The sequence below is a fragment of the Diadema antillarum genome, unplaced genomic scaffold (assembly GCF_040938485.1).
Source record: "Diadema antillarum isolate AM-2024a unplaced genomic scaffold, OU_Dant_1.0 seq00001947_RagTag, whole genome shotgun sequence".
Lineage (NCBI taxonomy): Eukaryota > Metazoa > Echinodermata > Echinoidea > Diadematoida > Diadematidae > Diadema > Diadema antillarum.
In genome coordinates this window covers 432,476-484,736 of record NW_027272607.1, presented here as the reverse complement: position 1 = coordinate 484,736, position 52,261 = coordinate 432,476, and the positions used below count along the sequence as shown (strand labels likewise).

At 37.9% G+C, this 52,261-nt stretch overlaps 1 protein-coding gene across 1 annotated transcript; it reads left to right on the top strand.

The window, feature by feature from the left end:
- The first annotated feature begins 16,763 nt into the window (after nt 1-16,763).
- On the top strand, nt 16,764-51,834 carry LOC139713318 (arrestin domain-containing protein 2-like). The gene is made up of 8 exons (XM_071625064.1): nt 16,764-17,264; nt 26,333-26,432; nt 33,293-33,359; nt 42,822-42,969; nt 43,706-43,802; nt 44,706-44,962; nt 49,785-50,484; nt 51,674-51,834. The coding sequence occupies exons 1-8, from the start codon at nt 17,115-17,117 to the stop codon at nt 51,832-51,834; spliced, it is 1,680 nt and encodes a 559-aa protein (XP_071481165.1). The 5' UTR covers nt 16,764-17,114.
- Nucleotides 51,835-52,261: the final 427 nt, after the last annotated feature.

Genomic DNA, 52,261 nt, shown 5'->3' with positions numbered 1-52,261 from the left:
TAACCTTACCGTGATCACACTTCAAGATCTTTGTCTATTCCTTTTTAGTGCCACTTATGTTACATACTTCCGGGTGAAAAAAAGTGGAGGCCCAAAGTGATGACACCTTATGTATTCCTTTGTATGGTGCACAAAAAGTGTGGGGGCCCAAGCCCCCACAGCCCCCCCCCCTCCCCCCCCCCCCCGGTTCTGCCGACCATGTATTTTGAAGCACAAATGCTGGGGTTCTGTTTACTCTGCAAATGGTAAATTATGCTTAGAATCATTCTTCGGCAAGTCTTTATTGTCATCATCATTCAATCTAATTGGAGTAGAAAACAATACAAAACACAAAACAAATTTCCGAGGTGGAGTAGGTAGAAGATTTATGATAACCAACTCAGAAGGCCAAGCTTTGATTTGTTTCTTGTTTGATACCATTTTCACTCTCAACACCGTTGACGGTCGCTGATTGCGCAACACGAATGGTCGACATACGGCACTGACATGGTATTTTCAATGGCGCCATCTATGTTCAATTGCCGCACAATACTTCGACGTACAAGCGTTGGGAACGCCGTCATCTCTCGGCGATTCACCTGTTGTTGACATAAACCAAGAAAACACTTGCCACCCTTCCATACAGTCATCAGCAAGAGCAGAGTTACAGCTACTACGAGGTGATAGTCTGTCGTGTCATCTTTGGCTTAAATTCTGTGGGACGTTACGTAGTTGGATAAGGTATGATTAGATCTTCATGAATTTACTTGTCTGATTTAAAGTTTGGTCGGTTTGACGCACTGCCATTTGCAAGTGTATCTATCTCAGTCACGAACCCTGAATTCATGCCTGCTGAACCCGAACGAACGGGCTGCTGCGGCGACAGTGCTGGCTGGGGCCGGGATGCTCGCATCTCCGAATATCGGTAGCAATTTTGTAGTTGGTGTGCGAAGAACAGAGAAAAGAGAGAGCGAGAGCGGCATGCGCGGAGTTCAAGTTGCGATCGTATATCACTGCTCCCCGACAGGTTGTGTGGCGCTGTGTTTTTACTTTTTTTCTTTTCTCCTTGGCAATCTAGTGGAATTTCGGCACCGGAATTTCTGTTATGATCAAGTTAAATCACTTTTGTGACAAAGGCTTTTTATAGAGGTTTTTTGTTGTTTTTTGTTTTTTTCAGAATCACTTATGAAAGTTATATTGAAACATAAAACTTTTTTTTTTCATGCAACTATAATAGATTTAATTTAGTTTGCTGTGAGTCTTACTCTTTTAGTTTGTACTCTTGCTCTCTGGCCCTTATTCTGCAAAAAACTTGGCCTAAAGTGGGTTTTAAATGGGGTTAAACCTTGGTCTATAGAAGATTACGGGCCTTGGTGTTTTGATTGAATGAAGACTTGGACATGCAGTAAATGGAGCAAAAGTGGTATAACTCCTCCATACTCTTAGCAAGTAGGTCATATCTCATGAGGTAGGGTTTACTTTACCAACTGGTGATTGTCATCATACGTTACAGCAGTTACTTTTAACAGGATCCAGTCATGTGTAGTGCAGCTGACAGCACTAATGCCAAGTAATGTGTGTCATTCTTTGATAATTTGTGCTGAATGCACTAAAAAAAAAATTGTCATTTTGTAGCAATCCATGTGATACCTCATTAATTTAACAAAAAAAAATGTGTGTACACACAGTGCTGAGGTTTATTGGAGGCTTTGTAATATTTTAATCAAAACAGTAACAAGCTCAAAGTGATGCTTTTCTTTCACAATTTATTTTGTCTTGCCACAGCAAAATTTCTTGGCAAGACTCCCTTACAAAATTGCATGTCCCCCCCCCCCCCCCCCCCCGCCACTAATGCCCACCCACTTGCCAAATGTGTGTGCATGCATGCATCCATGAGTAAGCTACCTAGGGTAGGGTACAATAGAGTGGTCATGGCAAAAATGGGGGGGGGGGTACATTAGGAAGTCTGTCCAAATTTTCTCATGAAAATAAAACTTTACAAATATTTATCCTGGCAATCATCTTGAACTTTTAATCATTTAGGTGGAAAAGGTACCTGTAGGAGAAGTGTAGGATTATATTTTTTCGATCTTGATTTGAAATAGTGATTTATAAGTGAAAAAAGGATTAACATGTAAACATAGGTAGAGAAAAAGAACAACAACCACAACATAACAATAGTGAAAATAAAGCACCACCACAGCAGAATGTAGCATTCAATGTACATGAGGTTGATAGTTGATGAAACCATCTCACCAGAACTTTATTGTAATTCTCTTGTCTTGTTCTTTTCTGTCTTCTTTTTAAAGATCATTCTGTGTATTTATCTTCTCTTCTGTTCTATTGAATATTTCATGCTCCCCTTAACAAGTGGACAGCAGTATCAATAAAGATGGATATGAGCCCCCTTCGTGCCAGTTTTTTTTTGTTTTTTTTTTTGACAGGTTGCCCCTCTAAAGTTCAAGGGCTGGTTTTGCTTCCTGTCGGAAGTGCCGAATGGCTGATATTTCCGATTGGCATGGCCGGGTTATAGAAAGTTTAGATTGATGAGAGACGGAAGATTGGTGCCCGATCATACAATTAAGAGGATTGCTTCTGTATTTTGTGAGAGTAAGAAGAGTAAAGATAATCACATCAGTCAAAAGTGCACTACATGCACCATTTTTGCCTTTTGGGTGATTAGTGTTTAGTCATGTGGTTGATAGAGAGGCTTGGCTTAACTGTTGTGAAACTGTTGTGAAACTCCTGAAGTTTATAAACTTTTGATTTGGCAAATCATATGCACACCTGACAGGCAGCCATCTACGCAAAGCTTAGCAGCCATCTTTGGAACTTTGTCTCCCCAAATCACTCAATTTTATGATGTGTCTATTATTGAAATGTTCTTTGCAATTTTACAATCCTTTTATCAGCATTGTACATGTATCATCTTTTAATGTAAAATCATGCAATTCAGTCACTGACTGCAATATGACAGAAATAAGACCACTATTGAATTGAATCGAAAGTCACAATTGGATTCTTGAATTGATAAAGACTCTTTAGTCATCTATTGTTCATTGTTTGTATACATTAGGGTAGTGGTGTCATATCTGAAAGCTTGCTAGACAAAAGCAATGATTTAATCAAAATCAGGAAGATAAAGCAGTGCCTATTTTGGGAAATGTGAGACAATAAAAATCATGAAATTTTAGATTTCTATCTACTGTACATCACAATGAGAAATTGCAAAGTTAGAGATTACTGTGCAGTACTTGCACATTGGTTTAGTAGTCTGCTGCCTGCATCTAATGGCATAACAATATTGTAGTATGGCATGGCTGAAGCTGTTGTGTATGTCGGGCACAGGTCAAAATATCGAGGCACAGTCTTTTAAAAATAGCACAATTTTTCTGGGGCAAGTATTCTCATTGCAAATTGTCTGAGCTAACTTTACTTAAGTTTGACAAAACTGCACTCTGCTTTTACAACTGTCACCACGATGTGAGCATTCACTCACTTTGTAGTGTGAATGGATCCATATTGATGATAGTAAACATATTTCTTGCAGACGAGCATATAATAAAAAAACAGAAGGTATTGTAATCAAAGCTAGGTTGCATAATTATGTTGTGAAACAAAAACAAATTAGTGATGAAATGAGAATAAATGGACAACTGTGACCAATTCAGTTACATACAGTGATTTCTCTCTCTGTGTTATGAAAACTGTAAAAAAGTATGTTGATTATCTTAAGTGGGGAAAATGTCACACTGCCTGCAAAATTACTCTTTGCTTATTTTGTGCTAACATCACTTCCACTTGTTCTCTTGGAAGGTACATTCTGGTCATAATACTGCGGGTATGACATCTTGTTCGTGTGGTTACGTGTCTTCTCTCTTTATGCATATGTGTGTGTATGCTGGGTGTTTAAAGAGAGGAGAAAAAAATTGAGAGAATTGAGTTCTGTAACACAAATTGAAGGAAATGTCTTCATGGGTCTTTTTTATCTATCTTTTTAGAGATAGAGACAATGAAATCTTAGGCAGGAAACATAACAGTTGAGTTCGTCAATATAGCTGTCAGTGTTCCATTTCCTTAAAAATGGGATGTCATGTGAGTACTGGCAATCAGTTTGAGGTATACAATTTCTCTGAGTACCATACTTCTAGAGTTCCTCTTACTAGTGCATTGATGTCATACTTTGCACACACACACACACACACACACACACACACACACAAGAGACGTGTAACTACAAATTGTATGAATTTTGTTTGAAAGTCATGTACTTGATCAAAATCACGGAATTTGGGTGGTTTGTTCTAAAAAAGATAAATAAAAAAAAAACTGTCTCTACCATCCTTCTCCATGCAAAAGAAATGGTGTCAGTGACCCCAAAACCACTGAATGGAAGTGATTTTGACAGAGTGACTAATTTGTGTAGCATGGTATCAAAGATGATGGAACTCCCCACCTTAGAACTAGGCCATTGAGAATGACGCACTGTTTGCAGGCCTTTCCTTCACACAACTAAGAGCATATCATGAAATGTCAATTCTCTGCATCATATTTCCAGGTTTAAAACCTTGTACAGGCTGGTGATCCAGAATACACACTGGAAATGTTAATTCTTACCTTGAAGCGATCGTTTTATCTATATATTTTTATTAGTTTATTTGATGAAAATTGATTTTGAAATGGCTGAGATACATGTATCTCCCTCCCCCCCCCAAAAAAAAAGTGGCCCTAATGAAAGGTGGGACCACTTTGTTATACTTTGTTTTTGGTTGGATCTCTCATCCATTTCAAAACCCATTTTCTTCAAATAAGCTTCAAATTCCTCTTAGAGTTGTATGCTCTTTCATATTTAATGAGTGGTTTACTATCTTGCAAACAGTTTAATTCTGAGTCTTTTATCTCAACCAAAACTATACCATCCGTAGAGTAACTTTACTGGGGAAATGTCTGCTTGATTGTCTGTTGTTATACAATTCATGATATCATTTTCCAATCAAGGGAAGTATACTGTATACGCAGAATATTTCGCGAGGTTTTTATTTTCGCGAATTTCGCGAGTCAGGTGCTATTCGCTAAATTAAAGGCATGCGAAAACATTGACTCTGATCCCAATGTGGATGTGACGTACGCATGTACATTTCTCTATTCAGTACAAGACTTCATGGTCGCGAATTTAACCTCTCGCGAAATCGTCGGGAATTCCCGTTTCGCGAAAATTTAGACTCGCGAAATATATGGCATATACGGTAATTGGCTAGTTCTAGGAGGAAGGCCATGACAGCATTCCTCCTCAGAGCTGGAATAAACACTAAACATATTGTGTATGATATCATTATATCAGGCCAATACTGTTACAATAAAGTACATTGGTTTGTTTTCTGTAGACCAATATGAATAATATATAGATTTTGCTTTTAAATATCCTAGCTTTTCTCCTCCAAGTCATGCCACTGTTTTCTTGGCAAGTCAGTTGATGATTCTGCCCTAAAACATTCAGGACAGACTTCCCTCCTGTTGTACCTCCCCTTCCCCTGTCTCATCTTCTCCCGATGTGACTATGACCTGAAGATGATAGCATGTGCTCTTCCTCCAAACTGCAGTGACAACCCTCTTCTTTTCAACACCATAGAGAGCCTCTGTTTCACAGTGTACATGTACATTTCAGGCAGTCTTAATCATTTATTCATCCTGAATGAAGTTTAACTGATTATTATTCTTTTGTATTCATTTCCTTTTATTTTTTTATTTGAAAGGAATTTAGAAGCCTTAAAGGTGATGGCTAGTAACTGATCAGTGGGAATCAGTGGGAATGCTGAGGGATGATTGTTCCAATCCTTGTGGGATTCATTTAAGAGTACATTATTATGTCTACTGTTGTGTGAAAATTATTTGCTTCAGAATGGTCTCATATTCAAGTAATGTGCAGATTAATGTCCCGTCACTGACCAGGCACGCTAACCTGGAAACATTACACTGCACATTACTTGAATATGAGACCATTCTGAAGCAAATAATTTTCACACAAGAGTAGACATATAATGTACTCTTAAATGAATCCCACAAGGATTGGAACAATCATCCTCCAGCATTCCCACTGATTCCCACTGATCAGTTACTAGCCATCCCCTTTAAATAAAGAAATATGAAATGTTTTGAATGCCAAGCTGAGCAGGAGAAATAAACATTCTTAAACATGGAAAACCATTAAAAACTTGTGCTTATTGAAATTTCATCATCTGTTCCAAATATATTTTCATTTTATCAGCACATGTTATTCTAGAGATGTGGAGAACACACAACACACCCCTGTTCTAAATTTAGAGTGTTCAGTCTGCATCTGTGCTGTGAATGGATGTCAAACAGAAGTCTGGAAGATCAAGACTACATCAAATGCAGGACTGGCCAATGAACGAGACCGTCTGCTTTCCTGAAACAGGAAGCAGAAGAAGGCTGTCAAATTGGTCTCTAGACAAAACCTCGCCATAGTGACACATAGCTTGAAAAATCATAAAAAGACAACAACAACACAATTGGATAAAGATTAGTCTTGGATCAAGTGCTGATTTTCATCAATGTAAATACAACATTGTTCCTTGCATTTTCCTGTCAATAGCATTGTGAAAATAAAAAGGGTTGGTGTGACCTGCTCTGAAATGAAAATGAACAGTCTAGAGCTCATAGACCACAACTGGCCCCACATTGTCTCAGCATGATTTTGAGAGTATAGGAATTCAGAGATGAGTGCATCAACCCAGACACAGTGTCAAGGGCAGTCACGCAAACTGTGAATGTCACTGCTGCTGTCCTATTAAAAGATTTGTCATTCTATCATTATCATTGATAGTCTTGTTATCATTGTTATTTTTCTTCTGGTATTAACATTATTATTGTTGTTATTTTGTTCAATCATCAATTTGTTATCATCATCATCATCATTAACTACTACTGCTGCCATTTGTAGTAAAAAAACATTAACTTTGCTGTCTTATTACAATTATTACTCCACTCCTTTTTTAAACCAGAGAGTTTTCTACTCCCTATCATTGGGGGGTGGGGGGGGGGGGGGAGTTAAACAGTCATCCAGTACAGTTGTTTGTATTTAAATTGTACCTCAGTTCCTTAATTATCATGACATTCCAAGTCTCAAAACGCAAGATAATGCATTTTGAAGTGAAATAAGCACACTTTCCCATTTGTTGTATGATCCAAATTGTAGAATAATGTACAAGAAGAAGAATTGCTCTTTCAGAAGATATGAAAAAGACAATTAGATTGACCATGTTGATCCATTTCACCTATTTTGAGTCCTCACATGAAATCAGGGCATTCAACTTTTTGTTGGTTTTGTGACACATGGCCACATGCTCTCTGGTAAATTGTATGTGAAAGAAAATATGTCTTATGTGGGAGAAAACATGTCTTAGGCAGGAGATGTATAGCTAGAGTGGGAGAAAATCAAACTCAACCAGGAGAGCAGGAAATTTTGCAAAAATTGCTCAAAAGTGGGAGAGTCAAAGTCTCTGGAAATGGAGCGTTCAGACAGTGAAATGAGTCTCTTCCTGGACTGCTTGAAATATAAATCATAAATGGCATTCCATACAAACATCATGGCCTGTCAAACAAACATACAAATCTTGATACATTTACACACAAGACTGAGTATGTACTGTGTTAGTGGAAATTTTTGCGACGTAGAAATTTTCTCGCGTTTCGCGCAACCGGAAACTAGCGTAAAAATAAAACCACGCCAATATTTTTGCTTGCCATATGTTCCAGTAGTTGATGTCTTGATTCTGTGGAATTAAAAAGATGCGATATTCTTACCTGGCAGACTGCGAAAAATTAGTCTTGCGAAAATCTCCAATTTTACAGTTTATATGTCCATAAATACAAGGTCAAATAACTGTACCTCTTTGATTGACAGTGTTTGAAATATCAAACTGTTCACACTGCAAATGGGCATCCAGATTTGGAGTACAAGACCTGATTTCAAAATACCTTGTGACTCTGCGAGACATGATCTTAAAAAAAAAAAATGTTTGGAAGAAGCACCAATTAAATTTGGTTTCAGAATGACCCCCTCCCCCCTCCACACACACACACACACAAATGGTTTGATTTAATAGCATGAAACATAATTAACGCTTGTTTGCAAACAAGTTCTCCCGTAGATGTGAAACCTCCCATAGACCTTGTGATGGTATCGAGCGATGAAGAGAACTGTCACATGCCTTGACCTTTCTAGTGGTATCTTGACTCAGCAGGAGATGTCACAGTGTGGTGTGTGTCATCACATCTCACCCTGCCCATCTCGTGTCTTCCCCCCACAGGGTTTGAAGCTGGTAACCCTTTTCAAGACCTCAATACTGTATACACCATACTTACATTGTAGCAAGTCTATGTTTGTGTGTGTGTGTGTGGATTGGGACTTCTCGACAATTTCACAAGTGGTCAAATTCGCGATTGTGGAGCACAACATTGAATGGAGACATGTACACATGTATGTCGGAATCAGAGTTAATATTTTCCTGTGTTTTTAAATTTGCCAATAACACCCAACTCATGCGTAAGCTTATAGAATACAGCCTTTTTCTGCAATTGCTCCCCTTAGATTGAACCTTTAGATTATTTTTCTTTATTATGAATGTACCATGTAATTTGCATTAAACAATTGTCAGTATTTTGTATTCATCAAGTTTATCAATTCTTCTTAAAAAATCCTATGATTTGTACAAAAGAAAGATGTATTTCTATATTATGTTTGTCATGAAATTGCAGAAATAAATAAATAACTTGTGAAATTTGCGAAAATAAAAACCCCACAAGATATTTGATGTGTACAGTACCCCACAATGAAGCTAAAAATGTGCCCAGACAGATCACCAGTGGTTGTGACAGAATGAACAGAGAATGCATTGCCCTGTGGAAAATTAGATTCGCACATCCATGAATGCACAGGGATGTAGGTGACACAGTTATGACAATTTGGGCAAAATATGACTAAATTCTGACCACTGTAATGTCAAGAAACCATGCATGTGACATGGCATTTTAAACGAGTGCCTTTAGGAAGTCAGCATTATCATATCCTCCCTTGTGTTAGGACCATCATGTTGGCACATTATCCAGTAACCTCCATGATGTATACGGCGTATATTTAGTGAGTCTAATTTTTCGTGAATTGGGACTTTCCGACAATTTCACGAGTGCTTGAATTCGCGATTGTGGAGCACAACACTGAAAAGAAAAATGTATGCATGCACATCACATTCATGTTGGGGTCAGAGTTGATATTCTTGTGGGTTTTTTTTTTATTTTCATGAATATTACCTGATGCACGAAATTTGCAAAAATAAAACCTCACAAAATATTCGGCATATACAATGCCCCACACTGAAGCTGAAAATGTGCACAGACAGATCACCATTGGTTGTAAACAGAAAGAAGAAGATAATGCATCTAGGGAAAACTAGTATGCAGATTGTGTGAATGCAGAGTAATGGAGGTGAAAGATTTATGAGAATTTGGGCAAAATGTGACTAAATTCTGACCACTTTAATGTCAAGAAACCATGTGACGTGGCAATTTGAACGAGCGCCTTTAGGAAGTCAGCATTATCATATCCTTCCTTGTGTCAGGAGGGTAGATGTTTGCACATTGTCCAGTACATTTTATCGTATCTACCTCTAACAAGGAGGTAATGTTTTTTACCAACATTTGTTGTTTGAAGTTTGTGTTTTGCCATTATTATTCAGAAACTAATGGACATGATTTTTCAGTGACATTTTCAGGATAGGTCTGTTGTGGTAAAAGAAACAGGCAAGTAGGTTTTAATGGTGATCCAAATTGTGATTTGAATCCTGAATTTTTTAAAGGATGTGTACACAGTTCTGTGGCATGAGTGACCCAGTGACTTGGGGGTGGTTAGGCCTACATGTGTTCAGTGCCTCTAGTTGTTATGTTAAAGGCATAATTTACCATTTGCAGATGAAACAAAAACCCAGCATTAGTGCTTTAAAATAGTTCTAAAATGTGAGTTAGGGATAGAAATAACCACTGTAAAAATTTGAATCGGAAAAATTGATGTTAAGTATTGTTAAATGTACAAAATGTGAACAATAGTTAAAATGTTTCCTGACTAAACCGTCTACAGTTACGGTTTATTGAGAAAAATACAGATATCTCCTTATATTTTAGGCTTTATCGCGAAAATTTTATAGGATGTTTTGTGGTACAACAAACCCACACATATACATGGAATGTCATATCTTGAAAATCTTTTGAATCACTCTTCCCAAAGGTAAACAGGACCTTTAACTATTTTGTGTGCAGGCTATAGCACTCAAGTGTGTGAAAAATGGACAAGATCCTAGAGCATTACTGGTATTGACTAATTTGAATTTGTTAATCTTGTGTCAGTGTTGTTTACCTAATTGGGTCAAATTCCATGTATTTGTATTTGATTATGTAGTGATAATGTGATCAGAATATTAACCTGTTCAAAGAATTTATTCATTGCCTAACAATGGTTATTACATTTTGATATTGACTGAACATGGAATCAAAAAACAAACTAGAAAACCACTCTGAGAGTGCAAACCTCTGCCAAGTTCAGTTTCCACCCATACACACATGTCGAAAATTGTCCGTTTTCCCAATATAGAAACCTCTTGTTTACGTCATCAGTTTTTATATAACGCCTTTATAGATCCTTGTCATTTGAATTGAAGTGAATTGAATTTATTTTCCATTTCCATGACAACATGAACAAAAGACATGATACATAACATTGACACACAAGTAAAAATACAAATTACATATTATAAAATGGTTGCAAAAAAAAATGACAATATGAATGGCAAAAGGATGGATCTCCAGAAAGTAATGAAATAACTTATAACTTGAAGATCCAACAGCAATCATAAAGTATACGTTTTTTAAAAGGGGGCAACAAACATAGACATGCACATCAAGAACATTGAGACATATGCATCACGCATTACCCCAGGGTACCACGTTGTGTAGCGCCACCTCATGTCCACTCGTGGACAGCCGCAGAGAAATGCATGCACTGTGTGTGCGTGTACATAGTATACGAATAATTTATGAGTTGTGAGTGCATAGGGCACGAATATCGCACGAGGCGCGAGATGAGCCACTGGTCTATTCAACAAGGCGCGTAGCGCCGCGTTGAATAGACCAGTGGCGAATCTCGCGCCGAGTGCGGTATTACGTGCCCCAATGCACGAACAAAATCATAAATTATTCGTTTTATACAACATCTTGTCCACAATCACAATACAAAATTAGTGACCGCCAACTCAGGAAGGCCCAAAAATAAATGTAACAATTAGGCAGAGAATTGTAAACCACCCTGTGTACTGCTTTCAAACACTCGTCATGATTCGACCACACAGTCACAGGAATCACGAACTCCGCAGGGTCTATACCCATTCTACGCTAACGTTAGATCGAGTTAGGCCTGGCTGTTAGGTCGATCTGAGATGTCGGTAGATCTAGTAGTAGGTCTAGACTTTGTCTATTTCCGAAAATGATTTTGTATAAAAACACAGAAAAATAATCAAATTACGGTTTCTCAACTTGAAATGAAGTCTTGATGTTGGGATCACTGTGGTCCACGTAGCAGATCAGAGTCAAAAGTAAAAACACAGCAGTACCGCTAGGTGTATACAGGCCGCGATACATGCAACTAGCTAGGTAAAGTAACTGCGCGTACACGTTAACGTTGCAGTACTCCGCCGCGCCTGGTCTGTGAGACTTACCGGCAGCGCAGCGCAGCCGGCCAGCACGTACACTGTACAATGTAGTTTGCTGGCGCTTTGCTACGGGTGTGAGCCACAGAACTCTGTGAGCGGCCATGCATTAGTATCCCCCCGCGAAGCCGTGCTATAGTACCTTCGAGCCGTGCTATAGGCCCATGCCAGGGGCCTATTGTATGGCTGTCACTCTCAATGAGTTTGATAGGTATTTTCTATTGAATGTCATGTGACATGTTCTTGGCCAATCACAATTCGACATCATTCTGAGGTGTTGTATAATCATTCCTATGCCACTGCACGTTATACTATGCATGCATGGCACACTGTGCTAGCAATAGCGTGTGCTTCAGTGCAGTGCAGTGGCTTGCGTGCGCTACTATGTAGCTTCGGCACCAAAATAATTTCCACTTTTTGGCAACCCAGGGTACAGCCTTTTTAGAAAAACAAATAATTCAACAAAATGGTTGATTTTTATTTGGTACCCCGGGATACCATTTATGTCATCATTTGTACATACACACACACACACACACACACACACACACACACACACACACAATAACTCGCATTGTCCAGTACATACTGTATGCCATATATTTATCGAGTCTAATTTTTTGCGAATTGGGACTTCTTGACAATTTCACGAGTGCTTGAATTCGCGATTGTGGAGCACAACACTGAAAAGAAAAATGTATGCATGTACATCACATTTATGTTGGGATCAGAGTTGATAGTTGTGTTTTTTTATATTCGCGAATATTACCTGATGCACGAAATTTGCGAAAATAAAAACCTCACAAAATATTTGCCATATACAGTGCCCCACACTGAAGCTGAAAATGTGCACAGACAGATCGCCGTTGGTTGTTACAGAATGAAAAAGAGAATGCATCTGGGAAAAACTACCGTATGCAGATCTACGAATGCAGTCGAGTAATGAAGGTGAAAGATTTATGAGAATTTGGGCAAAATATGACTAAATTCTGACCACTTTACTGTCAAGAAACCATGTGACGTGGCAATTTGAACGAGCGCCTTTAGGAAGTCAGCATTATCATATCCTTCCTTGTGTCAGGAGCATAGATGTTTGCACATTGTCCAGTACATTTTATTGTATCTACCTCAAACAAGGTGGTAATGCTTTTTACCGACTTTTGTTTGTTTACTTTATTTTTTACAAGTTTGTGTGTTGCCATTATTATTCAGAAACTTATGGACAGGATTTTTCAGTGACAGGATAGGTCTGTTGTGGTAAAAGAAACAAGAAAGTAGGTTCTGTGGCACTAGTGACCCAATGACTTGGGGGTGGTTAGGCCTACAATATGTACATGTGTAACTCTAAGTGCCTCTAGTTGTTAGGTAAACTATTTTGTATGCAGGCTATAACACTCAAGTGTGTGAAAAATGGACGAGATCCTGGAGCATTTAGTATTGACTATGTATTTTGAATGTGTTGATTTTGTGTCAATGTTGTAAACCTAATTGGGTCAAATACCATGTATCATTTGTATGTGTTGACCCTGTTCAAAGAATTTATTCATTGCCTAACAATGATTACTGTATCCCCTGAACAGAGTTCGGAGGATACTATGGATTTGGCCTCGTTACATTCTGAAATTGACTGAACATGGAATAAAAAAACAAACAAACAAACTAGGAATTAAAGCACTCTGAGAGCATAGACCTCCACCAAGCAGTAGTTTCTACCCATACATGCATGCTGAAAATCATCCAATTTCCCAATATAGTAACTATATACAGCCCAGTCGCTGTAAAAACTGTTTTTACAGCGACTGGGCTGTGTATAGTTACGAATAAAGAAGCGTCTTTTTTTACGTCATCAGCGTCCAGCTGCACGGCACCTCGCCCAAGCAGAGCACATACTTTATAGTGCGTGTACAAACCTCAAATATGCTCAGCTTGAATTCCCAAGTTCTTTGACTCTATCTATGAAAAGATTTTTAAATCCCTCAAAATTTGAAAAAAATTCCCCAAATTTAATCATGATCTGTTCCTTGTGCCATTATCAATGTTTTGTGCAAATTTCATCCAAATCCATTCTCAACTTTTTGAGTTATTTTGCACACAGACAAACAAAAAACAAATCAACGCCGATGAAAACAATACCCCTTCCCTTGGCTGAGGTAAAAACGTCAATCACTAATTAATGCTTGATAATGAACTATTTAATCTCAACTGATTCAAGAAACAAATAAGCCGACAGGTTTACTGCAAAGAGTGAGTTAAATTGACCTACAGTATAAGGCCTACTCGGCGCTGAAATAAAAGGACAGTAGAAGCAAGCGAAGAGTGAGTTTATTGAAGCTACACAGCAGAGAGAGAAATAAAGTACATTGGCATGGGAAGTGGAATGAGAGATAGAGAGATGGCAGGCTTGGTTTTGAAACATCCCACTATCTTTGATAACCAACATGCCTCATGGGTGTTTCGTCATCACATTGGTGCATAAACCATTCACCTGTTGTTGTATATCATCAGTCATCAATGAACTCGATATAAAACTGGCTGGCATCCTAGAGAACATGACATTGCATTTAACTCCCAAAGAGAACTTGCTGGATGCTGGCTTTTGTTCTACTGTATTATGAATCTGCCTCACAGTCATACTGTGACATTCCTCCTGTAGTCAATGGCGATTGCACAGACTTAAATAGTGAATCATTAATTTGAATAAATGTATTTACACAGAATGTGCTTGAAAAGTAGATTTTTACCTACTGGGTGTTTGCCGAATTATGTACAGTGTACCAAATGTTATGCTGTACTTGTGTTTCATGCAAAATCTTTTTCTTTGCACAATCTGAAGGAAGTGACTGCCATGTACCCTTATCTGCATAATCCATGCTTGTGCAAGGAGAAACTGTTCAATCATTTCTATACCTTGTGTAATTATCATAAAGTCAGTTTTGTCTAACACATAGTAGTACAATGTACATGTGTAGTTTGTGTTTGTGATGGAAACATATCTTTTCCAGAAAAAATGAAAATTACTGAACTGTCAGAAAGTCGCTGTTGGCACTACAAATTTTATCAGAACCGGTGCTTCCTCCCTTGTGTCCTTATCTTTAGGGCTCTGTTTTTAATCAGCTGCTTTATGAGTACTTCTGACACTGCAGTATTGTGAAGCACTGTTGCCTGCCAACATCATGATCATCTATAGCCCTACATGTGTGTATTCATGTAGGACCATATGGGCATCCATTATAAAAAAGATTTTGCCATAGTGAGAAAATTCATAGTCTTACGTATTTATGTACATTGCAGGAATGTACAGGCACCATTTGTATAATATTTGATCATGAGAACATTCTTGCAGTCCGAAATATCTTGCTATACGGTAACAGAGTTTGTGTGTTCTGTGTCCCAACTGAACTGCATACCATTAGTGTTGCTTTGAGAAAGGACCTTCCAGTGGTTCCAGTGAAAGGACACTTAAATTTTTCCAAATTCCTCTACAAATTTTAAGGGATAAACATTGTTTTGCCACTATCAAGTGCATTTATGTGGAGGTATATAACTACAAAAGTAGCTATTTTTCATGCCTCTGCGCTGTGAAGAAGGGTGTTGGAGCAAGCATACATGTGTATGTAGGCTAGTATTGGTGTAACAGATGCTACAGGAATGCATCTCTGTGGTAAGACCTTAATTAGTTGTTATCGGTAAGATGCGTCTCTGAAGTTCCTGATTGATTCATCATAGCTAGTCAATCCAGGAGTGTAAGAAAAAAAAGGTTTATGGACCTATGCCAATTTTTGGATTCAAAATGTATTAAATTAATCACATAACTACTGGGATTTATTTTTTGCTACTTCTTGCCCTTAAGAGAAGAAATGAGATCATTGCAAAGTACTTGTTTTTTCTCACAGAAAAGTTAAGAATTGAATGATCATCAGTTTAAATTCATAGGGAATCCTCGCCACAAATTTTGGTACTTCCAAACTCCACTCATCTCTGCCCAGAAATGCATCTGTGCTGAAAGAAGCTTTTTTTATGTAGATTTGTCAATGAAATCTCTCATGTCCTAAGTTGCTGGTGATTTTTGTATTTTGCAGAATCCTCGAGACCACAGTCTGCGACGACCAGTTGGTTAGGGTTTGTTTGATGAGTGTTGCAGAGGATCACGAGAATGTGGTGGCAGACGTCAACGGACTGAAATGGGGCAGACGTCATAGCAACCCCCATGTAGGAAAGCTCATGGAAGGTAGAGGATTTCTGGTGACTGCTAATTTGCGTCTCATACTCGCATTAACACTTCCAGATCTGTGTCCTATTGTGATTTCCGACCTACTTAGCCCCTGATCTAAGCTTGAATGCTGCCCCCTCCTCTTCCCCTCTGTAAGACGATGAGCTGGTGCGGAGGAATGTTGACACAGTGAGATCACGCAGGAAATGCCCACGTATTCTCGCGGCCGTGCGTCTGGATTTACGCCACATCAATTTTAGGATCCTGACAAAAGTTTTATTTTTGAGGGATATTTTTTGGTTGTATCAGTTTACCCATTCACACGCCACCCCCGAGTGTTGCTTACAACAGATTCATTCGCGAGATTTGCATCTGGAGATTTTATCAAGTGAGATACTGGTGGTGATCACTATTCTGTAGACAGAAGAATGTGGGATGTCATGTGAACCTCAGACTTGGTTACTTTAGTGGAAATGCAGAGGATTTGCTTATCAGGATTCAGATCTGTGACATTGGGGAGAGCTCTGCACTTAAAAAAGTGAAGTTCTCGTATATCTTTCTTCTCGCAAGGGACTATGTTGTCTGGCCCAACGTCAGCGACGGGGAGTTCCCTTACAAGCAAAGCGATGTGCTGTGAATGCCTGGTGGTGCCACTGAAAGGCAGGCGTGGGAGATAAAACACAAAGACACCTTTGTCAGACGGGAGTGTCGCATCAGTGAGCGGAAAAATCAACCAAGTGAATTGGTGTGCTCTGCAGTTTACAGACAGCAGTATAAGAGCAACAAACATCATGGTCATTGTGTGAATGGAATGTTTCTGTGGTTCTTTCAAGATCAGAACGTCACGAGGGATACTGAGATTAAAGTCTAGGGTGAATGTTAGCCTGCCACATTTTGCATCAAAGTACAGTTTTATACAACATTACTTTAGGAAGACCGTGGGAGTACATGAGACTAATTTTCAATGATTTTTGTTTTCTTTTGTTTTGTGTGTGAATACTGCCACCTGCTGTTCTGTGGACAAAAACTTTCAGAAATACAGTCGCGTCAACCACTGAGGAGAGACAGAGAAACTTCCTGTGAGAATTATACTCCCTGAATTGCAGGTTTGTGATTAGTGTGTTAAAACGAGGACAGATTTCTCTGCCACGATGGGGGTAATCCAGGGATTTCACATCCTTTTTACCAACGGGAAGAATGTTTACACGGCCAAAGAACATGTTACAGGGGAGGTCTTCATCGCAGTGTCGGAACCAACCAAAGTGAAATCTGTGGAACTGACTCTGAGGGGACATGCCAAGGTATGTTTGAAAAGAACAGTCCCAGAGGGAAGAATTCTGCCATTGTAAATCATGTTTGAATAACAGAAAAGATTTCCTGTTGTATACAGTATAAAGTGTAACATGAATTCGAATGAGCATTGCTGTTGTTGTTTTTTTTCTTGTCTGTTGAGAGTAAGTTGTCCTTTGTCCATAAGGGCATAACGTATACAGTGTATTCTCTGCTTAGCACACACTTTTTTTCAAACTTGTCATTGGATCATGTTGTTTTCTTATGAGTTGAATTTTCTGTTCTTGTTCTTGTATATTGTGATTGTGCATTCTGTATTCTCAAAGCTCTGCAATTCATACTGTTGTGTTGTTTGGTCTTACATTTCCTGAGACTAGACTTATGCCCATTGATTAGGAATTAGACAATGCTCATAAATTATTCATTTTTTGTTGCTTGGCAGAATGCAGTCAACTGAATAACTATGTTTTCTGTTTTGATCTAAAACAAAGTGATAAGAGGAGAGGTGTATCTCAAGATAGGTTTTCATAGGTCATGGTAATGAAAGGTCATAGAAAGCATAGCAGAGGTACATTACTTGAGAATAGAGGACCACTCTTACCAGTTAACATGAAATATTAGATATTCATGCCAACATCACACATCAAATCTCTGATGTTTGTCATGTTGCAGGTGAACATATCCTTTTCCTCCCCCAAAATATGATAAAACAAATAGCAGTTTAATTCTAACAATATATGTTGATTTGAATCATATGCAAATTTGACAGCCACAGAATTCTAGTAACTTGATAGATCAGCTGTGAGAAAAATGGTATGGTCAAGCAGCATTTTTGAAAAAAAAACAAACCCTTATTTGATTTTGTCTGCAAGTAACTTTTTAACCGTATGCCTCTTGTTATGCCTGTGTCTCAAAAAACTGTGATTCTGCAAAGTCAGTTACTCACAGTAGTCACAGCCGAATGAGTCATTTCTTTCCTTTTTTTTTTCCAGAGTTAATGACAGTTAATTGCCATTAGCCACCGGCTAATGACTTGCGAACATGTCTGATGGGGGATATGACTTTTAGATATTTTAGGTCATCTTTGGAGCCTCGAGATAGGAAATGGTAGCAGAAATCTGTCTTTGTGAAGAATTGACCATTGTTTTCTCTTAAGGAAGCGCTTACACGTGTATCTATTTTTTAGAAAGAGTGAACTTAGAAATTTAAAAGGGAATGCTATAACCCGATTATATCTGAATTCAGCGAATGCAGGAAAATTATTAGAGCAGTACACTTTACATGTAGTTAGGTTTGAAGAAAGTTGGACAAGCTGTTAAAAAAGTATGAATTATAAAAGTTTTTGTTAAATCCATGCGCCAACATTGCTGGTTAGGAAGGCTCTAACTATATGTTATGTAATAATAGTGCAATGATAATAAACATACTATAAAGAGAATAGCACGAAAATTTATTTACATTGTATTATGGAAAAAATTTCCCTTGACTTGCCACTGATTAATTATATTAAGGGTAATATTTTTGCCCTTGGCCTTCGAAAGAAGTTAGGCCATGTATTCTTCATTAGACTAGAAAAATAGAAATATGTGCAATTCTCTTTTTTAAAATATTTTCTTTATATCATTCTACCACTGTAAAGTCACAAACTGTATGGCTTCCCCATCCAGCTATAAATCCACATGCACCTAACAAACACTTGAAAATTGATAGGTTTTGATTGAATAGGCTGATTTCTCTTAAACTTTACTAATGCATTTTACTCGTATTTCTGCAGTCTCTGAATTAACATAATATTATGTTTATGTGGAGTAAAGTCTTCTTTAAAAAGGAAATCGTCAGAATATGCAGAAGATTAAGGACAAGGACTAAATATAAAATAAAATGCACGAACGTTGGAATCTTAGTCTGGCTATTAAGCACTTTTTGATATATTTAAATCTTTGCATAATATATATTTCATTTGATACTTGCCTCACTACTACCTGTATACATGAAAAATGAAAGATATTTAGATATAATGTTACATCGTGTTCTACAATTTTTAACTCTTGAGGATAGTCGTAGGCCCTATATGTTTCTGATAAGTACATGATGTTTTGATTCTATTCTAATCAAGGTTTCTCTCTGTTGTTTTTGTTTTTCTTTTCTTTTCTCATGCCTAACTAGTCAGGCTGTTATTCATTAGCATTATGGAGAATGGGACTTAACAAAATTTTATAATTACGTCAGATTAAAGTCTGAGGTCAGAGAAAATCTGAAATTATTCATACAAGTGTGGAGAAAGTTATGGCAAGTTGAATGGACTTTCAGCACATCTCCCCACATGGCACTGAGTTGGGAATTCAGAATGGCTCTGGTTGTCACATAGAACCCTGACCTTACTTGCAGAACAATTTGGAATTCCTCATTCATTTGCATTATTTTGTATCTTTCCTCAGGGCTGCAAGATCACTTGTGCTGCATATATCCCTTTAACATCCCATGCCCCAAGTGAGGTACAATGTGGTTATTTTTAGGCAGCTGAATTGTCTGGGTGCCTATAAGGATGAGACTTAACTGGGAATCAAGGGAGAGCTACAGGTGTGATTCATAACTTTTCGCTATACACCCCTCCGCTATTCCCTCCGTTATATACCTTCCCTCTGTTATGCCTTCCCTCCGTCATTATGCCGCAAACTTCCTGGATCCTTTGGTGCAGACCTTTTATCCACCATTTGTTGTGGTCCTCAAGAGTCATTCTTTCCTGTACTGGGTATTTCATTCATTTCATTTTGCCATTATTTGTTTATCATGATTTATGAATATCTTTAGTATTCATCCTGTATCATTCTATGTTCCTACTATATTATTTGTTGTTGCTGTTATGTTTTTGTTTTTTTTTTGGGGGGGGGAGGGGGAGGGGGCTTTGAATATAACAAATGAAATGAAGTGACATGAAAGGTGGATATATATCTGTAGGCATTATACAATTCTATTCCAGAGCAGTTTTAGTGTTCGCATTATAATTTGGTTACCAAAAAAGACATTCCAGTGCCTATATTGTATATTGTGCTATTTAAGTGTTATGAAGTAAAATCCAGAATTATTATTCTTGTGAGAATCCAGAATTATTATTCTTGAGTGCATACTGTATTATTTTGCTCCTGTTTTGACATGCAGAATTTTCTTTTCAAATTTATGGCAAAGGTCATCTGAAATCAGCTAAGCGATACACATTTTTCTTTTTTGGGCCAGTTAGATCTGCGGTCAAGTTCTCAGATGTGGGCAAACGATTGAAAGGGCAGGGAAACCTGGCGGTAATTTGAAGTCTCCGATCTAAATTTGACAGCAGACAAACTGGTGCAGGCATCTGCTGTTGCTATGGCGACATATCCGTAAACAAAAAGATGAGAGTCGCTCGTGTAGGAGCTCAGTGTACATGGGAAGATCGTACTCCTGATTTAATATGTGCACAGAGTGTACTTTGTACATACTCTTCATCATACTTAAGTGTCTGTATTATACATTCTGGCATGTACCATACAGATGAAACAGGTGGATAACAAGAGTATTCTAGAATATATGTCAGGATGAATAGAGGTGGTGACCTTACATACTAATGCAGTCTCTCTCTGGTTGACATAATATGAAGTCATTTTCCTGATTGTGATGTTACTGAGTATTTTTCAATAATACAGGAAAATCTTATGAATTTCTATTCCTATTGAACTGAAGTAATACCTACAGGAGCATAGGCCCTGTTGAAAAAAAAAAAGTTGTAATCTGTCTATGGTGTTGAATGGTAGAGCAGAGGTATTTATTTTCATAGAATTTCTTTTTGTACTACCATCATTCTGGCCTCAAGAGTGAATGCTCACAATAATAAGGTTGCATTTATTTCTGTGTTGCAAACTGAAAATAGAAATTGAATGACCCAGATCACAAAGCACTAGTCAGTGAGTAATAATGAATCATTAGGGTGGAAAAAAGAGATTAAGGTTCAGAACTATTTTAATGAAAGTAGAATGCTCGAGATAAACCATCATCATGCTGACTAATTCTTTTTGTTCAAACACAGTTACTGTAATTTGATGTGCTCTGTACTGAACAAGTTGGCAACTTCAATTGTCTGTATTAAACATTTAGTTTAATGACATAGTTACACGCTCTTGCACATATGTACATTGTACAAATAGGGAATGATTACATGATGGAGAACTATATTTGTATCTCTCTACCCAGAAGGGTGCCAGAAACACTATTGATACTAGTGAAACAGAAGTGATAAATCAGTTTTTAAAAAAGATATCACTGATCATGGCCCACGCAAACTGACTTTTAAATATTATATAATATCTGTTAATTTTGCGTACAGATATTTTCACATATGAGGAGGTCACAGAAATTTAGTCGAGATGTTGTTTTTGTGATTTTGACACCGAGGCTGTTATATATGTGAACTAATGCCTGTCAGTTTGAGATATTTCGCTTGTTGCTAAATTCGTAGTCCAACAGTGATTTGTGAAATGGGCAAAAATCAAACCATCACAAAAATAACATCTTACAGTAAGTAAATCATCCATTATGGCAATCCGTGGACAACCGTCTTGTTCATGAGACTATGACATTGTTATATATCCTGTATTGTTCTTCCTTCATTTTATCTATGAAAAAAAAAGAAAAATCAAAATCAAACTTAAATTTTACCAAGTCCATAGAATGATTGAATTATCCCTGTCATGAAGGATGCCTATCGAACATGATGTCCATTTTATTCATCTTGAGCAGGGTCTCACAGAATGTGATATTTTATAAAGGAAATACCAAACTTTTTTGATATTGCGTGTTGAAAGTGGGGCACATACTGTGTACGCCGAATATTTCACAAGGTTTTTATTTTCCCAAATTTCACAAGTCAGGTGCTATTTAGCGAAATTAAAGACACGCAAAAATATTCGCTCTGATCCCGATGTGAATGTGACATACACATGTACACTTCTCCGTTCAGTACAGGACTCCGCGATCGCGAATTTAACCACTCGCGAAATCGTCGGGTATTCCCGATTCTCAAAAATTTAGACTTGCAAAAATATGGCGTATACAGTAGGTGATGTCACAGCCATACAAGTAGTACCAAGAGATCTCAGCAAGGATTCATAGGGGATTCTATGTCAGAGGGCTCACTCATTTTCAGTGGCAGTGAGTTGATGTGCATATTCTGTTCATTAATAATTGATATCATAAGTTTGTCCACATTTTCATTGATCTTTTTGTCAAATTGTATCTCTGTATATCTGTCATTTTTCCCAGTATTTCACCTTGTCATCTATCTTTTTAGATTACATCATTTGCCTTTTAACATTATATGAAACACGTGTAAATCACTTTGTGTGTTATTATATAAAATATGAAATGCATGGGGGACAGTTTATATTTCTGGTACCACTTCTGGGGTTTTATAAGCTAACAAGCCAAAAAAAAAAAAGAAAGAAAGAAAGAAAAGAAAAGAAGAGAAAAAAAGGTTCTCAGCGCAACTTTACGATTCCACTTCCGGGTTTCTTCAGCTGACAAGCAAAAAAAAAAAGAAAAGAAAAAGAACCTTACCTGCACTCCCACTTCAAGGTTTCATCTACTGGCTACAGAAAAATCGCTCTGATACAACTTGCAATCGACATTCTATCTATTTTTTTTTCTAGTGCCATTTCCGGGGTTAAAAAAGTGGGGGCCCAAAGTGGTTGCACCCTGGTTACACCCTATATATTCCCAGGGAGGTCCCTGATCGCATGCATTACTGCTGATATTGCTTATGGATCTAAACACAATGTCTCCTTTAAAGGTGGATCCGTAGTTTTTATATAACGTGTACATTGTACTATATACATGTATACACACTCTCTCACACACAGACACACACACACACACATAGTGAGTATGAAGCATGCACAGATGACACCCTAAATTTCAACCCCTTTTCAGGCTGAATCAGTCTGGCATGAAATGGTTTAGTGTTGATTGAATTTGTCATGGAGATCAATTCTTCAATCAATTTGACCCACTTTGCTGGAAGGACACCAAAATGTTTATATGCCCCAGTTGTTCTATGGTCTCTGTAGACATAGTCTCCTTGTCTAGTCTGTACATTTCTGGGTCAGTTCATTAGTCCATCATCATTTCGTCTTTTTTTTTTTCTTTTCAGGGTCATTGGACATAAAGCATGTTGTGAATAATTGCCAAAAGTAGGGGTATTCATTAAATGTTTTCTTACATGTACATTGATTTGTTGTGTTTTATCAAAGGAGGATTTTGTTTTTATTCATGCTTACATTGTGACAAATTAGTCACTAAAGATCTTAGGGATGCCTAAGGACCTTTTGTTGAACTCAGTCACCACAAAAAAAAAAGAATAAAAAGTAAAGTTTTTAATGAATTCAGTGGCACAGTGTAATGCAGCAGAAACTCAATGACAGGATTGATATGTGTATGACTCATTTCCCCAACCAAGGTGATGTGTTTGTCTTTTTAACAGATAGGATTCATGAATATGTGTTACGTACCTGGGCCGTGTTTTATTTAAAAGATAGAATCAATATTAAATTTCCTTACCACACAGGCTGCCGTAGACATACAGTTGAAATCAACTTTATAATCTATTTTAACTCTTCATAAAACAGGGCCCTGGTATCATCCCAGTCAAACCAAAGTCACCAGACATCATTTGAATTCAGTTTTGGTTTTTAGAATCTCTAGCTTTTAGGAAGTGAAACCTGTGCAGAAACAGGCATATACATTGTGTATGTACCTTTCATTAGATAATTAACTCGAGTGTCTTTCTCTCATTTTTTTTATATTCTATTATGGCAAACAAATACAATAGTTGTGTGATGTTCCTTTGTCTCCCTTTATCATAATTCATTCCTGTCATTTATCTAACATGTTATTGGAAGACCATCGTATAAACTGCGATAACAAGTGTAGGCCTATTTATAAAAAGGTATGATCATGAATTAGTATAATAGGCCTAATTGTCTACCATGAAAGTTTAAACCAGTAAGTACAGGAGAATGCAAAAACAAACTTTCACATTAACTAATGATATCGTGACCAAAAGCTGAACAGTTTACCCTCGGGAGCTGAATGTAGATACATACTTTTCAGTCACATGAAGTACTTTAAGCTCAGTTGGCACCTGTAGTCTCTAGAGCTACATGTGTGGTCATACTTCCTTCCTGTCAAAGGTCACCAAAAGTTCACAAGGTTATGTCTCGATTGAAAAGAGTTTGTTGTGAAAAAAAAAATTATGTAGAAATATATTCTATATGAAGATAGTGTTCACAATATTGAAATATAAGCATACATACAATGTATTGATTTAGAAACCGAGAATACTATGCATGTTACCTACTGTATGATTTCAATCTAGCACACTCATATGCATTAGAAATCCCTCACTTTCTCATAGCATTTTGTCCATAAGTACTCTTGAAGGGGAAAAAAAGAAGATACTCTCTTCATATTCACTTTAAGTTTGCCATTATAGTTTCACATTGTGTAGAGATTCACCGACTGTATGATTTCAATCTAGCACGCAAAGCATTTATAAATGTCCCTCACGTTTTCAAAGCATTTTGTCGGTAAGTACTTTTGAAGGAAAAAAAGAAGATATGCTCTTTATATTCACTTTAAGTATGCCAGTATAGTTTCAAATTGTGTAGAGAAATCTAACTTAACCGTCAGTCTCTTGAGTATTTCAAATCCCTCAGCAATAGGCCTAATACATGTACATACAATGTAGTACTGTATATTTTAGCAGTTTGGGTCTGATCAAAATTCTAGCGGACTAGAAAATGACTGTAATATGAAGACTTCTATGATGCATGATTCAACAGTTCAGTTGGCAGTCTATGATTGTGAGTGTGTGATATGACATTTATATGATACTGATTTAGCCATTAGGGACATCAGAAATGTTATATATTGCTGTATTTAGTAAGATATCACACTTCACGACTTTAAAGGGAAATTTAATGTTGGAGTAAGGGCACATACACTGTATCGATATATTTTCATGTCGCCTTGATAAGTACATTGATTTATCATCTTGAAGGAAATAGTAACAACAGAATTGTCAATTGATAGGATGTTCTGGTTCCTTATCTGTTGGACAGGAAAATGCAGTAGTTAGTGTGGATGAGGGTATTCTGATTTGTACCTGCCCCACCTCCTCCTATCCTGTTGTTCTTCCCATCCTTGTCCAGTCACGTTCTCTAAATCAATCCGTCACTTTTAATTAGCAAACAGAGGTATTCAATCGAAACAACTTATTCCTCAAGCCAAAGCATTCAATTTGTGTGTGTGTGTGTGTGTGTGTGTGTGTGTGTTTGGTTGTTGTTGTTGATGATGATTCCCTACTGTGGTTTGCACTACAAAGGATGTCCATGTCCCATTGTTTGTTACAATGACGTTGTTTATTCTTCGTGATGTTACCACAACCAGTGAGTCAAAAACAAATCAAGTAGGCCCTATGCCATGAATCCTCTCCCAGGTCTGTGGCCTGGATACAATCGTATGTCACTGACTTTGCATACAAACATATTGTGTATTGTTAAGTCCTATATTTAAACCATTATAACAGGAGATCCCAAGATATCTGGGGCTTTGGTAAATGGAAAATGCATGTTAAATTTTCAAAGGGAAAGTTTTCCCAAATACACAAAATTCCACCGAGAATTCCACAAAATATATTTGTTTTTCATGAAAAGTTCACATTCCTTTGACTTGTTCCTCATAAATGTTAAGGGTGATATCATTCCCCCTGCTTGATGAAAGTGATGTTGCTCTTTCATTATGCTAGAAACCATACCTTTAAAAGTTCATATATTTGAATGATTTTGGAGCAGTTTTTCTGATTTTCCTCTTCCTCTCATTAATGTGCTCTTTTTATTTTGCTGCATTTTAATGACAATAATCTGGTTATGATTATAATCATAGCATCAGTGTTTGTGATACTACATTGTACTGCTACTAAAACCAGTGGATTTTGTGCTCTTTGTGTAATGACTTCTATGTTTCCCCCCTCTCTGTCTGTTATTGTCCATGTCAGGTCACAAGAAGTGGAAACTTGCAGAAGCCTGTTGAACAAGACAAGGCTCGTATGGGTCAAGTGGTCAACGAATACCTCAACACAAAACTGCAACTCACAGGTATGTATCGGCAGAATTTCAGAGCAGTGAATGCTACCACCTTTTTATGCCTCCGCCACGAAGTGGTGCCGGAGGCATTATGTTTTCGGGTTGTCCGTCCGTCCGTCTGTCCGTCCGTCCGTCCGTCCGTCCGTCCGTCCGTCCGTCCGTCCGTCCGTCCGTCCGTCCGTCCGTCCGTCCGTCCGTCCGTCCGTCCGTCCGTCCGTCCGTCCGTCCGTCCGTCCTTCCGTCCGTCCGTCCGTCTTTCCGTCCGTCCGTAATGAATTTTGTGGACAAGGTAACTATCAAAACCTGTTGAGGTATTCTAATGAAACTTGGCATGTATGTGTATTAGGGGGTGAGGTTGTGCCTATCAACTTTTGGGTGCACGTGCTCAAGGTCAAAGGTCAAAAGGTCAAGGTCAAATACATAAAATTTCACTATTTCCACCATATCTATGCAATGCCAGAAGATATTTTCTTGAAACTTAGTGTATACATGTATTACCCAATTTAGATTCTCTGGTGAAAGTTTGGGTCATGAGGTCAAAGTTCAAAGGTCAAAAGGTCAAGTAAAAGTATTAAAACTTTTTTTTTTTTTCTCTGTAAATTGGAAAATTGTTCAAGGTATCTTCATGGAACATAGTATATACATGTACTGACTGGCAGTGATTATCTAGAGAATGTAGGGTTCATGGGGTCAAAGGTCAGGGGTCAAAGGTCAAGTGCAGCACTTCAAAATTTTACTATTTTCCTCATGTTCATGCAATGCCAGCAGGATTATTTTTTTTTTTTTTTTACACTTGGTGTATGCATGTGTAACCTAATAGAAATTCTCTGGAGAGTTTTTTTTTCTTTTTCTTTTTTTTTTTGCCTCAAAGGTCAAAAGGTCAAAGATCAAGTGAAAGTGCTGAACTAACTTTTCCTTCATATCTCAGAAGTGGCTCAATTTATTGTGAAACTTACTGCATATTTATGCATGTTCTACCTGAAAGTGATTACTAGTATCTTATGAATTTTAGGGTCAAAGGCCAGATGAACATGGTAACAATTTACTATTCAGTACAGAAATTGCACTTTTTCTCCATACCGGTACCATGAAAATTACTCAATGCATAAATGTATGAATGGGTCAAAGTCAAGTTAAAGTCCTTAAATCCCCAAATACATGCTCTCCTATTCATCCAATTAAACCAAGGTCAAGGAAGGTGAACATTCAACACATTTGTGACAAAGTTGTCATTTCAATATTTTGCCAGTTTTGTGAAAATGTAATCACACATTGTCCACATGTACTATCTAGACCTATTAGGAAAATCATGCATTATGGCGGAGGCATACCAGTCGCCATAGCGACATTTCTAGTTTCTTCTTTTTTTAAAAAAATCCTCAGGACCATCTTGTAAAGAACTGTACCACTTATGACAGTTAACCCGACAACTTCCTTTCTCCTTTAGTTTTTGAATTTCATTTGATGCTTTTGATACCTCTAGTGTGTATGCATGTATCAAATGATACCATTTACAAATAAATGAAAAAACATGCTAGCTTTTTGTAAAATGATTTTCAGCAGGATTGTACAGACCCAATGTTGTCAAAAACTTTGCATATTGGGTGAGAATCAGTGTACAATATACAGCATAATAAAGACAAAATAATATGTGTAAAATTGTACCCTTGAAAAAAAAAAGAAAGCTAGCGTGTGTAATATACAAGTATAAATTCAGCACATGAGATTGTGATCGTTACATGGTGAATACTAAAAGACTGAAAGCTAAAAAATGAAATGTAATTGATGAATTAATTTCATAATTGTCACTTTTGCTATTGTCAATTAGTTACCGGTAGATGCCAAATACTATGTAGGCATAATATTTCTTGAGTCAGAGGTTGTCAAACAATTTTGCGGGTGGTCCAAATTGCAATTGGGGACATGAATATCGTACTATGTACGTGTGTACATAGTAGGCTAGGCATATGCAACTGCTGCCTGTCTATGTTGCATGTATTGTATTGTACATTGGCAGCTATCAATATATCTATAGTTCTCATGTAACTGGAGGGCATTATTATAGTTGGTTGTTGAACGCACAATTTTTTTAAATTTTTTTTTTACTTGAGCTTGAGAAATTCACAAAAATAAACCTCCCAGTGAAACACGCTGCATCTGCAGTATTCTATGTCTTTGCTTCTTGAGTTTGCCAGGCGTTATTGAAGTTCATGGCAGCACATTTTGTGTGTGTGTGTGTGTGTGGATTTAAAATAGTTGAACAGCTTTTTGTGTGTGCTTTTGCTCAAACCAGTTGTCATCATCTCTATCATTATGATCATCATTTTCCTTCCTGTTATCAGTTCATCTTTTTCTTGCCCATGAGTCCTTTTTTTCCCCCAGTTTTCTGAATTAGACAAAGTTTCTTCTTCCCTCCCCTCCACACATGAAAAGAGAAAGGGATTGTTTGGCAGCTTGTTTTGCTCGTCAAGGAAATATCATGCACCAAGGGAAAGTACAATGAATGGCATTTGACTCACTTCCACGTATGGACCATCATCTGTCAGAAAGCCAAAAAGGAAGGGTATTTACCAAGCTTTACACTCTCACAAGCCAACCAGATCTTGCTAAGCTCAGCTTCTCTGCGGAATCTCGGAAAAGCCCTAAAATCGTGTAATTTAAGTAATCAAAAAACAGAACAAAACTGTAAACTGCAGGGAGACTTGTATTGTAGGATACTTGGAGGGGTTTTGTGGGAAAGAAGGAGCGTGAGTCAGTTTAGTCACAGTTGGTGGTTTAATACTATTACTGCTACTTGAACTTTTGTAATCAACTCCACTGGGCAGAAAATACTTGTGGCTGTCGACCGATTAGCGTGGGATTAGGGCCTGTGCTGGTATTGCTTTCAAGAAGTGAAATTGTGACCCACAGTCAGATGTCAATATTCTGTTGAATGTAGGCTTTTCATGGTCTTCACAGAGCTTAGCGCGTACACGTAGTTACCCGTTGCAAGTTATCATGTGTGTCAGAAATAAGATCTTCCTTCCGAAGTCTGTTTTTTAGTGCTGCTGCAAAAGTATTAAGTTCCATGCTACCAGTGGTCTTGTATACTGATTGCTTCATAACTACTGAAGTTCTACCATACAAATTAATGTTCAACTTGTATTTTTTTCCTCTCAAAAGCTTGGCTAATCAAAATAACATGAAAGTAATAAAAGTTAAGCAAAAATAAGTTTCTTCTTAAAATAACTCAGTTCAAGGCTAACCTCTTTCATTGGATAAAAAAGTTCAGATCCCATTCAGCATTGTTACAGTAAATTTTGTAGATTAGTGTCCAGATTTTGATATCAAAAAATTTGTTTCGATGACATTTAAGTTTAGCTAGTTTATAGACTGCTCTGTGCAGTTTTAATTGTGCAGCAGGAAAAGTGTGTATAATTTTTTATTTGTGAGGTTGCATCATCCATGTTAAATGAGTGTAATGATAGAGAAATTGCTTCATTGTTAGAACAAGATTTGTACTTGCAGAATGTTACCATGGAGATTTTGCAGACCGAGAGTATAGGAAACCTGATTTTTATTTTTTATTTTTATTTTTTTGCCCCAGTGAGACAAGAAGACTATCAAGATTGACATTAATATGCCGGACAAAATTCGGAGTAATCTTTCCCTAAATCTTGACTGTGGGTTGGTGAGTAATAATGATGGTACATGCAGAGTAAGCTGTAGGAGGGATAAAGCTTGAAAAGTGACCCCTTTTGATGAATATCTTTTTTCAAACTTTCGGCCACATTTTCTCGTCTATTTTAGGCAATTAAAACATGCTGTGTTTGAGTACTGATGTATCGGTGAAAATGTGATCATCACTGACAAATCTATGGAGCACTTTCACAGGGTGTAGAACTTCATCATGTGCTATTTTTTAATGAATAGCTTTCAAAATGCATTTTCCTTTTTTTTTTTTTTTTTTTTTTGGGGGGGGGGGGGGTCACCCGCTGTACCACATTCCTATTAACAGAAGCTAGTGAAATCTGCAAGTCCATTTCACTTTGATGATGCCAAACCTGTTTTTCTTTCTAGTGTACAGAAATCATTATAATTGGTATATTTGTCTACAATGTACATGTATTGTTGGTAGTAATGCTATTGTCTACAGCTGCACCTTTGCGTCACCACGCGTCATGGCACATGTGATGTGTGCTGTGTAAGACAAATATCAGGGGCCTCAATATATCAAGGTGTCTCCCCATAGAGGCTGTGACAATGGTGTGTACTGAGCTGTATGAGTCAGTAGACTGGGGGGGGGGGGGGGGCTTCTCTTTAGAGTGCCTGGCAGGTTGTGTTTTTAATCAATATAAAACATTTTTTATACTGTACCTCCAGTTGCACTCTTGTGTAGTAACACAATAAATGAAATACAATGCAATACAATATGATGTGGTATAATGCAAAGCAATACAAATTGATATAATACAATACAAAACAAAAAGGAAAAAGAAAACGAGATAAAGATATGAAAATGGGTTGTACTGTAAAAGGGGGAATTTTTGCACATTGAAACATGAAACTAGCAAAAAAAAAAATAATGATAATTGTGTACAAATTTTTCACTGGTTGTGCAATGCCATATGTAAATTCATCTTACTAGGCTGAGTGCGAAAAAGTACTTGAACAAAAAATTCCTCTTTTACAGTACTTTGAAAAGTCAAAATTTGTCTTTGTATTCAAAATCTGTAACCTGGATAGATGTATGAGCTAGCAATGAAAACACAATGTTTATGCCATGACAAGGTTTCAGTATGAGCCAATGAATATTTCAGTGTATTGATAGAATAAACACAGGAAATTTCTTTGGCAGGTCCCTCTTACAAGCCATGTTTGAATGAGATATAAGGATATTGCTTCAATACCACAATTTTGACAATATATTTTAGTAAAAGAAAATGTATTTCAAGTAGAACTGTTTGATATTATTTGTCAATATATCTATGTAGACTTCATATATCTGTATTCCTCTGTATGCATGGATATTTATATGTAAATGAAAATATTTCTATGTACGTATGTAAATATGTGTGTATGTATGTATGAATATATATATTCCCCAGCATTGATTTTAAGTTTAAGCATTTCCACCTTTGTGTGACCTCAAAGGAAATCAAAAAGACAAAAATAGGGAAAAGTGTATGCCACAGCTATGTAAACAAAAGAAGGGGATGGTAGCCTAGAATTTGGCAAGATGACACACATTTTATCCAGGGCCGCTGCTTGAATTGAATGAACTAGATCAGAAGAAAAAGGAAGGGGAGCACCAAAATGGTTCTAGATTGCTGGATGTATGTTATACACATTTGTGAATACATACCAGAGTTCTTTTCTATTCTTTTTTTTTAATGTTGAGGGGGGGGGGGGGTGAGGGTGCACTCTCTTTTTTTCTCTCTCTCAAATCTTATCATCAGTTTGAAAACTCAACATGTCCGGTGGGAGGAAGCAGGAATGATCTTTTTGTAGCATTAGGGGAGGGAATTAAAGGTGAAGTTTCCCCAAATATAGACATGGATTCAGTGATTATGGCAATATTAGTAGAACACATCAGTAAAGTTTGAGGAAGATCAAACAACATTTAAAAAGAAATATGTACCTTTGAGTTGTTACTGACATTACTGACATATATGTTAAAGGCAATGTTATTCCCCCTGTTTTCTGTTTTCTTTTTCATTATTCTAGAAAACTGTTGTAGTGGTTCTCATCCAGTAATGGCGACATCAAAGCTATACAAATTCATAAATTTTGAATGGATTGTCTTAGGAGTTCTTTTGTGACCATAGATGCTACACTTAATCCTTGTCTGTATTTGTACCTGCTTTTCATTTGATTTCACAATGTTTGCCTGAAAAGTTCGTCATCTTCATGTTGTCACATGAAAGTGCATAAGTATAAGAGATGCTTCATCAGAATGTAGTGTGTGAGATGCTGTACACTTTGTCTTTATATTTCAGGTTTGCAGATGTCATGCATTGTCTGAAATAATGGCCCGAATTCACGAAGGTGGTACAAATGAAACCATGGTTTAAATCGTGGACAAAAACCATGGAGCGCCAAGTGTCGCACGGAATATTTCATTATGAAATTGGTCATTTCGTCAACAAAATGACGGTTTCGTTAACGAAATTATCATTGCGTGGGCGAAATGTTCAAGTAGTTACAAATTTCGTTACAAAATAATCATTTCATCGACGAAATGACTGATTTCGTAACGAAATATTCCATGCGACACTTGGCGCTCCATGGTTTTTGTCCATGGTTTAAACCATGGTTTCATTTGTACCATCTTTGTGAATTCGGGCCATAGTGTTTAGACGAAAAGTGTGCTGTAGCAAGAAACATCTTTACAATAAATTGTATTTAACAGCAGGTTTGGTGTCAAATTTGTGTAGGATTTGACTGACATAATGTAATCATAATGGAGCTACAAAATTAGCAGCCCGAAACTGGCTTGAAAATGAAAGCATATTAATATTTTTGCTTGTCATATGTTCCAGTTAGCTAATTTCTTGATTCTGCGGAATCAAGAAACATGAAACTTATCTTACCTGGCTGACCTTGTAAGATTACTCTCAGGAAAATATCTACTTTTACAGTAACTGACATTATTCTTTTGTTGCTGTATTATTGTCTTTTTGTGGTAAGGGCTATCGATAAAATCAGGCAGTATCTGTTTTTATTGTAAATGATTGACTAATTATCCTTCATCAACATAATTCTTCAATTGTTTTATATTTACATTGCTGTAGGGCAGTTTGTCACTCAGTTGCAATAATAACAACTTAATGCAATAGTTCATCAATTTGAATATCTGTTTTTATCTTTTGCTATCCCATGCATTTTGTCAGCTGGTTCTGCAACAACTCTTCCAGTGGGCCAGAGCAGACTTCCCTTCTCATTCTTATTGCCCGAGGGGTGAGTAGATGAGTTCTATTGCACAGTCGACATGTAGGGAGGCAATATTTATATTATATTTGATGGCTATGAATGGGATACCAGGGAATATCGCACGAGTTAGGGCCAATATTGCATGAATCGAAGATGAGTGCAATATTGCCCCTAATGAGTGCAATATTCCCTGGTATTCCATGAATCAAGGCCATCCAATATAATTATTATCATCTATACAATCAAGTAGAGCAAGCATAAACTGCACAAAATTGCCCGGCTTTTACTGGTCTTTGAAGTTGAGTCGGCAGTCACATCCCAGCACTGAAAAGGGGAAGCCCCTAAAACTGCGTATGAAACAAACAAGTAGCAAGATGTTTGCGCGCTTGTGAATTGTAACAAAATGACGCCCACGAGTAGCAAGCATTTGCGCATTCAGCAAGCGCTCGCGCAATAAACGAGAAAGAATTGAATATGGTGTGATCTTGAATGGCAAGTAACAACGGTGGCCTATGGGGAATTAATACGTTGGCCTATGCGTTTCGTTCAATATGCTCTGATATTGAACGGTAAAAACTGAGTGAACTACAATACGCGTTTTTACTGCGCCGCTAAAACGTCGTATATAGATGATAATACATTATATTGACCCTTTGAATGAATTTTCATTGTGCTGTAACATGTCCTTTCTATGCCCACCAACTATGGATATCATGGGCACCATCGTCATCTGGCTAAGAGCTGGTTCTAATATTCATTTATTTGTCACTATTCTCCCTGGATAGTGAGTGAATCCATCTCATGATCACATGATAAATAGTGGTACATTTCTGATTTGTTTGTTTGTTTGTTTTGTCTGTCTGTCTGTCTGTCTGTCTGTCTGTCTGTCTGTTTGTTTGTTATTTGTAAATGAGAATATTAACTGTGACCTGAAGTACAGCTGTATATAACAATGTAGTATGTGTATTTAACAGTATTCTGACCTACTATGCCTATGATAAATCTGATATCATATCATCGAGCAAAATTGCTCTTGTTTATGAATAAGAACACCCTTTTGGTAATTGCTGGGTCATAATTTTCTCCAAAAGGGTGTGCTTGCATGTGGAGGCATTTTTGTTCAACCTTTCAGAGAGTCCACTGCTATGATTGTTGTAGTGTAAGTGTGTGTGTAGGTGTGTATGCACATGTGCATCAGTGCGGTTGTCCGTCTGTCTGTCTGTTAGTGTCATTGCTCATAAACACTTCATTACCTGAAAGTACATGTAATTCACACACCTCCTAGTCAGATTCACAAATTCACAGAGGTACCTTTGAAAATCCAAGGGCAAGTTCAAAGAAAAACTTTTGTCAAAGGTCAGAGGTTTGAAACTCATTGAGTTCTGAGGTATATCTGTTCTGTTAATAACTCTACCTCCTCCCTAAGAAAAACAACAGCAATAGCAAGTTTCACAATGTGAAAGTTTTGCCAATGAGAAAATCACATGTATTGCAGCACTGTATGAACTCGCCTAGAAATGTTTTGGTATGGCATTATAAATTCTTTTCTTGCCAAGTGAAATACCAGTAAAGACAAAAAGCAGCGATAGTGATGTGAACTGCCCATTATTTGCAAATGCCACCCTTTTCGAAAGTGCAGAATACCGCATATTAAATCAATAGGGTTTGCGGTGGACAGTCATAATTGTTTATCTGTGGTGGTATCTATTTTCATACATCTTTGTGGCTTACACATGTCAAACCCTCTTACTATTTATAGTGCATTTGTACTAATACAAATTAAGATTCCAAGACCTATATCCTATCTTGGCATGGGCATTAATTGTTTGACAAGACACTTGGACCTAGTCCAAAGCCAATGATTATCGTGCCTGGAATGAATTAATTTTTTCCCCCATAAAAATACAGTACCGGTATTAAAAAAAAAATGTGCACAATCTGTTCTAAGTGGTTGAATGCACATATTCCCACAAACTCTTGATCTTGTGCGCCAGTGAAAGTTAAAACTTTATATATGTGTGTGTGTGTATGTGTATGTGTATGTGTATGTGTGTGTGTGTGTGTGTAGGTTTGTGTGTATGTGTATTCAATATCGGTCTGGCTCAGTGTAAGTTATATGGTGATGTTGAGTGATTGTGTGCAACGGGCAGGGATTCATTCCTTAAAAGCAGTTACAGTGTCGGAGGAGGGGATGACAGAAATATATCAATACGAGTCACATGACTCAGGTTAGTCGATCGTATTACTTCACCACAGGGACAGGAGACGGACCTAGAATGCGAGATTAGTCACACAGAACAAAAACACATTTTCAGGCATGATATCATGGAGCATCTTTTAGTGTATAAAATGCTGCAACATGCTTTGTTGTGCATTTTAGTACTAGGTTTTGTTTTGTTTTGTTTTGTTTTGTTTTGTTTTGGTTTTTTTTTTGGTTATTGGAGGAATTATGCTCTGGGAATTATTGCCTTGTCATGATTAAGTAACTGGTTAAATACATTAAATGTGATCAAGATAAAACAGAAATATCAAAAAAATATGCAAGTTTGATAAAGAAACAGGAACTTACATATTCCAACACATGTTGCAGGGTCCATGGAATGGGGGGGGGGGGGGGGGCCTTGGCAGCTGCATTCTTTTTGACCTGTCCACCTGCCCCCCCCCCCCCCCCCCCACCAAAAAAAAAAAGCACACCAGAACAACATCAAGAAAATGGAAAAATAAATCAGAAAACCCCTGCGAATTTCCAACGGTTCTATCCATAAATTATTACCACATGAGCGGACTTGACCTTGACAACCCCCCCTTCCACAGCCCCCCCCCCAAAAAAAATACTGTAAAACAAGGAATTTTCACGTGCACTTTAATTTCGCGAGCGCCAAGATTCGCGAAATGAAAATGCACGCGAAAGTCCATGTTTACATTATATGCATTGAACGCCAGTGGCACTTCGCGAAAATTTCATGCCACAAAAAAGGCTGTCGGCTCCAATTCGCGAAAAATTCATGCCGCGAATATATCATGTTTTACAGTATTAGGGGGGAGGGGTAGGGGGACTACCATTGACCTTGACCCCTCTACCATCAGATGAAGACATTAGATGAGGAATATTTGGAGTTCTTAACAAGCTGTCATCAAATGCAACCACATAAATATGCAAGCTAGATCCATTGATGATGTTCCTCTGTACAAGTCTCTAATCGACACACGCCTACATCTTCACTAGATACTCTTTTTTGAGAAGAGAAAACAAATAGTATCCTTGACTACCAATGTGTGGAAATGTTTTTTTCAACACATTATTGACTTTAAGATTGGAGAGGGTACAGTCACTGAATAACTGACCACAAGAACAGCCTTTCTTTTTAAACAAGTGAATGGGGGAGTTATGGGGTGATGACATCACAACCTATTTGACATGCATTAATATATTATGTGGTTGATGCAGAAATCATTACTCAGTGAAACTCTGTATGACTGTAATTCTTATCTTTCCTTAAACCTGTTGAGGACAAGTCACGAGTATACTCGGGCAGGTGTCAATGGGAAATGCGTGTTGTAGCAAAATCAGTCTGTCCTCAACGGGTAAATCCATGTCCAATTTGCTTAAAACATCTCCCATTCTGTTGGTTTGATTGTACTCCAGTTATTAAAGTCAAATTTAACGCTAGAGTTGCTTTGCCTTTAATTTGCTAATATTGCAAGCAGATGACACATGATATGAGGCAGTCAGCTGGTGTGTCAGTCATTCTGTGGTCAGTAATAAGTAATCATCAGTGACAAGTCTATTAAGTCGTTGAGTCCATCAGCAGTGATCTGTTAATACTGCAATAGTGTTGGTGTGAGTTTCTGTGTCATAAGAATAGTAGTGTGTATTTATTGTCTGTAGTTGTTTGAGATTTTGTTGTTGTTTTTGCTGGCTTTAAGATGACATGATTTCTGCCCACGATGGTGTGATTTATACCTGAAAAATGCTGCACAAATTAAACGCATACTGTAAAACATTTTATATTCACAGCACGAAAATTTCGTGAATTGGAGCCGACGGCCTTTTTCGTGGCATGAAATTTTTGCTAATTGCCACTGGCATTTATGCATATAGTGTAGACATGAAATTTCGCGTTCATTTCAATTTCGCGAACATTTCGCGAACATACCTCGTTTTACAGTATTTTGTTTGCATGGAACTTTTGAAAATTTTACACGGAGCCACTATTCATGAAAGTAAAATTCATGCAAAAGTTCTTTTTGACACAATGCAAATTCCGAATGCAGCTGGCAATTTGTGAAAGTTTTATGCAGTGAAAAGGCCGTCGGCTCCAACTTGATAAAGTTTCATGCTGCGAATGTTTGTGGTTTTACACAGTACTACTCATCTTCGGGAATGCTCATTGCATGATGAGGAACTAGTAAATTTATATTAGGTCTACACCTGTAGCCTTCTACTTGGCTTCAGAAAAAAAAACATCAACACACAACAGCAAAATTTCCTCACTATTGTATGGAGCACCAAGTGGAACCCTTTCATATAACAATAATTATACAACCATTTCTAGAAACAGAATGTCAGAATTTTGACTACAAAAGGAAGGGGAGCGGAGAACTTACCAATATCATATTTGCAGGTAAATTTCCTTTGTGATTCTGTCAAGCTGAAGTCTTAACAAAATCTCACCCTATTCTTATGTGCCACCCTGGACTTGAGATTTGAAAATCATTCCTGAAAAAAAAAAAACATTCTCCTGTTTCACAGACTATTGTTTAGCCAAGGACATTGCTTTCAAGTAAGTGGTGACTTGAAGTTTGACAGAGTCAAAAGCCAGTCACATACAATGTCGTGTATTCTCTCTCCCTCCCCCTCTCTCCCTCTCTCTCCCTCTCCCTCTTGTTTATGGAAACATAGCAGGCCTGCTGGCATACATTACAAAGCTTTGTAACAAACTACAAATTAAGAAGATATGTATGGGCAAAAATGGAGGATGATAAATCTCATAAGACATAGAAAAATATTTGGCTCCATTCAATTCAAATACTCATAATTTTAAAGATTAAAATGGACCTATTTTCTCTTTCTATACCAGAACCGCATAGTTAGAACCATATAGACAAGTGCTTTGTCCAATATGTTGGACAAAAGAGGAAATTTTGATGGCCATGTTTGCATAGGGTGTGAATCAACTAGTGACACAATTTGCACAGGTTATTTTTCAGTCAAGGACGATTAGTTGGAAGTTAAGAGAGATTGAAGGTACAGTGTAGTGATCAGGAGGTTGATGGGACCAATTACTGTGTTTTGAGGCGTATGATACACGTATAGCAAAAACACGGATGCAGCAATGATAATAAAAGCACAAGCGTTGAAAACCTTTTTTGGAAGTGATAGCGATAACATGCAACGTTGAAAGGTGTATGGTGCTCGCAATGATTAATACATGTATGCTCAGCAATTTATCCAAACGTGGAAATACCAACTTGACAGTTCAGTAGATGCAAACTCAATACTTGATTCCACTGTGTCATTAAAGGACAAGTTCACCTTCATAGACATGTGGGTTGAGTGAATGCAGCAATATTAGTTGAACACATCAGTGAGAGTTTGAGCAAAATCGGACAATCCGTTCAAACGTTATGATTTTTTGAAGTTTCTGCTCAGTCACGGCTGGATGAAAAGACTACTATAGCTTGTGATGTCACATGAGTACAACGATGTAAAGAAAGAATAAAGAAAATTCAACATATTTCCATTTTTCTTGCATAACAAAAGAACACTTGACTTCTCTCTTTCACAAGGCAGGGGGAATAATATTTCCCTTAACATACGTCAGTAGCTAGTTGAAGAAATATGCACTTTATTCAAAAAGTAAAGTTTTGTGAAATTCTCTTTTTATTTTCCTTATGTAGTTGTACGCATGTGGCATCTAACACTGTAGTAGTCTTCTCTTCCAGCAGTGACTGCGCAGATACTTAAAATATTCGTAACTTTTGAACAGATTGTCCAATTTTCCTCAAACTTTCACAGATGTGTTCTACTAATATTGCTGCATTCTCTCAATCCTTATGTATATGAAGGTGAACTTGTCCTTTAAGGTGTTTGTAATAGGTTCCCTTTGTGCCTAGTATGATGAATGAGCAGGCGTCTGGCCAGTAATTGTATCGAAGCTGTCACGCTAATTGCCTGTGTTGTACTATGGTGTGATGAATATCTCATGGGTGATCATATCATGTGGGAGATGTAACAGTACCATGTCTTACATGATGTTTCAAATATGCAGCTTGAATGTTGTTGAACTATATTGGTAGTGTTACTTTGTCTGTATCAAGTGACCAAGTTGCATTTTATGGTATGTTAAATTGGCAAGAGCACAGAGTGCATTTGGTCCATTGTGCTAATGCAATAGATGTATTGAGTAGTAGCATTATGGAAACACATTAAATGTAAATTTGATATGCCTTAGAATTTTCTCAGCTATTGATCGAGCTATACAAAACGCTATTAAAACTGCCTAATTCATCACTGTGAGGGATTTTTAACACCTCATTTGGTTGTATTCTGCGAATTTATAGTTTTTCAAAAGTGGATGCTGTCCATAATTGTAAAGCAGTAGATATCCCCATGTGATACCTGTAGTTTAGATGACTGAGGACACTAACACTATAAACAAGTTAAAGTAGCATGAAATTATGTGAACATGTGAGAGTTTAATATTGGAGTGTCTAATGGAAGAGTCTTTCTTAGAACCTGTATTACAGTAATCTAGTGGTTGTCCGGCAGATGTGGGCTCATAACATTGTGTATGCACTTCCATAGTATATTTATGTGACGTGTTGGGGATGACGAACACATGTCGTAATTTACCATTTGCAGATGAAACAAAAATCCAGCAGTAGTGCTTTAAAATAGTTCTAAAATGTGAGTTAGGGGTAGAAACAACCACTGTAAAAGAGTAATTGGTAAAATGGATGTTAAGTATTGTTTGATATACAAAATATGAACAATAGTTATTATAAAACTGTTTCCAGACTAAACCGTCTACAGTTACAGTTTGTTGAGAAAAATAAAGATATCTCCTTATATTTTGTCTTTATCGTGAAAAATTATGTTATATGATAAGATGTTTTGTGGTACAACAGACCTACACATAGAAGTCTATGCATTAAATGCCATATCTTGAAAGTTTTTTGAATCACTGTTCCCAAAGGTAAACAGGACCTTTAACCAGGGAGGTGAGAGAAAACCTCCCTGCTGTAACTGAGAGAATATAAATGTCAGGCAGATATTTTTGCGGGTTTCTTGAGCATGTTCCCTATGCCTTTATGTCAGAGACTGAAAGGTGCAAAAAATTTTATTTGGGGCCTCTTTTAAGTCTTTTGTACATCCGGACATACAGAGACTGTACTGTTTGCTCTTGTGCATTGCAAGGTGGCACAGAGACAAACAGTTAATAATAAACTGAATTTCACAAGACACAAGTGTGTTTATAATGCAAGCGGCGTCATGTTTGATCAAGGTGCAGGTGTTCGTTCACCAGTCATTGAAATGTTTCTTCACTATTTTTTTTTTCTGCAAAACAACAGCAAAAATTAATGCCCACGTAAGATTCTTCAGGTATATTGCAGGGCTTGTTCCCCAAGAAAGCACAAGAAAGTCACTGAATTTCCGAGAAAAAAAATACTTTAATGGAGAATTTAAATGTAAAAGCATACATATATCCATTTTCATCAACATGAGATATTTGAGATTTGAAATTGCTGAAAAACGAATGAATTAAAAATGTTTTCTGATAATTCACACAATTTACATATATCTTGAAAAATATTTCTTGTTATGTAGCAAGTGCAGTATTTTTTAAAAGATTTGATTTTTCTCTGTTTGATGATGACCTGTAAAAACTTGGAAAATGGCATATATATCAATTTATGCATTCCAATTCTTCATATGTGACCCTGCACCACAAAACAAACAAAAAGTCGCCAGACATGGATTTTTAGTTAAGGACAGATTCTGAAAGAGCAGACTCTAACCTTTAAAATGATGTTTAACTCAATTCAAATGGACTCTTCTAACTTATCTAAATAATGGAAAGTAAGCGCACAATCTGGAAAAAGTTTGGAACCGAGAAAAAAGGCTCTGAAGTACACTGTCTATCTGTCTATTCAAGCGCTTAATCTTTACCAAACCGTGCTAGCTGTGCGATGAATAGGACAAACAACAGGATGTAAACCACTGGAGCAACAGCAATGAAGAGATTATCAGATTAAATTGAAATTGAGCATGTTATATCAACCTATTCTGTCCATGATTAATGCCAACTTTCAAAGCAGTACCGGTAGTGTTATCCCTTCAAAAGTTATCAGACTTGAAAGTGAAGAGTGTGCAAAAGATTATCAAGAAATGAAAAGGGGCCTCTAAGACATACCTGATCTCACTTCTCTACAAAAAAGGGTTGCAGAAAAACTGCTGAAAATCCATTTTCCCATGCATTTTATGATCCCAAACTTAAGAATAATGTAGAAGAAGGATAGCTCTTTAATAGAATATGAAAAACGAAACATTGACTTGGTTGACCCCTATCACCTTTTTTGAGTCCTTACGTGAAATCAAGGGGTGCGACTTTTTGTTCGTTTTATGATGCATGGTCACATATCATCAACCCCAGATAAAAGTGTACTCTGTGTATTCTTGTGAAAAAAACTTCTTTTTCATCTGTACTCTTTATTGAATGTTTAAAAATCCCATATCAAAGATGTGTTGAAAATATGATCATTTGAAGACTGTTATTCAGCAAAATTTTAAACTGAAGCATGATTATGTCTTCTTTTTTCTCTGTCCTTCGAACCTAAATGGGATCATGAAAACATATGTGAAACCCCCCCCCCCCAAAAAAAAATAAATAAATGTGCCCTCTTTGATATAGAAGTATAAATCTTATTAAGTTCTTCTGAAAGATATATACCGTATGCCCCCCCCCCCAAAAAAAAGAAATACAATGGGACCCTCCACAATGATAACTTTGAAAATAGTGAATCATTCCAAATACAATTTCAGTGTATGAAACTATAACTTACTACCCACATCTTACAGGAATAAACCCTATTCAGTTTGCTTCAGTGGTCAAAGAGAATTGAGGATTTTTGTAGAGCATGTCAGGAATCCCTTCCCTTCGAGTTCTGTCCATTGTGTTCACACATTACTATGCAGTTCTAAGGGCATCCAAGTGCTAAACTTGGAAGAACCAGACCCACGACATGCTTTACAACGATCCACATTTCTCTGTGACTGCTTAACCAAACTGAATGGGGTTTTCTGCAAAATGGAGCTAAGATGTCATATTTTAAGACCTGAAAGTAGCATTTCAACGGTTTAATCATATTAGGTGTTATCAATGCAAAAGTCCAATTGTAATTGTTTTTTTTTTTTGACATACTGCCAGTCAGACAGTGTTTCATCAGCCTCCAGTAGTCATGCAGTTTTTCTTTGTTCTCTTTCAGTCTTCCAACATCTTTTGAGTCCAAGCATGCCAGGATACGCTACTGGCTGGAGGCTGTCATCGTCAGAACCTGGTTCAAGTCGAAGAGGAGAACGCTGCAGGGATTCACCATCATCGAACATGTTGACATCAACCAACCTGAGCTCTTGGTTTGTACATGTAGCTTTACACCCACTTGAGAAGAATGTATAGGACCTAGAAGTCTTTGCTGACATTCGGAACAACAACATAGCCCTGTTATATATACTAGAGATTGATTTTGTGTATCTCTGGTTTTTTTTTCTTGTTTCTATTCCTCTTCTTTTTCTGTTTGTTTCCCTTAATATTAATAGAAATGTGTAGTACTAGTGGTAGTGGTAGTAATAGTAGTGCTAGTAGTAGTAAAAGTAGAAGTAGTAGTAGCAATAGTAGTAGTAGTATAGAAGTAGTGGTAGTAGTAGTAGTAGTAGTAGAAGTAGAAGTAGTAGTGGTAGTAACAGTATTATTCAATATCAGTGTGGAGGTAGTGAGATTAATATTATTATTAGTATTGTTATTATTATTATTGTTATTATTATTATTATTATGATTACTATTAGTATTATTATTATTATTATTATTATTATTATTATTATTATTATTATTATTATTATTATTATTATTATTATTGTTAGTATTATTATTTATCATCATCATCATCATCATTACCGGGGATAGTTGCAGTTTTATCATTACAGGTATTTGTGTTATTAATGACATCAGCAGCTGTTGACATTTGCATTATCATGCTTTTTCCTCTAAAGAAACAAGAGTCACCAATATCAGTGAAATCTATATCTGTCAACAGCTCTGATTATCAAAATTCTTCCATTAAGTTCTCATCATTCTGTCTGTGTTTTCTTATAGGTTCCTGTGAATGAAAGCAGGGAGCACCACATTGGATGTTTGTGTCGCAAATCTTTCCAGGCCAGTGTGACTCTTGACAGAAAGGGCTACTGTCCAGGTATGTAGCTGATCCCACCTGTTTGGGACTAGCACCCATTAAACCTGTGGAGGACTGGCTGATTTTACTACAACACGCATATCCCACATACACTTGCTTGAGTATGCTATACTTGGGACTCGTCCCCAATGGCCTGAATTCACGAAGGTGGTACAATTGAAACCATGGTTTAAACCATGGACAATTTCTATAGAGCGCCAAGTGTCGCATGGCCTATTTCGTTGATGAAATGTTTATTTTGTTAACGAAATTATCATTTCATCGACGAAATGTTGTCATTTCGTTACGAAGTGATCAATGACTGATTTCGTAACGAAATAGGCCGTGCGACACTTGGCGCACCACACAAATTGTCCATGGTTTAAACCATGGTTTCAATTGTACCACCTTCATGAATTTGAGCCAGTGGGTTAAAGGACCTACCGAATGCTGTGCGAATGCATGCTAACTTGTATTAACCCATGTTCCAAATTTGGGCCTAAATTGTACATTTTCATCTTCTTCTTGAAAGGAAAACCCCATGATGGATTTTCACCACACTTGGCAGGTTGTGTCCCTAGGGGAATAGGATCTCTTTTTTTTTTTTTTTTTTTTAAATGGGCTACCCTCGCCCCCCCCCCCCCCCCCCATTAAGGAATCTTTAGAAATCTTCAGAACGGATAGAGCTAAGTTGATACTGTGAGTAAGTACATTGATGACTGTTGAAGTTTGTTCATGCTGGAATTAACAAATATGTCAGCATTTACATTTTATGATACAATATTTTGTCTCTTTAAAGCACACAGACACTCACGCACACACACACACACACAGAGAAAGATGCCTGTTTATTTTGAAATTAGAATGCGAGTATGAATGGGGCTATATAACTGCTCTCCTTCGTTCTTCATAACTACCTGACAGGAGAGACGATACCAGTGAATCTCGAGATCCAGAACGGCACCAAGAGGGCAATCCAGTCTCAGATGGCTCTGATACAGGAGACGGCGTACCGAATCAAGGGCAAAACGTTCACCGATAACCAGCAGATTAACACCATGGATCTGGGCGTGCTACCAAAGAACCAGCGCCACTGTGCCAACAATTACTACATCCAGCTTCCTCCCATAGCACCCTCCATTATCTCGTGCAAGATCATCACTGTTAGTTACAAACTACAGGTGAGGTTGAAGTTCCATCATCCCATTTTGTTTTTGTTTTGTTTTGTTTTTGTTTTAGCTGTGTCATGGAGTTCTGACATCACATGTTTTAAATCTATAGCATAGTTCTCAGAAGAGCTCAAATTCTGTTTCCCACAATTTGGAATTTGCTTGCAAATACATCCAATTACTCAAGAATACCTGCCTTGCTGATATGGTTAGCCAGGATAATGAGTTGGTTTGGATTATTTTGAGATTTAAAGTGTGAGATGATTTCAATCTTGTTAGTACAAAATTTTTGTCCCCGCCGAACGAGTTCGAGCAGGGGACTATGAAACGGGCTCTGTACGTGTGTGTGTCCGTGTGTGTGTCCGTGTGTGCGTCTGTGTGTGATCAAAATCTTCAATTTGCTACTTCTCTGTCATTTATGAGCCAATTTTGATTCTGTTTGCTTTATATGATAGCACTACGTGCGAGCTGTGAAACTTCTACTCAGAATTTCAGTTGTGACCTTTGACCTTGACCTTTGACCTATATTGTACATTTTGCTACAAAATGCTACTCCTTCGCCATTTCTAACCCGATTTCGATTCCGTTTGCTTTATGTGATGGCACTAGTTGAGGGCTTCAAAACTCCCATACAGAATTTTGACCTTTGACTTCTTCGACCTTTGACCTTGATTTTTTGACCTGTATTGTACATTTTGCTACAAAATGCTACTCCTTCGCCATTTGTAACCCGATTTCGATTCCGTTTGCTTTATGTGATGGCACTAGGTGAGGGCTTCAAAATAGAATTTTGACCTTTGACTTCTTTGACCTTTGACCTTGATTTTTTACCTATATTGTACATTAGCTACAAAATGCTACTCCTTCGCCATAAACCCGATTTCGATTCCGTTTGCTTTATGTGATGGCACTAGGTAAGGGCTTCAAAACTTCTACACAGAATTTTGACCTTTGACTTCTTTGACCTTTGACCTTGATTTTTATGCCTCCGCCACGAAGTGGTGCCGGAGGCATTATGTTTTCGGGTTGTCCGTCCGTCCGTCCGTCCGTCCGTCCGTCCCGTCCGTCCGTCCGTCCGTCCGTCCTTCCGTCCGTCTGTAATGAATTTTGTGGACAGGGTAACTATCAAAACCTTTTGAGGTATCCTAATGAAACTTGGCATGTATGTGTATTAGGGGGTGAAGTTGTGCCTATCAACTTTTGGGTGCACATGCTCAAGGTCAAAGGTCAAAAGGTCAAGGTCAAATACGTAAAATTTCACTATTTCCACTATATCTATGCAATGCCTGAAGATATTTTCTTGAAACTTAGTGTATACATGTATTACCCAATTAAGATTCTCTGGTGAAAGTTTGGATGATGAGGTCAAAGGTTAAAAGGTCAAGTAAAAATATTAAAACTTCACCTTTTTTCTCTGTACCTTGGAAATTGTTCAAGTTATCTTCATGGAACATAGTATATATACATGTACTGACTGGCAGTGATTATCTAGAAAATTTAAGGTTCATGGGGTCAAAGGTCAGGGGTCAAAGGTCAAGGGAAACACTTCAAAATTTTACTATTTCTGTCATGTTTATGCAGTGCTGGCAGGATTATTTTTTTTACACTTGGTGTATGCATGCATAACCTGATGGAGATTCTTTGGAAAAGTTTTTTTTCTTTAAATTTGTTTTTGCCTCAAAGGTCAAAAGGTCAAAGATCAAGTGAAAGTGCTGAAATAAGCTTTTCCTCCATATCTCAGAAGTGGCTCCAGTTATCTTGAAACGTACTACATATTTATGCACGTTCTGCCTGACAGTGATTATTTTATGAATTCTAGGGTCAAAGGCCAGATGAAAATGGTAACAATTTACTATTCAATGCAGAAATTGCACTTTTTCTCCGTACCTTGAAAATAACTCAATGCATAAACATATGAATGGGTCAAAGTCAAGTTAAAGTACTTAACTCCCAAATACATGCTCTCCTATTCATCCAATTAAACCTACTGTAGGTCAAGGAAGGTGAACATTTAACACATTTGTGACAAACTTGTCGTTTTAATATTTTGCCAATTTTGTGAAAATGTAATCACACATTGTCCACATGTACTATCTGGACCTATTAGGAGAATCATGCATTATGGTGGAGGCATACCAGTCGCCATAGCGACATTTCTAGTTGACCTGTATTGTACATTTTGCTACAAAATGCTACTCCTTCGCCATTTCTAACCCGATTTCGATTCCGTTTGCTTTATGTGATGGCACTAGGTGAGGGCTTCAAAACTTATACGCAGAATTTTGACCTTTGACTTCTTTGACCTTTGACCTTGATTTTTGACCTATATTGTACAATGGCTACAAAATGCTACTCCTTCGCCATTTCTAACCCGATTTCGATTCCGTTTGCTTTATGTGATGGCACTAGTTGAGGGCTTCAAAACTCCTATACAGAATTTTGACCTTTGACTTCTTTGACCTTTGACCTTGATTTTTTGACCTGTATTGTACATTTTGCTACAAAATGCTACTCCTTCGCCATTTGTAACCCGATTTCGATTCCGTTTGCTTTATGTGATGGCACTAGGTGAGGGCTTCAAAATAGAATTTTGACCTTTGACTTCTTTGACCTTTGACCTTGATTTTTTACCTATATTGTACATTAGCTACAAAATGCTACTCCTTCGCCATAAACCCGATTTCGATTCCGTTTGCTTTATGTGATGGCACTAGGTAAGGGCTTCAAAACTTCTACACAGAATTTTGACCTTTGACTTCTTTGACCTTTGACCTTGATTTTTGACCTGTATTGTACATTTTGCTACAAAATGCTACTTCTTCGCCATTTCTAACCCGATTTCGATTCCGTTTGCTTTATGTGATGGCACTAGGTGAGGGCTTCAAAACTTCTACGCAGAATTTTGACCTTTGACTTCTTTGACCTTTGACCTTGATTTTTGACCTATATTGTACAATGGCTACAAAATGCTACTCCTTTGCCATTTCTAACCCGATTTCGATTCCGTTTGCTTTATGTGATGGCACCAGGTGAGGGCTTCAAAACTTCTACACAGAATTTTGACCTTTGACTTCTTTGACCTTTGACCTTGATTTTTGACCTATATTGTACATTTTGCTACAAAATGCTACTCCTTCGCCATTTGTAACCCGATTTCGATTCCGTTTGCTTTATGTGATGGCACTAGGTGAGGGCTTCAAAATAGAATTTTGACCTTTGACTTCTTTGACCTTTGACCTTGATTTTTTACCTATATTGTACATTAGCTACAAAATGCTACTCCTTCGCCATTTCTAACCCGATTTCGATTCCGTTTGCTTTATGTGATGGCACTAGGTAAGGACTTCAAAACTTCTACACAGAATTTTGACCTTTGACTTCTTTGACCTTTGACCTTGATTTTTGACCTGTATTGTACATTTTGCTACAAAATGCTACTCCTTCGCCATTTGTAACCCGATTTCGATTCCGTTTGCTTTATGTGATGGCACTAGGTGAGGGCTTCAAAACTTCTACGCAGAATTTTGACCTTTGACTTCTTTGACCTTTGACCTTGATTTTTGACCTATATTGTACAATGGCTACGAAATGCTACTCCTTTGCCATTTGTAACCCGATTTTGATTCCATTTGCTTTATGTGATGGCACCAGGTGAGGGCTTCAAAACTTCTACACAGAATTTTGACCTTTGACTTCTTTGACCTTTGACCTTGATTATTGACCTGTATTGTACATTTTGCTACAAAATCCTGCTTCCGGCGGGGACATATATTACGCACCGTGTAATTTCTACTTTTCCTTGTTGCTCCTGAAGCGCCCTCTCTGTTCAGCACTGGGTTGGTAGAATGATAACTAGTATGTGATGATCAAATCGTGCCCTAGCTGTAGTATTGAATCACTTGCAGCTAACAAGCTGCTGCATGCAATTAACTCTTCATCTGACGTGATGTAAACTGCTATTGCCTGATATGTTGTTATCGATTGGTAACTGAATATAAAACATCATGTAGCAACCACAATCAGGTGTGCTCCTAGATTGCAATATTTTTTGGCGTACCTTTCTGGCTAATATTACACATTTTCATTGTTACATAACTGAAATTGTGTTATTGCAGTGTTATTTCACACATTTCTTGCGCATATGTGTCCATTTTAAGAGTAGAATTTAACAATTTCTGCAGGCTTATGAAACTATGTTTTGCCTTTCAAATAAATTAAGCACAACTGCAGATAATGAGATATTTGATTCTATGTCCAAATTATGATTATGATTATAGGAAAAGAATTGGTGTACTCTTTAAAATCTTGCCATTTTTATATAATGAAAGCCCTTGTGTTTCTCAAATTGAATTCACAGAATTTAATACAATGTTGATAGTGTGGATAATGAAAATTAAATAAAACAGCAGAAGGTGGTTCAAGTTAAGATTTAAAAAAAGAACAAGCATGGCAATAGAAACAATGAAATTGTTTCCTTGGCAAATGACAAATGCAATGTCTGGAGTAATATTGTCAATGTATAGATCTTCATGTGATTTCTAGACTATTTGATGTCTCTCGTCATTTTGTCTTGCATATTGAAAAAAAGAATGAGGTTTTCAATAACCAAGCCTATCCTTTAACTATCACAGGTGAAGTAGAGACTGATGCATGGTCGATTTAATGTACAGAAACAGCATTGATTGTCCACATATAGATTGAACTTCATGAATAGCAAAGATTTTTTTTGTAACATCAAGTTATCATGAATGCATATATTTGTCAATCTTTGCATGTAAGAACTGGCGGAGTTGAATTTGTTGTCATTTATCTTTCTTGCTATATTCATATGTAGTTCACTGTTGGCCTCACTATGAGCAAGGAGAAGGTGGTATTTGATGCTCCCTTCACAGTTGGAACGATACCTTACCGAGAGCCACCACCGCCCCAACAACCTCTCCCGAATTCTGGTTTCACAGTGGAACTCCCATCCCCAATGGAATGGCCTGGAGGATTTGCTCCCTCAATGGGGATGGAGTTACTTGATCCACCCCCAAAGTATCCTGGGGGACCCTCCCCGCCAAGTTTACCTAGTGCACCTCCTCTACCGGAATATGAGTCTGGGTCAGGCACTTTCATGGGCAACCCACCAAAGACTACCACCTCCACAGTGCCACTGAGAAATGCTCCTGACCTCCCCGAGTTCAGCAGGTCGCCCTCCGACAGCAGAATCAGCCCTTGTCCCGCCATGAGACCGCCGAGTCCATGCGCCCCCAAGCCGAGGTCCCATGCTACTGCTCCCAGACCGACCACGCCCACTGCCGGTCGATCGTCACCATCGTCAGCCTCGTCGGCACCCAATGGGAGACCTCTGGTGCTTCCCAAGCTGGAGCAGAATAAGGTCCAACTGAAGCCGGTGAGGACTGCTCCCACCAAGCTTCCCAGTACCAGGGACATGGCAGCGGCCCCGCCCACACCTCCATCATCTTCGCCTCCTCCACCTGTTATCAACCCCAACCTTCATGTATTCCAAGATACATCCACAAGTGGTGACAGTGAGTGCTCTCATTTTATGTAGTCTTTCAACTCGAGATATTGCTGCTGCATTTCAATTGCCGAGGGTAGTACGCTTGTGAAATGAGTAACACAGTGTTCAGTACCTCTTGTCTTCACTCCTTATATTGTAATTAAGGTCCACTGAACATTGTCAAATCACGATTGTGAGTACTCAAAATTGTCTTGACTAGAAGGGGTACTAGATTCATGTTGTGCTGCAATGCTATGAATGTTTCCTTGTAGCTTCTACTGAGATCACCCCCACATTACAATTTGCCATTTTAGAGTCATCTCTTTTATTGTGCATGAGAAATAATCTAGGAAGTACTCCCATGCATGGAAATGGTGTGGAAATGGTGTGGAATCCACGGATGACACAATTTGTAGTAATTTACTACTGTAAACGTGGAAATTTTCGCGGTACATTAATTTTCGCGGATTTCGCGCTACGTTCGGCTAGCGCGAATTCAAAAACGCGCGAATATATCTTCGCAATTTTCTATGCACATTTTGAACGGCCTGGTGTGCTTCGTCGATGATACTGCTACGTAGTACAGACATGTTTACGCATATAGCAGTATCATCGCACGCACCGCATGCACCGAGCTAACGGCCGATTGGTGTGCTACATCCCCCCGCGACTACAGTACTAGTCCTACAGAACATGTATCGAGTAAAATACATGTACTATTGTACGTAGTTGAGCGCTTGTACTCACACTCGCGCCGCTCGCTACGTCGCTTATCGTACGCTGGCATCGCTGGATGAAAACAGCGACTGTGTATTAACCCGCTGCCGAGCGCGAATTTAAGAACCCGCAAATATGTTTTCGAGCCGCTCAGCGCGAAAAATTAATCGCGCGAAAATATTGACGTTTACAGTATCCTATTTTTTTTTTGTCTTCATTCAGAGTGCTGGGCCCCATTTCATAAAAAGTTGATATGATAGCAACTCTTGCTGGAATAGCAATTGTCATGATTATGGCAAGAATGCAGCTTCCTGATTGGCTGTTGCTGCGGGAAGTTGCCATGCGTTCCAGTGAGAGTTGCCATCCTAACATCTTTTATGAAACGGGGCCCTGGTGTAGCCATGAAATAAAGTCTAGTAAATGTAACTTGCCAATTTATTTGCTGTTGTTGTTGTTGTTGTTGTTACACCTTTTTTTTTTTTCTCTCTCTGCATGAACAGATTGTGTTCATGCGTATGCAGAGTGCATCTTTGGTGGCTCTGATGGGCGGAGTGGAGGAGACAGAGGAGATGACTTTGAGGATGGGGAGGACCAGGATCCAGACACTTACAACTACGTCCCCATCTATGCCTGGGCCTTCCCCACTGTCCAGCAGAGATGATTGATGTCCCGGCCAGTGGACAATTAACTAGCCAAAGTGCCTGAACTTGACTAGACTTGACTTGAATTTGATCATGATTTTAGTTTTTGCTGCAGATGTTCCAGGTTCTGGGATAGGCAGCAGGCGGCTAGAATATCTTACACCCACCCTCCACGTGACCCTGTCCAGCAGGTCGATGCCGGCCCTAACACGTTCTGGCAAAGTCTTGCTTGGTTTCCTACATCCTCTGGAGCTGGGAATTGGCATACTCAAGACTGTCTTTACACATTGTGGCACATTCTACATGCTCCTAGCATCTGAGTTGCCTGTTCCGTAGAATTGTAGTCATTTCCAAATTCCCAATTTATTGGTAGTAGTGCGGCATTGGAGACTTCATCATGAGGTTTGACGCCACAGGTCCAGCGGATCATGCATTCTTCAAATAGTG

Excerpts from the sequence above, each read along its gene's own strand:
- LOC139713318 (XM_071625064.1), top strand. The coding sequence starts at position 17,115 with ATGGGGGTAATCCAGGGATTTCACATCCTTTTTACCAACGGGAAGAAT. Across the intron at positions 42,970-43,705 it reads TCAACCAACCTGAGCTCTTG|GTTCCTGTGAATGAAAGCAG; the intron begins GTTTGTACATGT and ends GTTTTCTTATAG. Across the intron at positions 43,803-44,705 it reads CAGAAAGGGCTACTGTCCAG|GAGAGACGATACCAGTGAAT; the intron begins GTATGTAGCTGA and ends ACTACCTGACAG.